General features: G+C 31.5%; 6 protein-coding genes across 8 annotated transcripts; 1 reads left to right on the forward strand and 5 right to left on the reverse strand.

The window, feature by feature from the left end:
- Positions 1-8697: 8697 nt before the first annotated feature.
- Positions 8698-18459, reverse strand: LOC132742353 (uncharacterized). Of its 3 annotated transcripts, none has more exons than XM_060730724.1 (6): positions 18151-18459; positions 17377-17685; positions 17013-17114; positions 11199-11338; positions 10472-10701; positions 8698-10174 (listed from the first exon to the last, which is right to left on the reverse strand). In XM_060730724.1, the coding sequence occupies exons 1-6, from the start codon at positions 18194-18196 to the stop codon at positions 9934-9936; spliced, it is 1068 nt and encodes a 355-aa protein (XP_060586707.1). In that variant the 5' UTR covers positions 18197-18459; the 3' UTR covers positions 8698-9933. The 3 variants fall into 3 exon arrangements, with proteins under 3 accessions (XP_060586707.1, XP_060586709.1, XP_060586706.1); XM_060730726.1 differs by lacking the exons at positions 10472-10701; positions 11199-11338 and adding exons at positions 15975-16204; positions 16676-16815 and having other exon boundaries at positions 18151-18458; XM_060730723.1 differs by lacking the exons at positions 8698-10174; positions 10472-10701; positions 11199-11338 and adding exons at positions 14099-15660; positions 15975-16204; positions 16676-16815 and having other exon boundaries at positions 18151-18443.
- LOC132742352 (properdin-like) lies at positions 11403-13831 on the reverse strand. Its single transcript, XM_060730722.1, has 4 exons — positions 13310-13831; positions 11910-12197; positions 11613-11662; positions 11403-11411 (listed from the first exon to the last, which is right to left on the reverse strand). Exons 1-4 carry the CDS (start codon positions 13350-13352, stop codon positions 11403-11405), a joined length of 390 nt encoding a protein of 129 aa, XP_060586705.1. The 5' UTR covers positions 13353-13831.
- A 14139-nt stretch (positions 18460-32598) lies between the features above and the next one.
- LOC132742359 (collagen alpha-1(XII) chain-like) lies at positions 32599-34833 on the reverse strand. The gene is made up of 3 exons (XM_060730732.1): positions 34683-34833; positions 34050-34595; positions 32599-32621 (listed from the first exon to the last, which is right to left on the reverse strand). Exons 1-3 carry the CDS (start codon positions 34750-34752, stop codon positions 32599-32601), a joined length of 639 nt encoding a protein of 212 aa, XP_060586715.1. The 5' UTR covers positions 34753-34833.
- Positions 34834-38260: 3427 nt separating this feature from the next.
- On the forward strand, positions 38261-40786 carry LOC132742355 (uncharacterized). The gene is made up of 4 exons (XM_060730728.1): positions 38261-38390; positions 38546-39174; positions 39405-39643; positions 39905-40786. The coding sequence occupies exons 1-4, from the start codon at positions 38345-38347 to the stop codon at positions 40155-40157; spliced, it is 1167 nt and encodes a 388-aa protein (XP_060586711.1). The 5' UTR covers positions 38261-38344; the 3' UTR covers positions 40158-40786.
- Positions 40787-40924: 138 nt separating this feature from the next.
- LOC132742354 (cartilage intermediate layer protein 1-like) lies at positions 40925-48068 on the reverse strand. The gene is made up of 10 exons (XM_060730727.1): positions 47909-48068; positions 47270-47815; positions 46670-46849; positions 46316-46492; positions 45600-45917; positions 45256-45364; positions 44864-45015; positions 42676-44414; positions 42108-42358; positions 40925-41320 (listed from the first exon to the last, which is right to left on the reverse strand). Exons 1-10 carry the CDS (start codon positions 47976-47978, stop codon positions 41083-41085), a joined length of 3780 nt encoding a protein of 1259 aa, XP_060586710.1. The 5' UTR covers positions 47979-48068; the 3' UTR covers positions 40925-41082.
- A 3468-nt stretch (positions 48069-51536) lies between these two features.
- LOC132742351 (uncharacterized) lies at positions 51537-56704 on the reverse strand. The gene is made up of 5 exons (XM_060730721.1): positions 56603-56704; positions 56007-56234; positions 53562-53726; positions 52184-52706; positions 51537-51966 (listed from the first exon to the last, which is right to left on the reverse strand). The coding sequence occupies exons 1-5, from the start codon at positions 56637-56639 to the stop codon at positions 51885-51887; spliced, it is 1035 nt and encodes a 344-aa protein (XP_060586704.1). The 5' UTR covers positions 56640-56704; the 3' UTR covers positions 51537-51884.
- Positions 56705-72089: the final 15385 nt, after the last annotated feature.

Here is a 72089-nt window from a genome sequence, read left to right on the forward strand (position 1 = left end):
TATACTAATAGTTCTAACCTTAGTTACCGGTTATTAAATGTTTTACCTATTTTTTGCTCAAAACCGACCGAACCCGTTTAAACGGATAAACGTGACACCTCTAGTTATAAGTCTATACGACGAGTAAGGACAGCCTATTTATCTGTAAATTCTGACCAGACTCAATACTGAATTTTTGTATCTTTGTGTAATATGCTTTTTGTATTTCTATATTGAAGTCCTTTAAACTTGTAATGGACTGTTTCAAAGTAAAAGAATGCTCCAAATTCAAGAAATGATTTCGCCTTTCACAAGCGCCGTACAACAACAACACAAAAGACTAGCGGCTTAAAGTAACGGTAGTGACAACGCGGCGGACGACAAAACAACAAAAAGCAAATATGGCTTGTACACGCCTACGCAATTCACGCACATCATTTACGCCAAATAAGGTAAGTTGTTTTTAGTACTTATTATTTAAAACTTGAAATTAAGAATTGCATTTACAGCAAAACAAAATTTAGATCAAAATAAGATGTTGACCTTTGTGGTACATATCTTGACCTTGCTTTTGACACATTATTTTAATGTGCCACAAATTAATGCAACATTGTATCAAAACATATGAGAGAGTTATAGACCGGACACATCACTTTTTTCACAATACTATCAAAAGTTTCGGTATCCTAGTGACTGTGTTTCCTTGACCTTTGTGATTCTTGGGTTGATCTTGCTCATGACACGACCTCTTGATATTGCTAACATTTATATTAAATTGTTTTAAGATTAATTTTTGACTGTCAAAAGTATTGTCAAGATCATCAACCAATGTATTGTTTAGAAAATGTTCCTGTGTGACATTGACCTTTAACATACAAATCTGGATCGTCTCAATGTACATTACATTTATGTATAATTATTTCAAAATCCACCCAAGAATAACAAAAAAGCGACCTTCTGGTCAGATCAGATCATGAATTTTGACATTCATGTGTGACCATGACCATTGCGCAGGTCACAAACTTCTTTAAGGCGACACTTCATCTTAATGTGCAACAAATTTATGTAAAGTTCTTTATGTAATTCATCCAACAAAATCAAAATAATTGACCGGACAAGACCATCAATGCTCTTTTATGAAACAAAATTATTTCAAATCCAATTATGACCTTGCCCTTTGACCTACAAACCTTTGACTTACAGGCGACATATCACTTCCATGTGCTACATTATTATGCAAATGTATTTCAATTCCTATTCATGAATGGCAAATTTATGGACTAAACAAAAATGCAGACAGACGGAATGAAAGTGTTCTCTTACACATTAATAATGTAATGAGGCTATTAGGTTTCACTCGATGTATGACTGCATCATGCAGTAGACATGCAAGTAATTATCATGTTTTAAAATGTAGGGAATTTAAAAATGTAATTTAAAAATAAAACTTGAATAATCATCATTTTATATCCATAGCAGTCAGTGTTACCAGGATATCAAGTTACAGTATTATTTTCATAAATGACAGTTAGGATTGGAGGGGAACGTTGGATGTTTCCCACCGATATAAATAACTTTTGGAAAATCACATGTAAATCACATGTAAATAATGTGACATATATGATGACGTATACGTATTACGTAGTTAATGCTACAACAAGGAGAACATAAGATTACTAATCCTATGGTCGCTGGTTTTATTCTCGAGCGTTGTGTACTTTCTACGCGAAAATTTATCTGGGACTCATTTTCTTCTCATCCAGGAAAGCTGGTTAGGTGTGTGTTAACATCGCCGTAAAAATCAGAAAATCAAACAACCCTTATGGTATATTGTAAGGCCTCTAAGGCAGAGTTGTAAAGGTCATTGGCTTTAAATTACTTGTCAGACATCTCTGTTGGATTGAATCACGTTTACGTGAGGAAGATATCTAAACTTGAAATACTATATTGACTGCCCATGTGACTTTTATAGTGTCGATGTAGGTAATAACAAAAGCCCTAGATAGTCATAGCACATCTATTCTCTAGATTTCGTGACCTACATGTGTATTAGATTGGAACCATTAATAAGACTCATAAAAGAATTTGTCTGTAAGGTTTTGTGAAAATCTACCTTGAGGTTAACGACGAAATATTCGTTGAAGATGTTGTAGGAAATGACGTGCAACATACGACGGATCAAGGGATCTCGCAAGCTCACCTCTGCGTATGTGGCCTGCCAATTTCGCAAACCATAAAGGAAGATATGAATGTCAGTGACAAATTTAAAGACAAACTTTAAAAGACCACTTTCAGTCTCATTGTTAGAACAAATCCGTAAATTGTTTATTTAGCCTTAAAGTAGTTTAAAAAAATGTAGTATAAATGTAAGGAATACAACTGTATTTTTCTATTAAGTACTAAGTGTTTATTAAATTGTCTCCCTTTGATTAACGACTTTAGTTGTATTTTAGGCATACTCAAAAGTTTAAAGTATATATGAAACAGAAATTTGCTTAGATTTATATATTTCAAATAGTGTCATTACAGTATAAAGTAGTCTAACCTTTAATTGTTGATGGTAGTGCAATATCCCCCAGTGTATGGCTTAAGAACTTCATAGGCACTGACATCCTCTCTTTCTTTTACTCGGGTTACAAAAGCAGCAGTTCATGGAATGAAACAGAAATGTCACATTTAAGGGTCCATGATCACAACAGTCAATATGAGATAATATGATAATATGAGAAATGGTCATGATTTTCTTATGTTACATGTGTTTTTGGAACAAAAACTTTTCTTATTACAATGTAGTTCTTTTTAGGAATCCCCTCCCCCTTCAAATTCGAAAAAGCACTGCAATTATTTGACATTACCATTGCATACCAGATATCAAAACGGTATCGTCATACCGGAATATTTTTAAATTGCAACAAAAGTTGTGCTTATTGAAATTTGATTATTTTAGAACTTTTTTTAGGTATAAATACCGAAGGCATTAAAAAGTTTCAAATTTGTGATTTTTTTGTGATTGCCGACTCCATTGGAGAATATTCCCGTGCATGTAGTCTATGTAGATTGGTAAATGTTGTTTGTTCATCAGATAATTATTTGCTTGCGATTTTTGGATTGTATGATAAAATACGGTCACGTGATTGAATCATTGATATAATTGGAAAGGTAGAAATATTTCAACGATGACACAAATGGCTTTTTATAACACTGCTCGAGGTTAGATATTTCTTTATTGTTAAATATTACTTTGATATAATACCAAATACTAGTAGCATGTGAGTTCTTTGTGTTGTTACATGATATTTGAATTTGATTTTTTTCGTAAAGATTAAATGAGTTCTCAATATACGCGTATGTAGCTATTGTTATATTGTAACATTATCTTTGTGTCATCTATTGAGTAGCTGTTTTAAACGATCATCAATGTTGTTTATACATTTAATAATTGTGTCATCTTTCAATGACTATCAATGTTGTTTGTACATACAATCATTGTGTCACCTGTCGAGTAGTTTTTTTAAAAGAGGGAAATTACAGATTGTTAATTATGCAAATACTTTTTTAATGAATTATTCAAACAGAGTAATTTGAATTACTATAAAAGTGAATTAAACAGTAACCGTTTATATTGTTTATGAAAATGACGTTTCGATTATCTAGTGAACTGGTATAGGTTTTCATAAAAATGTCATTGAATTAAAACTTGTAGATTTGTTTCCCTGCTCTCTATTTCCTAGTGTTTCGTTTTCGTACTAGGGTAAGAGCTAAATCATATCAATCTTTTTTTTTCACCCGTCTTAATTCTTATTCAGTGCTATACTTTTCAGTTAGGGGCAAATCATATAATTGTGCTATCCAATGTATACATTTTATAGATTACTTGCATTTGTTTATCTATATTCTGTCTTGTAATGTATATATCACATTTGTATACTTGTTCTGTCTGTATTTTAAAAACTGGTTGTGTAATTGTCGTTCAAATCTTCATGTATGATGGAGGATAATAAAATAAATTTAAAAAAAATGTTGATTATCATTATTTCACCTGTCGAGTAAATTTTTAAGAGATGGAAACTACCGGTTATTAATGTTGCCAATACTTTCTTTCTGTCATCTGTCAAGAAGCTTATTAAAAGACTTCAAAGGCTGCATATTATCATTATTTGTCAAATAACTTTTTGAGAGATGGAAAATACTCATCACTAACTTTTGTTTGTCAATGTACTTACTACATGTTATCATCAGCAACTTGTCGAATAGATTTTTAAAAGAAAGCTATTGAGACATCTTCCTTTTTGAATTATTGTTAATAAATACTATCATTTCCACATTTTGTAAAAGAAAAGGATGGTAAGTAGAAAGCGTTGATTTTGTAAATATTTCTCCCTATTTAGGCAACATAATTGTAAACTTGCAAGAACCATATCAGAGAGTAATACCTTTAGTATATTAAATATATAAAGTAAAACAAAATCATATATTCATTAACAAATATTTTGCTTTTTACCATAAAAAAAGAAATATCACGACATAATATAAATAAACATAATATTAAATCAATACTAATTGGTCTTTAGATAAAAGTACTCTCTATGTACTGTAATGCTGTATATTTTAATACAACAGTTATATCAAATACTGATTAAGAAGGTCCTATAATTTACTTCTTAGACTTTTCGTTTTCTATTACATCAAGAAGTAAATTCTTGCGGACAACTCACTAAATGTATGGCGTCACATTTTGACTTTCATTGTCTTATTAAATTTCGCTTTTCCCATGAACGTTGAAAAAGACGTCTTACAGATTGTTTCTCACTATTTTCGTTCCTTTTTGATTTTTCATTGAGGAGTAAGTTCGGACTATGAAAATATTGAAATTAACTTTCTGAAATCATTAAAGCAAATATTTTTATTCTGTCTAGTGCTATGTAAGCTAAGATAAGTCGCCAAAATAACTGAATACATGTTTACCATATCTAAATGTAAAGATACTCTGTTTAAGTTAACACTTGATTCGTTGTGAAAATCATGTTAGGTTGCCGATTTTTGTGTACATTATAATGTGTTTGTATTGTTTTTTAGTTTGCCTGTGATGATGTTTTTGTATTTATTACCTCAATGTTATAGTTCTGTAGTCAAACAACTTGTTTTTACTGAACAAATATGAGTGAATTAAACATCTTATCTTTTAATTGCAGAGGGCTACAAGGTATTAAGAAAAGGTTGCCAGTATTTCAGTACATAAAAGATACAAAATGTGATATTTACTGTCTTCAAGACAAACATTTCTACACAATCATTTAAACACCATTTATGCTCAGTGGAATGCCAGAATGTTTCAAAAGTTGTTCATCTTCAAATTCTAGGGGAGTTGTAATATGTTTTTCAAAATCACTAGATTACAAAATACATAAAAGTATAATTGGTGATTTTGGATATTATGTCATACTGGACTTATCTGTTGGAGAAATAAGATTTACTTTAATATCATTACATGGACAGAACTCCGACAATCCGTCCTTTAATGGGAAATGTGTTCATCAAACCTAGTTTTCAATCTGACCATTCAATTATAATAATGCAATTAAAATTAAGTGATTGTACGCATGGTAAAGGGCTCTGGAAACACAACAATTCTCTACTTAGCGATATTTAATATGTTAATGAAATAAATAAAAAAAATATTGAAGACGTTGAAAAACAATATGCAATACCTGTGTATAATTTCGAAACACTTGAAAGTGTTTGAGCGAAGATATACAATTTGTAATAAACGATCAGTATTTTTAGAAACTTTATTTATGGAAATAAGAGGTAAATCTTTATCCTACGGTCATTATTAAAGGGAAATACAGATCCAAAACGATATTGAAATGCTGGAAAAAATCAGAAACTCTTCAAACTAATGAAAATCTCGAACAGCTGCATAATGCGAATTGAAAACCAATCAAGAAAATAAGTTTCAAGGTTACATTTTGAAATCAAACGTTAACTGGGTAATTGATGGAGAGAAACCAAGTAAATTATTCAGTAATCTTGAAAAAATTCAATTATGTAAATAAATGTATCACAAAAATTATGAAAACGATGGTATTTTAATACCAAACAAGAAGAAATCTTAAACGAAACTGCACATTTTTATGAATCATTATATACGTGTACCTCACATGAGTTAGAAAATAATAATTTTTTAAACTTTGTTAAAGAAATAAACATTCCAACATTATCAAATACAGATTCTAAATCGCTTGAGAGTAAAATTAGACTAGAAGAAGCATCTACCGTTTTAAAAAATGTGAAAAATAATAAAAGTCCAGGCTCATCTAGATTTTCAGCAGAATTTTATGAATGTTTTTAAATCAGAATTGGCGTATTTGTTTGCAGGGCTCTAAACCATGCTTTTATATCCGGAAACTTATCTGTAACACAAACACAGGGTATAATTACATGTATCCCTAAAGGTGATAAGCCTAAACAATTTTTATAAAATTGGCGACCGATAACATTCCTAAATACAATTTATAAAATTGGTTCTGGATGCATAGGAAATAGAATAAAAATATATTTAGACAAACGTATTAACACTGACCAAACATGATTTATAAAGGGACGATTTATAGCAGAAAATGTTAGACTAATTTATGATATAATGCAATATACAGAGGAGAATAACATTTCTGGGCTTTTACTCCCCATCGATTTCGAAAAAGGATTTTGATTCTTTGTCTTGGGTTTTTGTCGTCACTTTTTAATTTTTGAGAATACTAAAGATAGTTTAACATTTTTTATAAAGATTGGATTTCTGGAATATGTCAAACTGTTTTTTTAGCATCAGCGTGGGTGCCAGCAGGGTGATCCGTTAAGTTGTTATATTTGTTTATGTGCTGAAATACTTTCGCAGAAAATTAGGTTAAATAACAAAATTAAAGGAATTAAAATGAATAAAGTAGAACATAAGCTATCTCAATTTGCAGATGATACTACAATTATTCTAGATGTTTCGGCCCTTTTCTTCTTTAAATGAAACCCTAGATACATTGTCCACATTTACTATTTTATTTCAGATTTGAAAGTTAAATTTGGCAAAATATAAGTCGGAAAGTGGATTGGTAAAGAAAATAATTAGTGCAAATAGTATAAAAACAAAATGAAAGTTATTTTGGAATCAGCAAATTTTTGACATGCTTGGCTTCAGGTTTCATGTAGATTTGTCAAAACTGCTAAAATTAAACGACAAAACTAAAATTGCAAAAGCAGAACTTAATTTAAAATTGTGGAAGAGAAGACTAATTACACGGATTGGAAGGATAGTTGTCATTAAAATCTTGTACTGTCACTCTTTAATCTTTGTTTGTCTCTTTGCCTAATCCTCCAAAATTTTAAATTCAACAAATAGAAACTTTATTCTTTGATTTTATATGACAAGGTCAATGTAAAGTTTAAAAAGACGTTTTGATAAAAAATAAAAAAAGATAGAGGACTTGACATGATAAATTTAAATGCCTTTATATCTGCATTTAATTTAAAAACTACTGGAATTAGACGAATAATTACGAGCAACTGAAAATGGCTAGATATTGTTTCTTTACTAATAGATATAAATTAATTGTTAAATTGTGACTCTACCATTTCGAAATTCTGTTGAAATTTATTTCGAAAGATACTTTAAATGCTTTTGTTCAATTATGTGAAAAGATGTTCCATGTTCTGATAAATTGTTGGAACATCCATTGTTTTATAACCCACATATATTGATTGGTAAAAAAAACACATTTTTAAAGCCATGGTTTTAAACTGGTGTTCAGTGTATAGTGACTTGTTTAACATAAATTGGGACTTATATGAGACTCATGAATTCAATAAAATTTATAATTTGAGGGCTAATTTTTTGCATTTTCAATAAAGAAAAACAGAATCCCTAAAGAAAGCCCAATACGGCAAAATTGAAAATGTTGCAGGCTCGGTTTGATTGAGCCTGTTCATGGACGGTACTGGAAAGTGCAAGTTACCGTAACACGAACTGGTACAATTTGGAATTTTGAAACATCCGCAGATGTGTTCATATGACGGTTATCATGGTACCTTCAATGTGACACATAAGTGCCATTCCATGAAAAGCGGCATATGGTCCCCAAGTAAAAAAAATGCGTGTGCCCTAAACGAGAAAACAATGGGCGGAACTAAATAAAATGGAATTTTGAAAGGGGATCTGAGGTTATGAAGCCTGCATATCACAGATAAGACATCAAAAGACAATTTGAAAAGCAGGCAACATATCCTAAGGGTGATTATACAGTATTCAAGTAGGAATACTGGAACCACCCAAGTTGAGAAAGGCCAAATAGAAGAAACTAAAAATACCACATAACATGTATACACAACAATTATGTCGTGCTGAACGATCTTCAAGGATCGAAAATATAACATCTTTGATTAAATGTACGGGGAGACTTTTTACGGCCGCCACACGGCACAAATAACACTGATGTGACCATATGTAAGGCATATGAAACGCAGTACACAAATATCTTAAAAGTGCTGGTTACTCTGTAAGTGGTTTGAAAAATATTTCCAGACTTTATATTCCACCAAATGAATACTTTCTCAGATTTTGAAAAAATTAAAAAAAGGTTCACAAAGGTTAAAATCAAATGACTGTTCAGCTGTTTGTAAACTTAAATGGGAAAAAACTTAATACTAAATTTGAAGATAAAGAATGGAACAAAATTTTTCACTTATATTTGACACCAATAAAACACGAATGTACAATTGTTTCAATACAGAATTGTACACAGAATACTTGGCACAAACGAACTTTTATAGAAGATACAATACTCAGATCATCCAAACTGCAGTTTTTGCAACAATAATGCTGAAAGCTTAGAATGCCTCTTTTGGGACTGTGTAGTTGTTTTCGATATGATTCATGGTCTTTTTCAAAATGCTCATTTGCATTTGACAAGTTTACAATTTCTTTTAGGCATTCAAAATGCAGATTATGAAACAAATCTTTTGCTTTTATTTGTAAAAAAAGTACATATATTACTGTAAAATGAATTTAAAAATACCGTCTATAGAGGTTGCTTAGCATTATATTAAGTACCGATACCAAATCGAGAGAGAAACACACAAAAAATTATCAAGATAGATATTTTTGACAAACATTGTGGAAGTTTGAAATATATTTTCATTTCTTCATTTCATGATTAGTGTGTGAGTGTGAGCATTATATTATTGATTATATACTCGTATTAATTACTTTTATAAAAATATGACATGACAAGAAACAGTTTTTATTCATTAAACTACAGGCTACATATATGGAAGAGTCTAGAGAGATTTCACATTAATCATAGGCCTCTTTTTTTACTTTTGTTTGTTTGAATGTAGCATGGTTTTGTTTGTTCGATTAAGATATACGTGTCTTTGAATGTATGTTTGTATGCATGTTCAAAATAAACGGGTTACCTTTTAAGGGCCTCAAAAAACAAAAACAAAACAAAACAACATTATCTTTGGCAAAGAAGTATGATTAACACTGAAGTACTTAACATTTGGAGAAATAACATCCGCAGATGTATTCGTGAGGTGGTAATCATGCTTTATGTTATTATATAAGTTAAATGTCTGTCTATGTTAATGAAATACTCAAAACGCAAAGGTATTTAATTACTAGCAGAAACCTACGAAATTGAATATACGGAAAACGTTTAATTCACTACATTAGATATGCGATGTTTTGAAAGAATAGGCTATATCAATGTGTTCCCCTTGTGCCAACAATAAAGTAACATTTTTAGGGGGAAAAAGACACACAAAACAAACAAAAAAACAACAAAAGAACAGTTTGATCAATCTAGACAAAATACAAGATATACAAAAATCTATGACAAGAAAAAAAGGTTCTATAGTTTCTGCAAGATCTGTGTAGTCTGCGCATGTTTCTCTACATTCAAATCTTTAAGAGCAAAAATATTCTGCAAGCACCCCAGTTCTAGGATTGAAGTGTTCAAACTCATAACTGTGACCGCTGTAGCAAGTTGTTTTTGCCAGGTAAACAGCATTATCGAGGTACCCATTGTTAATATATATTCCATAGGCAGGTCCGTATTTCTTGCCGTTTTCTAGTACTATGTTGAAAGAATCACTACCGGCAAGAATTGATGACACGTGCACATTAATCAAATTTTGACTCTGTCCCCTACGAAGATAAAAGATATAGCTATTGATAGGGACTTCGATTTCATGTCCAGTACAAATCTACTGCAATTCCGTATTTATATTTATTAAGAAAGAATATGGACTAATGTAGAGCCGAGGCAAAAGAGTGATAAAACAAGTGAATGTGTATGTAGTTTATCTGAATTGAATACTATTACATATTCATTGTAATATTTGGAAGTGACGGTGAAAAGTTCCGTTGTCAATGGAGAACAAGGGGTAATTATCAACATTATACGTGTTTTAGTAATGTTTTATGTTCTAATGAATAACCTACCTGATTTGACAACGTTTGTATCTTGTTTCCACAGAAATATTCACCAGTACTTCAAAATCATCACCGTTGGTAAATGTTCCCGGACATCGAACTTGTAAACATGCGAATCTTGAAGATCCGTTCATCGCAGCAGACGAATCTATCGGACCTGCTGTAAAGTTACCAAATGGAACGGTGGTATCGTTAGCAGCTGAACTTACAGCTGTCATAATAGTGTCATAAGGAGCATCCTGAAATGTTTGCCGAGTTCAAAATAATAGTCAAACAAACTCGTAATTATCCTTAATGTTGTATCTCAGTGTAGACACGGTATCACTTTATCTTTTCGTGCAATACAATATTATTCAATGTGTATGGTTTTCAAGCATCTTTTACGCAATCATTAATGGTAAGCTTATAAATTCAACTTGTATAATTTGCTTGAGAGAACAGGGAGTTTAGATATGTTCATATACAGTAAGCATCATTTATTTGAATTAGATTGATGAATAATTTTACAGCAAAGAATCCAGATTCTAAAACAACAATAACTAAGAAAGCTTTGTGTTTCTTTGAGTGTGAGTTTTTCTTAAAGTTTGTATATACATTAAAAGAATATTAAAAGACACAATTACGGTCTGACCTAAACAAAAATGCAACACAAAAATATTGGTATTTGCACAAAACACAAGCGTGTTTCCTATGTACCCATAAAATGATATATCTACTTTTCAATTAATTACTTTACCTGGATGTGAATTTTAACAAAGCAAGCTTCATTGTCACTGTTATATGGGGGGCTGTCGTACCACGAAAGTGGTTTGTATAAATCATCAACCGGTAGTGTTGGGTTTAACTTTGGTAACAAGTTTTCGTACAAAGTGCCACCTAAATAAAATTCACGAAAAAAACAACTATTAAAATATATTAATGGCGCTGGTGTGCTTGTAATTTAGGTGTGCTTGTAATTTACATACTATATTAGATGTCACTTTTGTATTAAGCTCAAGCAACCAAAAAGTTGGTATATATTTCATTTATTAATTTGGTATTTTATTGCAGGGTTAGAAATTTTGTTTTGTTATTTTTGTGTCCAAAAAATTTAGACTTATTTTTATTTTGATCTCGGTTTATTGTTTAATTTTTTAAATTTTGTTTTAACAAGAAATATATAGGCGTTATTCTCACAGGCATGTCGGCATGTTGATTTTACTGAAAGTTAAATCTCTAAAAATAAAATACAGGGACGAAAGAATTGTTCAAGTACACTTTATTAGAATATGATAAACGTGTAGTGCTAAATAGTTCATATTGGTAGAGTTATTTATGATCATTGAAATGCCGTGTAAAGAAACTACAAAAATAATTATGGGACGCGTTAAATGTTAGTTCGTTGTTTTAAATACAGTTAATGACAAGTGATACGTTTATAGAGCGTAATTATAGATAACTTACATACCTTCACAGCAATATCCGTGCACACCTGGTATACAGTAACATTTGCTATTGCTAAAAACTCCATTGTTTAAACAAAATTGGCTACATGCACCTTTTTCTGTTTCAACAGCACCGTTGATCGGGTCTGGGTTGTTTTGATTATAAAATACACAGCTTCTTGATCTGAATCTATCCCCAGCGCTACAAGTATGGTCGCATGAGCTCCAAGGACCCCATGTGCTCCATGTTCTATAATTCCACCAAGCATATACACTATCTGTATATGAACAGTTTATTGCACTTGCAGAGCCTATAATATATATTTAACAAAACTTTTCTTGGTATTTTCAATTATATATGACTTTTAAATTTCACTGTTTTCCGAAAAATTGCTTTCTAAAACTGTTTTTAAGGCAAATTAATACATATACTTTTCTTTGAAAATATGTACCTGCCATACTGTCACGTTTTCGTTAAAGTGTCTTTGATTTGAATGGGATGAACGACTAAGAATGTGTATATACACACATTTACACAAATTTTCAATGAAACATGAGATGCCACAAGAGCTATGACAACAAATATTTAGTGTCCAGCTTTATTTGTCATCCAATGTAAACGCTGTATTTCTTCAAAGCTCCGTGCGTTAATTTTCATAGAAGAACAAAAACCGATACTATATCGAATTTCGTTCATAGTGGACTTCTATTTTTAAAACCGCATAGTGACATAATAAAGTAAATAATAATGAGGCCAAATAAAGCTTGACACTAAGTATGTAAGTATTCATCCTTAGCTGTTCTACAGAAATTAGAAACATTCTCCTGTCGCTATCGCTCCCGTCGAACAGCTCGGATGAACACTAACATATACATATTGGTCAAATTTGCCACATCGTCTTGCTTAGTTCTTTTTAGTATTAGAAATTATGGAAGTTCAAATAACACATTTGAATACCGAGTAAAGAATTTTATTTCCTTAATGCCTCGAAATGTACTCGAATTTTTTGTACATCGAAAGTATATGGTCACTATACATCAAATGCATAATATTTAGGTCTTATAAACAGCACGGTTACTTATAAGCTCCTTCATCGTCTGTGTCTATTCATGCTTCGCGTACTTTGATATGGAAATTTGACTGTGACCCCTAACGGTTATGACATTCGGTGACACGCTTTACCGAAAATATATTTATAACAAATAGCTTATCAGGATGTCAGATACGATTTAATTGATTTAACGAGGCTATGAGGATGCGGGATGTCATATTATCCCGCCGCTGAGTAGCCGTTATAGGAATGCCATGGTATTTTACGTAAATCACATACCACACATACGTGTAGATGCTTTAAGACTATATACTAGTAGTATCACTTTTAATTGTTACATCTAAATTATGTAAAATGTTTGGAATTCTTACCTGCAAATATGCCAATAAGTATACAAACTAAAATAAAATTCATGTTTTGCAGGTTCACTTAATACAAGGGCTGATAATAACACATTGAAACTGTCATAACCAGTTGTTTTATCATAGTTATATAACAACGCAGAATAATATTCCTTTCTTATCAGCAAATAGCCTGGGTACTTACTGGTCATGCCAAAAATTTATTAAACATAGGGACAATATCGTTTTAAAACGTATAAAACACGTATGATTTTTTTAACGTTTACTTGTACATAAAAAGGCACCTTAGGGTTATTTCTAATCCCATTAGATCAAAATTAAAAGATGCAGGTACGATTGGAGTAAGCCTACTCATAGACGTCAAAAGTTAATACAGACTACGTACGTATAAGTCCCGAAACGCTGACGAGAGCAGATTTTAGTAATATATTTGGTTTAATCAAACTTGTAAAACATCTATAGATGTGTTTATGCTGCGGTTATTATGCAAATATCACATATGATTGTGAGTAACAGTAAAATATCATCCCGACATACCTTTTTTTTACATAATTTTAAGAGGGGTAATATTTCTACCGGTACTCACAAACCTATGTGTTATTTATTTTATTTCATTGTAATGATCTGAAATTTTTAGCTAAATCTGACTGAATCAAACCGAGCCTGCAACATTTTCAATTTTGCTGTTTTGGGCTTTCTTTACGGATTCTTATTTTCTCTATTTTGTAGATTTGTCTAAACACGAATTCGTTTGTTTCCTTTTCTCATACTCGGCTCTGCTTGTTCTATTTTGACTCATGTATATGACCCAAGATCAAGTATTTTTTTTAAAATAATATATGTTCTATAAAAGCTCTGAATAGAATTTCAATTTTCAAACCGGTCAAAACAAAAATCATTTACAACAATTTTAAAATCGACACAAAGCACGAAAATAATATCTGTATTTTGCAAGAAATCATGCGTATGTGTTTTTTTATGAAAAATCAGGCCAAAGACCAACGAAATAAAGTACACTTTAAAGAACGCAGCCCCCATAATATCCAACCGTGATCACAACCAAAGCAACATAAAACGGGAAAATCATCACTCTATTTAAAATAGTAAAAAGAAGATTCAATGCATAATTCTTATGTTTGATAAATATGATGTCCCGAAACTGAAATAGCATGGCCACTGATAATCAAAAATTAGAGTAAATATCTACAAGGAAGACCAGCGGTCAAAAGTCAAACTGTAAGTCAAACGACCATAACCCGCCTTGATAATATCAATTAAATGCAATCGAATAGTTTTTAGGTTCGAACTTTTATTTCTAACAGCAGCTCCAATAAATAAGATTTTACGATATTTAGTATAACCGAGACATTTCAATTTATTCTGAAAAAGTTATATATGTTTCAAAAACTTAATCTTGTTACTTAGTTTTTCCGGTAACTTACGTAATTATTTATGCAAATCTAAGACAAGATTGAACCCATTTATTCAAATAATCTCAATAAAAGTATGTATTTGTTTACATGGTTATTGTGGGTAATGTAGAAATGTATCAACGAAGACATCAAATTGGTCTTTTATGAAAAATACTCGAATTTAAATATTTTTTCTACGATTTCTAAGTTGTTAATATTACTTAGATAATGATACCAAATACTAGTAACCTGTAAGTTCTTTTCGTTTTAACAGGATATTTGAAATTTAATATTTTCACACAGATTAGATAAGTTCTCAAGAAGTGTCCGAAACAATGTTATAAACTTTATAGCATTTATGATTTGGAATATTAAAGTTAACATCCGTAGATATGTTTATAAAGTGAAAATAATGGTAACTGATAAGTTAAATGCCCGTCTATGTAAATGAAATACAGAGACAAACGTACAAAATGTTAGATGATAAAAATGTTTATTTCAATACATTACATGTGTGATGTTTTGAAATGACAGACTATCAATGTATTCTCCTGATGCAAACGATAAAGTAACATTCCCTGAAATAAATCTAGCCAAAAGAAATTAAAAACAACATACTTTGTCAAGAAAAAATGGTACTTTAGTATATTTAGAGTTTTTTTTCAAGAGTCTCTGTATTCTGTACATGTTTCTTCACATTCCAATTTTTAAGAGCAAATGTATTCTGCTAGCACTCCAGTTCTAGGATTGAAGTGCTCGAAATCATAACTGTGACCGCTGTAGCAAGTTGTTTTTGCCAGGTAAACAGCGTTATCGAGGTACCCATTGTTAATATATATTCCATAGGCAGGTCCGTATTTCTTGCCGTTTTCGAGTACTATGTTGAAAGAATCACTACAAGCACGAATTGATGACACGTGCACATTAATCAAACTTTGACTCTGTTCCCTACAATGAAGAAAAATGTAGATATTGATAGGACCTGCAATGTCATTTCCAATACAAATATATCTTTTGACAGGATTTGCAAAGTTCTGTATTTCAATTTTTTAAGAAGAATATTGAATTATTTAGAGCCTAGAAAAAAGAGTGATAAATAAGTGTATGTGTATGTAGTTTATTTGAATTGCATACTATTACATAGTTATTCATTTTAATATCTGGAAGTAACAATGACAAGTTCTGTCGTCAAAGGAGAACAAGAGTTAATTATTAGCATTAAACGGGTTTTAGTAATGTTTTATGTTTTAGATTTTACGTACCTGATTTGACAACGCTTGTATCTTGTTTCGACGGAAATGTTCACAAGTACTTCGAACTCATCGCCGTTGGTAAATGTTCCCGGACAACGGACTTGTAAACATGCGAATCTTGAAGATCCGTTCATTGCAGCAGACGAATCTATCGGACCTGCTGTAAAGTTACCAAATAAAACGGTGGCATCGTTATCAGCTGAACTTACAGCTGTCATAATAGTGTCATATGGAGCGTCCTGAAATATAAGCCAAGTTAAAAATAAAACAAGCTCGTAATTATCCTGAATGTTGTATCTCAGTGTAGAAATGAAATCACTGTATCTTTTTTGAAAGACCATATTATTCAATGCATATGGTTAACTGCGATTTGAAGCACCTTTTACATAATTAATTAATCATTTTTTTGCAAGCTTTAGCTGCTTATATATTCTACTTATATCACAGAAAGTTTCGATATGTTTCTAATAGGGCGTACCATATATTTTAATTAAATTGATAAATATCATAATTTTAATTCCAAAATATCAAAGCTAATGACTTTTAAGATATTTTTGTGTTTGTTTGTGCGTGTTTTTTATCAAAAATAATATTATGCTCATCAATATAATTTCTATAATATATTAGCTTGAATCAAATAATAAAACTAATAAAAAATTAGCAAATGAAACACCCTTTACTCCCTATGAAATGATCTACTTTTCAATTACCTGAATGTGGATTTTGACAAAGCAAACTTCACTGTCACTGTTATATGAAGGGCTATCGTACCATGAAAGTTGTTTGTATAAGTCATCAACCGGTATTGTTGGGTTTAACTTCGGCAAAAGCTTTTCGTTTGAATCGCCGGCTAGATAAATGAAAAAACCTATACATTATGACTGGCAAATTAATGATGTAATGGAACTGATATATCACGTGTTTTTATACTTAGAACAAGCGACACATTGTTAAAATTAAGACTCTTCCATTAGATAATAAAATATGTTTTATAGTTGATAAGTTTTATAGTGAAATTTAATTTAATTTATATACAAATAAAGCAACCTATTTCACATCTGTTTCCGTAAAATCCTGGAGCACATTTACAGGTATCGTCCGCAATGCATGTTCCATTGTTTTCACACTCAGGTCGACATGTCGGTTTTACTGTAAAGGTACAATATTTTAATGTGCACTGCATTGATCATTATTGACTTTAAAAAAATAATGATTCCTAATATCCATTAATAAATTATATTAATATAATATATATATTAAGGAGATTTAAAATGAAGTCATGGAAACATTTAAAGTTACTTTGTTGAGGGAGTGAAAAGTTATACTCGTACCTTTGTGACATTTACCATTTTAGTTTTTGTTTTACGCTTATCATATAAGATAACAATAAAGCAATCGAATTAATAAATACCTTCACAACAATATCCTTTCACACCTGCTGCACATTGACATTTGCCATTCCTGTAAACTCCATGGTTCAAACAAAATTGGCTGCATGCATTTGTTTCATTTTCATCACCATTCTTTCTCTGTATATAACCGGCATTATCATAATAAAAATTTTGTACACAAATTCTGGATCTGGATCTTACTCCACCACCGCAAGTATGGTCGCATGAGCTCCAAGGACCCCATGTGGTCCAGTATGCATGATTATACCCATGATAATTAGACGGTATACCAGTATATGTGTCCACACATTGTTTTGCAGTTATAACAGCTAAAATGTTTGAAAGCCATGTTTTAATCTACAACATTTTTTTTAAATATAAATTATTTATTGCATGTTCCATTTTAATTTCATTGTGTTTGTAAGTACTATTCCCAAATTATGTCTTTATGCAAATAAAAACAGTCGCTGTTTTTTGGAACATAGACAGTTTCTGTATCTTATTGAATAATAACGATAGAAAAAGTAAGTTCTGAATTTGTATGAAAGAAACTATTTAGTATTTATTATGCACATTTATCAATATGCAAAATTCAAGAACGCCTAAAATGACTCAAGAGCCATGAGAACAAAAAAAGCAACACTATTCTTCATGAGAGACTTTTGCAAGTTTAAAAGAAAAATATCAATACAAATTATAGCATTTCTTTTGTTATAATTATTTTAGTTGTTTAACCTAGTATATCATATGCAATCTTTACATTTAATTTATATAGAAATTATCAAAATACTTACTTGTAAATATACCAATATAAAATAAATAAACTAAAATGCAATTCATGTCTTGTAGTTTAACGTAATACAAGGACTATGAATAAATTACACATTGAAATACCTTTACCAACTGTTTTATGAAAGTTTTCGGATCTAAGTAGCGGAGAAGATTTTTTTTTCTTATCAGTAAATGGTCTGGGTATTTCTTTATCATTGTTGCATACATTTGTTTCACACAGGGACAGTTTGTTATTTTTTAAAACGTTTTAAAAATCATGATCAATCTTAAAGTGGAGTTTTGCACAAACATGAACAGTATAATAATATTAGAAACTTCTGTGTGACTTCGTTACGTTCACATCTTAATTACAATACGAATTCGCTTTAAAGGTCCCATTGATTGGTAATTTACCACAGCGATATTTCCATTTATATTCGTAAGAAAAAACCACCAAACCTTATTCAGCGGAAATTACCGACTGCTGTCGTGTTTATTGGAGCATTAATCACCGCTAATCATTGGCCAGTATTTCACGCGTTTTACGATTCAACGCACCTCGGCGATTTAAGGAAAAAGTCGTACATAAACTTGTACATAAAAAGACATCTATTTTTAATACCTATCATGTCAACAACGCAGCATTCTGCATTATATGTGATATCAAATTTGGGAATATCCATTTATAAATGTGTTCATACACTGGTTATATTACAATAATTTATATATTTAAATGAACATTTTTTTTCTATTATCAAAGTGGAATACAAACTTAAGATATCAAAACACAAACCATTGCTGTTTCAATCAATATATCGTATACTTTCATTTTATATACGTTTTAATTGCTAATCGTTATTATGTATCATTATAATATCATGGCATGCAATCAATATGGTTGATATCTTTGCCCTGTATATATATGAGATAAGCATGCACATACTATTATGTGGAGTGAACGTGCTGTAAAGCTTTTCCGCACGATCGAATAACATTGGTCAGCTTCATAATGTTTTCTCTAATTTAACAGTCGGAACATATTTAAGAGTGTTATTCTTAAAATAAAAGTTCACCTAAAATGTTTTTTTTCCAGACTTCACAACAGCAGGTGTTACTTCACTAATATAAATGACTACCAGAACAGTTGTGAACTACTTTTATAAAATTTATTCCGCCTTTCTTACTCAAAGTTGTAGATGATGCTTTGCCATAACCATAATTCATGTCAAGGGCCGTGTGGCAGCTGTTGTTTACCCCTTACTTCATTTCAGTATTTTCTATATTTTCCTGGTCTTTAGGGATCATTGATTCTAGCGCTTTAAGTGTTGAAAATTTAATGGTGCTGATGCGGGTTCAATGTTGAACGTTTTTATCATCCCTTATGCACATACTCCATCAAAACGATAACCGCCTCCGTGGTCAAGGGGCAAGAGTCGATGACTTCTAGTCCAGTTACCTCTCTGGCATGGGTTCGATCCCCGGGAGATGCTTTGGTAGTTTAACACGGAGGAAGGTAATCTAGTACTTGTGTAACTCTTCAGGAACGATGGTTAGGAAACTACCCGCCTATATGACTTAAATACTGTTGGGAAAAGGCATAAAATGAAACAAACAAATAAACAAAACAATCAAACCGAGCCTTTAATTTTCATGTAATTTTGTTGTAATTAATGCTTCCGTGGGATCACTTTTTCCAGATTTTCATTAAAAAGATACTAATACAGAATAGCGGCAGTATGACATGCATTGACAAGATGAAACCAGTTGCTATAAGGATATGTACCTCGATCTAGTTAGTACTAGCTTTCATTGACAACAGTACAATTTGATCAATATAATAAAAGATAACTAAGCGTAACGTTATGTTTTGGTGACCTTCACAGAAATCTAGCCTTGAGTATCAGGTCTGTCCATCATTAAAAGTAAAAAATATTTCAGACGAACAAATTGATCTATTTTTGTAATATCACAAACAGACGATACAATGTTAGTTTGAAATTTGAAATTTAATTGGGTGATGATTTACATAATAATTTCATAGTTTATCACAGTTGATATACATGTATAGTGTGTTGATATAATTGCCAATACATGTAAACATTTTAATGATAAGAATGACAATTCAAAAGTTGTTGTTGTGATTGTCATAGAATGAATTTAATTGCCCGAATTTGAATTAGTAATCCCATTTTATACCTTTAAAAGATCTTTCTAGCCACTTTTTCACGCTGTGACATGTGCTTAAACTTTTCAGCACAGTCAAGCTATTTACAAAACTTTTTAAAGTCAAAATTATGACAAGAATGTCAAAAATAGTGTAATATATCGTTAATTCATCATACTTATAGATTTAAAATAAATAAGAGTCGTTATTTTTTAGTTGGAATCATAGCCCTTAAATGTCCACCATTATCCTTCTGTACAAATATATATATATATACCATTGCGATAATCAATAACAAAAATGAACGTGAATACAAATATTCAACTCGTATCATTACGGTTTGTCTCTGTATGACATAAAGTTGCCCATTTCGCAACATGTATGCATTCATTGTCCATGTTGACTGCACTTGCTTGTACCTTAGATCATGAAGTGTTTCTATTTTAGGATTAGGGTTATCAAGTGTTGCTATGTCAAATTGTCGTTTCATGATAATAAATTGTTAGTATTATCTTGTCTGATGTTAGTCTAATGACAGTTCATATCTTTACATGAGGTTTCCTTGAAGTGTTTATATCATTCTTTTTAGCTCTAATATTAAATGTTCAAAACATTTTAACATTAAACTTTAAACCTTATATATCTGTGAAGTGAAGAATAAATTAACAAAACGTAAAAGTATGAGTCAATTTCTAAAATTCTACGACGATGTCAACTGCTTTCTTTTGTGGCATCACTTCTAATAACAAGTAAAAAATTGCTGGGAAATGCAGCAATATGATTGTCACGGCGAAAAAAAAAAACCCAACCCCCCACCCCCCCCCCAAAAAAAAAAAACAAAAAAAAACCCATTTAAAATTTAAAATTTGGATAAGGTATCTCCAAATACATTTTTTTTTGTTTGGGCCCAATTTTTAACTTTTTCCGGGAAGGGGTTTTAAAATATCAAAATCTTAACTTTTTTAAAGAGCCAGGGTTTTTTTTATGTAGAAGGGGGCAGAAAAAATTTATCATTTTTTGGTGTTAACGGGGCATACCTCTCGAGTGAGTTTTTACCCCACCTAGGGAAAAGGTTTCCCATTTTTTTGATTTTTCAAAGGCCTTTGTAGTTATCCCTTCTGGAAAAAATTTTTAAAAGGTTGAAAAAAAACAAAGGGCAAAAACTGAAAAAAAATTTGCACGGTGGGTTTAAAATTTTCTTTGGGGGCGGGGCACCCCTCCTCAATGAAAATCTATACACCAAAATAAGTTTAAAGGGTTGATACCTCTAACACCTTTTTGAGATTATTAATTATTATATACACATTTTCTATAGCACTCTTTTCATAAATAATTAAAAATGTTCAAGAGTGCCTTTATTTACAATAAAATCCGATTAAAACAATAATCGATATATATTTTAATATCACCCTCCGGATGCCGGGGGATTTTGCAGACTCCGTAAATATGGTATTGGGGGGCACGGCCGTTGATATATTTTGACGTGACGTCATTTAGCGTTAATCAAACATATGTGTAAAGACGCGCTAAATGTTGGCGTTATACTAAAATATGGCGGCGTCAATGAAAAATGACTCTTATTTACTTTATATGTGATAAATAGAATATTAAAATTCGTGTAAGTTCATTTCTGAATTTATTGCACTCGTTATAAATATAATATTATGCTCGCCAGAGGCTCGCATAATATAATTTTATTCAACTCGTGCAATAAATTCAGTATTGAACTTACACTCATTCAATATCCTCTATAAGACATAATGAACAACATTAATTTAGTAAACCTATTAAACAATAATGATAATCTAAAACCAGTAAAGGATGGTAAGAAATACAGACAACATTTAGTTTAAAATCAAGGCACAATTAATAATAATTGAGATAAGCTCCGGACAAAAAAGTATGAAAAATAACAAATGGGCAATAAACTAACAAAATATAAAGGGTATTTATTCTTGCGCACAAACATTCCTCCCCAATAAGATCTATCCACCTATAAAGTTTTCATGTTTGATATTTCAAAGACTTTTTCAGAGATATGCTCCACTCAGGTGAAACATTTAGTATGGAAAATAACAAAGGGCAATAACTCAAAAATTATGAAGGGTAGAGTTATCACTCTTTTGCACTGCATACCTCCTGAGAAAGATCTATCCACCTATGAAAGTTTCATGTTGAAATCTCAAATGCTTTTTTGTTAGTTATACCCTGGACAAAAATAAAGTATGAAAAATAACAAAGTGCAATAATAACTGAAAAAAACAATGCACGGTATGTTATCATTCTAGTGTGCTGCAATGCTCCCCAATAAGATCTATCCACCTATGAAGTTTCAAGTTGTTACCTCTAACATTTTTTAGATAAGCTCCGGACAAAAAGTTTGAAAAATAACAAATGGCAATAACTCAAACATTATAAAGGATAGAGTTATCATTCTTGCGCACAACATTCCTCCTCAAAAAAGATCTATCCACCTATGAAGTTTCATGTTGACATTTCAAAGACTTTTTCAGAGATATGCTCCACTTAGGTGAAAAAATTAGTATGAAAAATAACAAAGGGCAATAACTAAAAATTATGAAGGGTAGAGTTATCACTCATTTTTTGCACTGGGCATATCTCCTGAGTGAGATCTGTCCACCTTTGAAGGTTCATGTAGATATCTCAAAGGCTTTTGTAGTTATATCCTGGACAAAATTAAGTATGAAAAATAACAAAGGGCAATAACTGAAAAATAATGCACGGTTAGTTATCATTCTAGTGTGGCTGCACTTCTCATCAAAAAGAGCTATCCACCTATGAAGTTTCAAGTTGTTACCTCTCCCACTTTTTTAGATATTCTCCGGGACAAAAAGTAAGAAAATAACAAAATGTCAATAACTCAAAAAATTATAAAGGTTATGAGTTATCATTCTTTCGCACAACATTCATCCTCAAAAAAGATCTATCTACCTATGAAAATTACATTGACATCTCAAAGTTTTTTTAGTTAATTTATGCTTGCTCCACTCAGGTGAAAAATTAAGTATGAAAAATAACAAAGAGCAATAACTCAAAACTTAGAAATGGTACAGTTATCACTCTTGCATTGCACACCTCCTGAGTGAGATCTATCCACATGAAGTTTCATGTTGATATCTCAAAGGCTTTTTGAGTTATGCTGTGGACAAAAATTGAGTTTGAAGAATAACAAAGGGCAACAATGAAAAAAATATGCAGCGTAGGGTTATCATTCTTGTGCACTGCACTTTTCCTAAATTTATCCACAAATGAAGTTTCAAGTTGATACCTCCACCTCTGAAGTTTCAAATTGATACTTTTTGAGATATGCTCCGGGCAAAAATGTAGAGTGACGGACGGAAGGACAGACGGACGGATGGAGACTAATTCTATATCCGTCTTTTCGGCGGGGGGTAATAAACATTTTCTTGCTCATATCTAAAGGAAACTCAGAATTTTGCTCTCAATAACGTGACATGAATTCTGAATGAAGTTTGATGTTGTGGTAAAAACTGATTTAAGGACCAAATTAAGTTTTATTTTACAACCTGGTATGGTGAATGTTAATTGGTGAAACGCATATAGAAAAACCAAGTCTCATTTTAGAGAATTGCGCAAGAAAAATGAAATTATTAAACAAGAGGGCCATGATGGGCCTGAGTCGCTCACTCCAGAAACAACTGCTTTTCAGTGTTTTTCTCAAAAGAACTTGCTGAAAGGCAAGTCCAGCTCTTTCGGCAGTTCAGCTCGATCAACTTTTTTAACTTGCCCTTTAGTAATATACTTTCACACAACACTGATTGTTTTAGCTTTTTTTTCTTCATAATAAACAATAGGACCACTAAGATGGCCCTAGATGACTCATCTAACCCATCAATTTTCATTATTCACTAATAAAAATTGTAATATTTTGCCCTAATATTTTGGAAAGGATTTGTTAAAATATGTATGTTGCAAGTGTGTTCCTATGAGACTATGTAGAATAAATGCAGAACAACTGACCACTAGAGCAGGATTAATTTTGATTGGACAATTTTTTTAAAAACTTTTTTTTGAATGAAAACACAAAATGTCACATGCAAAACATGTAAGGTGTAGATGTTTGAAGTTCACACAGTTTGGGACAAATTTTTTTTTATACATTCTGTATGGTAACATAAACTGTAGCTCAAAAAAAGACAATAGGTCAAAAACATTGTAAAAAATATGAAAAGTAGGCCAGTTAATATCAAAATTCAATTCAGCATCAGAAATTACACCCCTAGTCCAAATTTCAAGTCTGTATGTCAAGAACACAAGAATGAAAAGTCAAATTATATCAAAAATATCAAAAGTAGGTCAGTTGATATCAAAATTCATTCGGCATCAGAATTTACAAACCTGGTCAACATTTTAAAATGTGAATGTCATAATACAAGACAGTAGGTAAAATGATGTCAGTAATACCTAAAGTAGGTCAGCTGGTATCAAAATTGTAATTCAACATCAAAATTACACAAATTACACCCCATAGTCCAAATTTTCAAGTCTGTACATAAAAGACAAAAAAAGTAGGTAAAGCGATATCAAACATATCAAAAGTAAGCCCAGTTCATATCAAAATTCAATTCAGGAACAGAAATTAAACCCCTTGTCCCTTGTTAATTCTACAAAAAAAATGAAAAAATTACAAATTTTTTACAAAATTCAATAAGAGAATTGAGCAGATAAACTCATCTTTGATAGTAAAGTACAGGAGAAACAAATTTTTATGTTTCTTTAGGCCTATTGTTTTCTGGTTAATGACCTACAACTGACCTTACAATGATGCAATAGTCCGAATTCCAGAGCTGAAATATATTTACACATCATAAACAGGTCATGACCCAAGCCAATGAAATTTATGAAATTCTTGCTGAAAATGTCTTATTTGGATAAAAGAATGAATATACTATGTACAGGGGAAACTGCATATGCTATTACAGGCAATGTAAAGATGGTCTTTTCTATAAAAAAAAAAGAAAAAAAAGTTTTTGTAATGACACTATCATTATATTTATACTGTGACCACGAATAGTGTTAAGAGTTTAAAACATAACATATCTACTTTGTGTGAAGTCAAAACACGTATATTGCATATTTATATTTATAAGAAGACTGTGTATCCATTGTCAATATTTTTTTTTATATTAAAATTAGAGCTTAGAATATCTTTAAACTTTAATTTAAAGAAATGCTAGTGCATTTAAGCTTTAGCTTTAACAGGACCAATCAAATTAATATGAGCAAACTTGATTTAAGACTACCTAAGAATGCTACTGACAAAGTTTAATGATCACCTATCAATTAGCTCTGCAGATGAAGATGTCTAAAGGGGTTTTTCTATTTTTAGCCCTAGAGACCCCTAAAAGAGGCCAATCAAATTAAGATGAGTAAACTTGATAAAAGACTACCAAAGAAGGCTACAGACAAAGTTTGGTGATCATTCATCTATTAGTTCTGTAGAAGCAGATGTTTAAAGGTATTTCTATTTTTAGCTTTAAAGCGGCCCCTACAAGGGGCCAATCAAATTAATATGAGCAAACTTGATAAAATGCTACTTAAGAATGCTACAGACAAAGTTTTGGTGATCATCCATCAATTAGTTCTGTAGAAAAAGCATTTAAAAGTATTTCTATTTAAGCTATAGCGGCCCTTAAAAGGGACCAATCAAAATAATATAGCCAAAACTTGATAAAAGACTACCCAAGCAATGCTACAGACAAAGTTTGGTAATCATCCATCCATTAGTTCTGTAGAAAAAGATGTCTAAAGGTTTTTCTATTTTTAGCCCTAGAGACCCCTAAAAGTGGCCAATCAAATAAATACGAGCAAACTTAATAAAAGACTACCCAAGAAGGGTACTGACAAAGTTTTGTGATCATCCATCTATTAGTTCTGTAGAAGAAGACATTTAAAGGTATTTATATTTTTAGCTATAGCGGCCCCTACAAGGGTCCAATCAAATTAATATGAGCAAACTTGATAAAAGACTACCCAAGAATGCTACAGACAAAGTTTGGTAATCATCCATCAATTGGTTCTGTAGAAGAAAATGTCTAAAGGTTTTCTATTTTAAGCCCTAGTGACCCCTAAAAGGGGCCAATCAAGTTAATATGAGCAAACTTGATGAAATACTACCTAAGGATGCTACAGACAAAGTTTGGTGATCATCCATCAACTAGTTCTGTAGAAGAAGACGTTTAAAGGTATTTCTATTTTTAGCTATAGCAGCCCCTACAAGGGGCCAATCAAATTAATATGAGCAAACTTGATAAAAGACTACCCAAGAATGCTACAGACAAAGTTTGGTGATCATCCATCAATTGGTTCTGTAGAAGAAGATGTCTAAAGGTTTTCTATTTTTAGCTCTGCTAAAGGGGCCAATTGAAATGACATGAGCAAATTTAGGTGTGACTATCACAAGGATGCTACATACCAAATTTTAGTTAAATCTGCCCAGCAGTTTCAGAGAAGAAGATGATTGTTGACGCATGACGACGGACGCCGGACGCCGGAGTATCCCCCTTTGTTACTAATAGCTCACCCTGAGCCTTCGGCTCTGGTGAGCTAAAAAAAGAAGACAATTTAAGTTCTTAATTGCAAAATATAGAAACTTAGGAATGTAATGTTCAAAGACATTTTACACGTGAAAAGATTCACTCCGAGAGAGACATAGATCCGACATGAGAACACATTAGTCGAAATATGTCGTCCCTTCGTGTTTTCGCATTTTGAGGCGAAGACGCGAAAATATTTGGATGGCGTTAATCAGCCACCATACATAATCCATTCAAGGCAAATTTCTCAAGCATGTCGAAAGGATGTCCGGAAATGTGTTAATAATAAAACGCTGATATTTCGTGTGTTGATAAAAATACTGTTTAGATTCTATATGGTTTTGAAAAAAAAAACTGTTTCTATGTTACTTTTTCACGGAAATGGGCTGTACAATGATTGCGTAAAAACAATAAAATGTCGGCTGTAGAAATCGAAAGGCATTTTGTCACGTGACTTTTGCCCATGCTACCGAAAACTACCCATCACAATATCACGGCGTTGAGACGCCGTGAAATAACTTTGCGTTATTTTAAAACATTTGGAATTTTTTATTGAAAATTAGTTCATTCAGTTTTTTCTTCTTCAAATATTATGAATTATGAATGACTACCAGAACAGTCGTGAACTACCGTGCATGTATTGACTTTTATAAAATCTATTCTTACTCAAAGTTGTAGATAATGCTTTGCCAATAACTATACTTCTTTTACATTTTTGTATATCAGTGACTATATTTATTGGCCGTTTGTTATTACAATATCTCCTAAAGATGTGAAGTAAAAACTGTCTAAATGAGCCCATTTCTAAACCCTCGGCAAGCATCATTGATGATAACATTTATATTTGTGACAAATTATATATAACATTTATATTTGTGACAATTGATCTCATAAAAATAATTTTGTTTTCGTTACATGAAAATGTCAAAGAAGGAGTATTAGCACAGTGAATTACAGTGCATTACATGTACACGTAATGACAAACGTTTCAGAGTTCTTAAATATTAAAAAATAAAGCTGCATTTTCTATAATCATATATATTTTTAATTCTGTTTAATATCAGTGATACAGCTATATTATATATTTACTGGCCGCATGTTATTGCATTCTCGTACATTGAAGTTGATAGATTTGCTATAAATTTGTTTACAAGGTAATTTTTGCAATGCTATATTTATAAAAACTTGGTAAAGCAAATGCGTGTGGTGTCTAGACATTTCAAACAGGAGATGAAAAGAAACCTATTTTGATTGCTGATAACCCTTGCGATGTACCCGGTGGAAAAAGGGATGTTTTGAAGAAAAAAAAAATATTTCGTCAATGATGACGATTTTAATTAACAGCTTTTTGCATAGATAACATATAAAGGTTAATATTTCAAACTTCTTTTAACTGCTATGTAAGAAGTAAGTCTAGGAAAGTTTGCTAGACAACAATTTTGAAGTAATTCCAAAAATGTTTTTAAACATGGTCTCATTGCTGCTGAAAACTTTTAATCTAAGAGCATTTTCCATATAACTGATTTATTTTATAAAAAGAAATACTCTAAAAGAACAATTAAATATAGCAGCGTTTGATTGAAGAAATAATTTAATAAAAATGATGATTTGTTTTCTTTATTCAGGACATTTGTGTTAACTTTACAGCGCAGCATCCGGTACATTTTACCTGCAGATCTGACCGGACTAAAACGTTCAGTCAGCAAGGTCAGCGTAAATATGAAGGTAATACTAGTTAAAAGCGGACTAGATCATTGTTAATTTAGAAGCAGTGTCATTTTAACAATCCAGATAAACAAAAAAAGCAAAGAGTTTAATTAGCTGCTATTTTATAAATTCTCATGTCTTTCTATATTTCTATATATATATTACTGTATTTAGTTTTTCTACAGTTACTATAAATTATATTAAGTAAACGCATGGTCTTATAATAACAGTACACGTATTTAGAAAGGTTTTGAATAGTTATTCACACATGCAGGACCTCCCGCTAACTACAACACCGACCCTTATCTCCAAATTAACAAAGCAAAATGACATAACAATTTTAGTTGCAAGATAAAGTCATCAAACATGCAGGCTTTTATCCACATTTTTATTTCAATGATAATTTTGAAAGGTATGATTTTCATATAGTTTAAAAACACATCTGAAATAAAGTCTACTCCTTCATTATGATTCTGATTTAACTATTGATAGCAATATATTTTTGCATTTTATGAGAGTCTATATTTAAAACAAACATTATTGTTTTAATGTCAGCTTGCGATGCACAACAACGCAACTTTAAGTTGGCCAGTACAACGATAACAGCCGAGAAACTACAAGAAAAGGTCAATGACTACAGCCAGTGCTACGTTGATGTTGTCGTCCATAATTCATCGTCCTTTCAATTTGGACTGTTAAATGCTACAGTTATTGCGTTAACAAATGATTCTGGTAAAGTTTATTACGCCGACGGGCTAACGGATATTAACGGTCATGTTTGTCTTCCGGTTCTCTGTCATAAAGCAATACGCATTTTTGTAGAGAAAAATTCTGTTCGAATTTCTGCACTTAATAAAACGATGCAACAGAGAAATATTCCAAGAGGATTTAGTGTAAAATTTGAAACAAATAATGAAGTGATTTTATGCATATGCATGGGGAACAGTAGCCGGTAGGTCCGGTCCCGTTTACAGTACAAAAGAGAAAGGAAAATGCAACGCAGCTCTAACAAGCGATTATCATTTTGTATTTATTTTCTTACATTGCTATTCCCGACAGACTATTGTCGACACTTTCCCCACCTACTAACCCAGATGATCCTTCTGATCCGAAGTTTGAAAATGCTTGGAGATATGGTATGACGGGCAACAGACGATCATGCTTTTTAAAAATTAAAATAAAGGTTGGTTAAAAAAATCAATTCTGTTTTACAATAAATTTCAAACTACATGTATATGCATTATTTTTTTTTTTTTTGCACATTTACTTCAACTAAAATATTTTGCAATTTATGTTTATAATTTTGTAATTTAAAGGGTTTCCGTCCGAAAAATGTTTGTTTCCGTTTAAAAATTTCTGACCTAAAATTATAAAAAATGATTACAATATCGTATTTTATTGCTTTTTCAGACCTCTAAACGCAAGTCAAAAAAAGTGATACAAAAACTGGAAATGCAAAGGGAAAAGGGTGTATGGGCTTATTTGAAACGGGGGCCAAAAATACCTTAATGCAGTGTTTACACGGATAAGGCAGCTTTTAATTTCAGATCCCCGGTTTGGGCTTTGGATGGTGTCGAAATAAAGGAATATACAGGTGGGAATCCAGGATGCTGCATATGTTCTTTCCTAATTTTGTTGTAGATCTATTTGAGAAGAATTATGTAAAGTATACAGAGTTTTATTACCTTGCAATGTACTTTATATATTAATCATTTAACTATTTAGTTAGAATAATGTAGTACATAAATCAACGGAGGCCAGACACACCATTTGCTTTAAACAGCGATCTCCATGTTATTTCAATAAATTCAAACATCTTAAAGAATGTGTTACGGTATTATACTTATCAATTGATAGGAATAACTTATCGCTAATGCTTTCAGCAACATTAGATCAGGAAATATATTCAACGTTGAACGCACAGAATTAAACACGTTCTTTGCAAAGACCAGCACGGACAACTACGGCTCCGAAAAGGGAATCTACATTAACCAAGATCCACGTGTTGCACGTGCAAAATGCTTCACTGGTCGTGAATTTCTAGGCTCTGAGTATGCAATGAATGTAAATGTAGGGTATGCATTTGAATATGATTGTCTACAGGACCAAGCATGTTCATGTGTTATTGGTAAATAAAGATAAAAAGGAAAAAACTCGTTAATTAAATATTTTTTGTCTTAATATTTACTTCATCATAATAGAAAAAAATGAAAGAGTTCGCTGTAAGTGTTAATTGAAAATAGTTCAAACCATACGAATTGAAATAACATAAACAATTTATATGGAGCAACTTGAGTGCGTGTTCCATAAAAACTTACATTCAAAGTTTGAAATCTAGACTCGATTTTCTGAAGCTGCTACAGAATGTAAAGTTGTAAAAACTAACTCATTATTTCAAGGGAATTTAACAGCATCATTATGAATATTGGCTATGGTCACGTAACATATTTTGTTGACAACGAGTCTAACGTCTTGGTTTCAGAGTATATATGTATGGGAATATCCGTTGTAACTATAAAAGGAAAACAATGAAGCATGTGTGCAAAAATAAATCATTGAATTTGAATAAACGTATCTCACTTTAAACCACACGTTTTTCAAAAGAAAAATCTTTTTAATGCATTAATTTCATGCGGTACACATATTGAATGAAATCAAAGAAATAAAAGAAAATAAAACAACACATCAGCATTATTCATATAATATATATCTGATTATTACGTAGATGATAAGAGAAAAAATAAAAGTTTTGTTAAAACTATTTTTGGTTTATTTTTAATTTTCCCTGCCCTTATATTTTTTTTAAAATTCAGATTGTTTTGTGAATGTTTCCCACATTTTATGTTGCAGTAAAATTTCAACAGCTGTGTTTTTGTGTGGGATCATTAACCCTTTACATTTGGACCACACAAATCCACTTACAAAATTTGTTAAAATTTTTGGGGGACTGTCCCTTATGAAAATCCATATCGGGACCCCATAATTTTCCCAGCCTTTGCAATAAATGTGAAGCCAATGTCTCCTTTTGTTGCATCTGTGATATGCGTTATGTTTATCAACGGATTCGTCTTACTGAAAAATAAATGTACGAATGTATTGTAAAATAATTTCTTTGTTATCAGACTTATTTTGTGGCCCTTTATATCGTTTCAAATTCTACAAAAATGTAAATCGTCACAGTAAAAGGGGCAATAACTTTTGATAATCATTAAGAAAATATCCAGTCATAAAGTAAAAAGGAATCACAACACATAGCTAAATGTGTAAATGTGCTTGCAAAAGATTAAGCCCGGTTTGCTAAACTTTTTGACGGAGAAAACAAAGAAATATCATACTTTACCTTTTAATATATAGCTGATTCAGTTATTAAGTAATTATAAGATAATTCTCAATTTCTGTCATATAGATAAAATATAGATAGAAAGACATCTTGTCATTCAGATTTTAACTGAGGAACGAGAAGTTAGTCTTAAGAAATTTGGTTTTAACATGTTTATACCTCAATCAACAGTCAGAATTGTTGATAGGTCCTTAGTTTAAAGAAAAACTTTGACTACCCGTTTTCTTTATGTTTCTCTATTATTGTAAAACCATGACTTCATGAATCCTAAGATTTTACATTGGTACGTAAATGAAACAAATAACAGAAAACATATAGCATCATATTTTCACTGTCTATGATAATGTTGTACACTGATCTCTGATATTAAAACCATCGCAATAATGATAAGAAAAAAAATATTATAAGGCATTTTTTATGCTTCAGATTTCTTAGACTGACCTGATTTTACATCGCAAATTTCTATTTGAAGTTACCATACGAACTTCTATTGCTGTATCCAGGTCAAATATTTCTTTATTGCCGTCTTTGATGTATCCCGGGCATCGAAATTCGATACAAGCTCCCCTTAAGGTCAGATCCGTCTTTCTAGGATCAGGAGTTGGCCCTGTAGACGTATGAAAAAAATTTTCATCCCCTTTTGGGACGTTTTTTTTAAATGATTTTTTTTGAAAAAAAATCTTTATTCAAATGTATCCCCTTTATCTGAAAATAAACAATACTTTTTTTTATATTCATTTTTAAAAAATGGTTTTTTCATTATTTTTAAATTTTCCATATATATCGGTAACGGAAAAGTATCTCTAGAAAGAATTTTTAAGAGTTTTAAAAAAAGTCTAAGCAAATAAATCTTTACGTGTGAGATATCAAATATAACCGTTAAATGTGTGTTTCCGAATATGTATACACCTTACAAATTAAGATAAATGTGTTTTTGTTATGTATTTATAACACTAGAATATTTTCAATACTGGTATTATTATAAGATAAATGAAATGCAACTTACATCAACTCGTACTTTCATGAAACAAGACCTGAATGCTGATTTCTCAGGTGAAACAGGATACCAAGACATTTTCTTATCATAAACCCCTTCACCGGCAACATAATTATGCCCTGGGGCTTTTGTGAATGGTGCAAACTTAAATTGGAACGTCTGATCATTTATGCCTACTCTGTTACATCTTCCTCCACTGACCTTTTGATACATCGGACCTTCACACACTGTACCAGGTGTGTACATACTGCAATCTATCGATCTCCCTAAATCTCTTGACTCAAAAAGTTATTTCATTGTCCAATTTGTTTCTCTTATATATAACGGTGGGTATGGGTAGGTGGTGATTGGCGGCATAAAATCTTTCTTTACCGTTTGCTGACCAACATGAATATTACTAATTGATCACAAAACACTTGAAGGCAAGTGTGCCCATTTTTCAAATATGTCGCTGTATTCGCACCAATATATGAGGAGTTGTCTAACTCTTTGACATATGCTTTAATTTCAATGTCCCCACCAGTATATGCTTCTTTAAGTCTCATATCTGTATAAACTGATATGCTTGCGTAACATATTCCCGCTTTTGGTGTCCTTCGTACGACATTCTCATACATTTTGACACTGTGGTCGCAATTAGTATACCGTCCTGTCCAAACGCGTTCATAATGACATCGTTGAACTTACAGATCTGGAATCGCTTGGCGGATGGAAGGAAAGCTTCAATGCTTACAGCTTCAAGAAGCTTCCTTCTGGTATTAGATTGTCTGTTTATATTTCATCTTGGCTGTTTCTACCCAAACGCCTTTATTGTTGTCATAATCCCATAATGATAAATCGGGATCTCCATTTTCATCATGTTCAATATTAAATTGTATTTAAAAAAATACAACATTAACAGCAGCAAAGGTTATTATTAAATTCATTCGGGGTATGTTATTAAACATGTTTTGTATAATTATAAAATGTTTATATATTTAAATGCACTTAGGACGTTTTTTTTTTCTTAAAAAAACAGCTGTTGTTTGCAACAGAAATATACTTACAAAACAGTTTAACAATATATTATGAATTCCATCTTAAATTATATATATATTAGCATTGTCTGAAGCTATCGAAAATATAAAAAACACTACCTGTTTTACTAAGATTCGCCATTGTATTCGCAGATGACTCCAGTGCATTGAAATCAGCAATTGGTAATATCCTTGAAGAAGCATTAGTTATTTTGATGAAATTTCCTATCGCAGAGTCTCCAGCCATGTTAAGAATAAAACATCTTATTCGTTTTGTTTTTAGCAAAGTGCTAATTCTTAAGGCTTCTAGTTCGCTGATTGGCGAGTGAGTCAGAATTATTAGTGCTTTCGGTATGCATTTCCTGTCACCAGCTGAATCTGAAAAGCCATTCTTGATTGAAAATTCGATAGCAGTAGAAACATCAATATTCCCTATGCTGTACCACATGTATGTTATTGTTTGATTCATCAGCTGGATGTCGTTAAAGGCGTCTAAATTGAACTTGCTGTTGGCAGTGGAGCCGAATGTAAAGAGGCTTATCAGTGTGTATTTGGTAAAAATCTGCTCTACGAATTCTAAGGCAAATTTCGTCTCATTGTCAAAGTTCTGAGAGCGATAGCTATCGGATGAATCCATAAGCAAAGCAACATCCATTATCGGCCGGCCTGTAATTAAACCCATATATAGCTAAACAATACAGTTTTATCTTCATGGTAACTCATACAAAATTCGTCAAAACATTTAGAACTTACCATTTTCCGAATATACCGAACAAAAAATTGTCAAATACATTAAACATACAAGCGATGTTTTTCCACCCATTTTGAATGGATGTATCGTTAGCGTTAGGCTCACCTTTTCTATTTATAGGAGGCACAGTTGCAAAGGAGGAATTTCATTTCCCTGTCGAGCTGTGTGAGTTTTATATAAAGTCAAGTTAGCTTTTTGAAGTGATACAACAAGTCAAGATGTCGAACATATTGATAACCGCATTGTGTGTGTGTGTGTGTGATTTACCTCACATGGACAGACACTGAGATAAACAATTATATCGAAAAAAAAATCAACATAATCATGAAAGTAATATTCAATTCCTTTTTAAGAAATACAAAAATGAAATGGTAAAACAAGTTCAATAACAATTTTCAGTATCAATATTTTCATTGACATTATATTTTACAGCTGAAATTATTTGATTTTATTCTGCTTTCTTCAAATTCATTAAGTGAGTCTCGTGGAACAAAAAAACAATTTTTTTTTTATTTTCGAAAAAGCATTTAATACCAGTAACAACTAAATAAATACATAACATCGAACAAAAAACATGTTGATAAATACAGAAATAGAGGGCAAACATTTGTCTTGGGTATATATTTTCGTATTAGATGGCATCAAATTTTGTATTAAATGGCAACATAAGTTTTGTGCAAGCATTGATCTGTATTATTTTTTTTTTTCCATTGTTCGTCTCCAATGAAAACTAGAGGAAAGACAGATAACATGACATCGCATATTCTTAAATTAACCACCGTTATCTGCAGCGCAAGTAACAATTTCGTGCCCTACTAGAGCAAATAAAAATGCAGGTTGTTTTAGGTGCATGCACTTAAATGTATTATTACAAAACTAGGGGCATTTTAAATAGACCTATTTTTTTTATCAAGATCCTTGAACTCCTGAAATTTAATCTCAATTGGACGTTTGCTTGGAAAGCTTGTAACTTCAGTTGTAAACAAATGAAGTTTATTGAAATAACATTAACTTGATTGATGTAAAAAAGCATATAACAATTCAGTAAACTACATGCTATTTCGCAAATTTGTTGCCATGGCAAACTCGACGAAACTAAAACTTATTGCTATAAGGAAATGGCTCTTTATCTAGATTTTAAAAAAAGTGAAAACCAGTACAATTTTATAAACGCAAAAAACCCACATAAAGTCATTCCTTTGGTGAAATTTAGCTTTTAATATCAGGTCTGCCTATTATCCCATTTATGTTATCGCAATAAAACAAACAGACTATTTCATTAGATCTGAAATTTACGTTGAAGATATTGGATATTTGACAGTTTTTTACAAACACATGCATGTAGAATGTAGAAAATAATGTCATATATAACGCTATAGATCGTGTACAAATGATACTTGATGTAAACTTGAAGAATATAACTCTTTTACGTTAGAATCATACATCATGATTGTCAGTTCTTCGGTTAAATCAATTCATACATATTTATATTGCTATAATTCATACAGTTATCAATTAGAAATCATATTTATGTGCCACTGTATGACACTAATTCCTCCATTTTGCGGCATGTATGCATTCATTGTCCTTGTTGGCTGCACTTGCTTGTACCTTAGATCATGAAGTGTTTCTATTTTAGGATTAGGGTTATCAAGCTGTCGTCATTTCATGATAATATATGTTAAATAGACCTACTATCTTGTCTGATGTTAGCCTAGTGACAATTCAAATATCTACAGGAGGTTTTCTTGAAGGGTTCATATCTTTCTGTTTAGGTCTAATATTAAACGTTCAAAGCAATGTTTAATAACATTGAACCTTAAAGAAAATATATCCCATTAACAATTTAGATTGAGCTTAGATGTGAAGAACAAAATTACCAAAAATATATTAATGAGCCCATTTATTTCTAAAATTGTAAGCCGATTTTATAAAACGATAAAATCATTCTATATTTGTGACACCAGTTTCAATAAAATTTCTGCGATATGAAAGAAATTATTTTTCAGTAGAGATTAAATTTGTTTTATTAAATAATATGATTGAAACAATGTCACACGATTTTGAAAAAGTGTGTATGTAATACCTTATTCATTTTGTTAGAAGTCGATAACGCTTTATACTTTTCTTAAATATCAGTGATACAGCTATTTTCTGATTAACTCGCTACATGTCATGACATAGAAGCTCAAACGTTAACTTAATACTTTTGAAATGAACTTCTTTCTGTAAAATACAGTCATTTATGGAATGTTACATCGATAAAGATAATTATCAAGGTGTCTAGACATTATATTTTGCAACAAGATGATTAAATCTAAAGAGCTAACCATTCTGGTTACAGAGAAGATTTGCAAAACTTTAAACCATTGATTTATTTTCGTCCTTAAGAGATATTTGTTTTAGCATAACATCTCTTTCAAATGTAACAACACGACGGAACCATTAACGTAGGTGGACACTACATGTATAAAATTTGTGTCTGCTGATAGAAACGGAATTAATTACAAACACACATATGCACACATCATATGTAGCTAAGTGTGTTAACTTAAGTGCTAATTAACACAACATGATATTAATTTATATTAATAACAGCTCCTACCATGGTCCAAAATACGAATCATTCCATAAAAGACGACACCGCTCACCGGCGTCGAGAATGATATGGTTAAGTAATAAATAACAAAAGGTTATCATAGATGCTTTGTTTTGATGCCTTCGTGCCATTTCATTAAAAAAGTGTAAGAGTTATTTTCCTAAAAAAAGCCGTTACCTTTGCCGCCCACGAATAGACTCAAATCGAGTCAGCAAAAAAAGTTAATTGTCTGCTTTTGAGCATTCTTAAAGATTAACATTATTTTACAATAATTATACAATACCAAAGAAGGAAATATTTGAAACACGTAAAGACAAAAAAGATGAAATAAAGAAAAACCGAGATTTGAAATAAAGTATCGTTTATCGTACTCACAACAACACTTTGTCCGGAATGCTGATGGATTTCTTACCATCATCTAGTAAGTGGTCTTTAACAAGGTCTTTTATCTATGTCGTCCACAAATGTTTTGCCATAGAAGGTGATATAGAAAAAAGAAGTCAGTTGCTGACACAATAATTAACAATGAAAGTCTCTTCATTTGTGTTCTTTTTTATGAAAACTTTAAAATTGTGCTTAAGTGTACGTCACATTTAGTGATTCAATATATACATAGCAATTACATCCATCTGGTCATTAAAAAGCAGAAATAACTCTTACTTTGTTAGTCTTATGCAGATGTTGATGACAAATATAGTCAATTTTGTTACATTTTTAATTCGTTTTATTGACACTGTTATAAGGGATGTTAAAACTATCGATACTATTTATTTGAAATTAGCATTTTTAAGATTTGTTTATCTCTTCGTAAATTGTCATTTTAATAAGATTAGTTTTAGTCGCTGCTGCTTTGTAATTATCACTATACATAATTTAGTTCTATTAAGTAAAAACTTTTGTTCCTAATAACTTAGATATTCAAAACATAAGTTTACATGTTTATAAAATTTGGAATATTTATTCACACATGCAGGACCTCCCGCTAACTACAACACTGACCCTTATCTCCAAATTAACGAAGCAAAATGGCATAACAAATTTAGTTGCAAGATAAATTCATCAAACATGCAAGCTATTATCCACATTTTAATGTATATGATAATTTTGAAAGGTATGATTTTATATAGTTTAAAAATACATCTGCATTCATTGCATTTGAAAGAAAGTCCAATGTTTCATATTAATTCTAATTGACTATTGATAGCATAATATTTTAACATTATTATGACTGTGTATTTAAAACTAACTGTATTGTTTTAATGTCAGGTTGCGATGCACAACAACGCAACTTTACGTTTGCCAGTACAACGATAACAGCCGAGAAACTACAAGAAAAGGTCAATGACTACAGCCAGTGCTACGTTGATGTTGTCGTCCATAATTCATCGTCCTTTCAATTTGGACTGTTAAATGCTACAGTTATAGCGTTAACAAATGATTCTGGTAAAGTTTACTACGCCGACGGGCTAACGGATATTAACGGTCATGTTTGTCTTCCTGTTCTCTGTCATAAAGCAATTCGTATTTTTGTAGAGAAAAATTCTGTTCGAATTTCTGCACTTAATAAAACGATGCAACAGATAAATATTCCAAGAGGATTTAGTGTAAAATTTGAAACAAATAATGAAGTGATATTATTTTATGCATATGCATGGGGAACAGTAGCCGGTAGGTCCGGTCCCGTTTACAGTACAAAAGAAAAAGGAAAATGCAACGCAGCTCTAACAAGCGATTATCATCTTGTGTTTTCTTACATTGCTATTCCCGACAGACTATTGTCGACACTTCCTCCACCTACTAACCCAGATGATCCTAATGATCCGAAGTTTGGAAATGCTTGGAGATATGGTATGACGGGCTCCAGACGATCATGCTTTTTTAAAATTAAAATAAAGGTTGGTTCAAAATATCAATTCTGGTTTACAATTAATGTCAAACTCTTGCATTTATCTTTTGTTTTTGCACATTAACTTCAAACTAAATTTTTTTGCAATGTAGGATTATAATCATTTGTACATTTAAATGGCTTATCCGTCCGAATAATGTTTTGTTTCCGGTTATAACAATTTTTTGACCTATACGATTATGAAAATGATTACTAATATCGTATTTCATTGCATTTCAGACCCTCTCAACGCAAGTCAAAATAAGTGCATACAGCAAACTGGATAATGCAAGTGGAACGGTGTATGGCTTATTTGAAACTGGGCCAAAATACGACGTTAATGCTGCTGATTACACGGATAAGGCAGCTTGTGTAGAGTTCAGATGCCCGGCTATTGGTACATTGTATGGTGTCGAAATGTCTACCTATATCGAAGGAAATATCGAGGTACCAGGACATTCCAACGGATGCTGCATAAGGTCCTTTTCTAATTTTGTTGTAGATCTATTTGAGAAGAATTATGTAAAGTATACAGAGTTTTATTACTTTGCAATGTACTTTATATATTTATCATTTAACTATTTAGTTAGATTAATGAAGTACAAAAATCAGCGGAGGCCGGGCACTCCATTTGCTTTAAACAGCGTTCTCCATTTTATTTCAATAAATTCAAACATCTTAAAGAATGTGTTACGGTATTATACTTATGGATATGAATAACTTATCGCTATTGCTTTCAGCAACATTCGATCAGGAAATATCTTCAACGTTGAACGCACAAAATTCAACACGGTATTAGCAATGACCAGCACGGACAACTACGGCTCCGAAAAGGGAATCTACATTAACCAAGATCCGCGTGTTGCACGTGCAAAATGCTTCACTGGTCGTGAATTTCTAGGCTCTGAGTATGCAATGAATGTTAATGTAGGATATGCATTTGAATATGATTGTCAACAGGACCAACAATGTTCTTTTGTTCTTGGTAAATAAAGATAAAAAAGGAAGAAAACACGTAAATTGAATATTCTTTTAAACTATTTTATCGTTATGACTTTTCTAAGAGTTTTACTAAATCAGGAACCGAACATTGAGTGATGTATACACATGTTCTAACCAGTTCAGCTGCATAACAATTAATCTGATGTTATCCGATTACGCATATCCTGAAAGCTTCCAACATGTGTGATTATTATCATTTTTCATAAGATTGAACATATGTGCACTATATGCAAGTAAGTAAGTAAGTGAGTGAGTGAGTGAGTGAGTGAGTGAGTGAGTGAATGCGTGTGTGAGTGAGTGAGTGAGTGAGTGAGTAAAGACTTTATTTATCGAGGCAACACATTTGGTTTCTCAATCTTCTACGTTGGCCTCTAAACATATAACAATGTGTTCTATTTGAATCCGAGTGGTTTACCTTAAACAATGTTTTAACATTTTACCGCTTCGGAATGTAAGGTTGTAAAAGATAACTCATTATTTCAAGGGATGTAATAACATCATTATGAATATTGGCTACGATCGCGTATCATGTTTTGTTGACAATGAGACTTACGTCATTTGTTCTCAACTACGGTTTCACATTATATACGTATGTGAGTATGCATAGTAAATATCAAAAGAAATCAAAGAAGCATTTGTGCATAAATCACTCATTGAATTTGAAAACACGCATCTCTCTTTGAACCAAACGTTTTTTTTCAAAACAAATCTTTTTAAAGCACATATATTGAATGAAATCCAAGAAATAAAATAACACATCAGCATTATTCATATAATATATATCTGATTATTACGTAGATGATAAGAGAAAAAACATAATAAGCATATTGTTAAAACTAGTTTTGGTTTTATATAATTTCCTGTCCTGTTATATTTGTTTCAAATGTCAGATTGACTTGTGAATGTTTCCCACATCTTATGTGCAGTCAAATTCAACAGCTGTGCTTTGTGTCGGATCCATTAAGCCCTTTACATTTGGACCACGATCAAATCCACTATCACAGAATTGTTCAACTTGTTTTGGGGTACTGTCGCTAATGAAAATACCATATCTGGATCCATAATTTATCCCTGCCTTTGCAATAAATGTGAAGCCAATGTCTCCTTTTGTTGCATCTGTGATAGGCGTTATGTTTATCAACGAATTCGTCTTACTGAAATATTAAATGTACGAATGTGTGGTAAAAGTGATAATATATTTTTTATATATTTGATATCTGATTTATCTGGTAGCCATTGAAATCGTTTCAAATTCTACAAAAATGTCAATCGTCACGGAAAAAGTGGTAATAAACATTAGATAAATATGAGAGAATTCTTCAATCATTAAAGGAATCACAACACATACGTAGATGTGTAAATATGATTGCAAAAGACTTAACCCGGTTTGATAAACGCTTTGACGTAGAAAAGTACAAATGAAACAAAATATCATTCACTTATTAATATATAGCTGATTACGTTATTAAGTAATTATAAGATAATTATCATTTTCTGTCATATAGATAACGTAAAAATAAAAGTCATCTTGTCATTCAGATTTTAACTGAGGAACGAGAAGTTAGTCTTAACAAATTTGGTTTTAACAATTAATATCTCAATCAACAGTCAGAATTGTTAGTAGGTCCGCCCAGGAAAAGCAATGATTTGACTCATATTACGTCAAACACCACCAGTACACATGTTTATAAAATAGTCTAAAGGAAAGCGTTGACTACCCGACTTCTTTATGTTTCTCAATTATTGTAAAACCTTGACTTCATGAATCCTAAGATTTTACATTGGTACATAAATGAAACAAATAACAGAAAACACATAACATCATAGTATCACTGTCTATGATACTGTTGTACACTGGTCTCTGATATTAAAACCATCGCAATAATGATATGAAAAAAATATTATAAGGCATTTTGTATGCTTCAGATTTTTTAGACTGACCTGATTTTACATCGCAAGTTTCGATTTGAAGTTACCATACGAACTTCTATTGCTGTATCCAGGTCAAATATTTCTTTATTGCCGTCTTTGATGTATCCCGGGCATCGGAATTCGATACAAGCTCCCCTTACAGTCAGATCCGTTTTTCTAGGATCAGGAGTTGGCCCTGTAGAGTATGATCCAAATTCATCCCCGTTGACGTCTTTTAAATGACTCTTTGCAAAAAATCGTATATCAAATGTATCAACTATCTGAAAATAAAACAATACAATTTTTGTTCATTTCATATTCATTCTTTAAATAGTTTGTCATTAAACAATCCCATATGTATTGGTGACGAACAAATATCTCTAGAAATAATGGAATGAGTTTTAAGAAGACTCTAAGCTAAAAAAAAAGCTTAACGCATAAGATATCGAATATGACCATTCAATGCGTGTATCCGAATATGTATACACCTACAAAAGTTGAGATAAACATGATATTGTAATGTATTTATAACACTTGAATATTTCCATACTGGTATTATGAACTTGCATTATTATTAGGTAAATGAAATGCTACTTACATCAACTCGTACTTTCATGAAACAAGACCTAAATGTTGATTTCGCAGGTGAAACAGGGTACCAAGAAAGTTTCTTATCATATACGCCTTCACCGGCAACATAATTATGCTCTGGGGCTTTTGTGAATGGTGCAAACTTAAATTGGAACGTCTGATCATTTATGCCTACTCTGTTACATCTTCCTCCACTGACCTTTTGATACATCGGACCTTCACACACTGTACCAGGTGGGTACATACTGCAATCTATTGATCTCCCTAAATCTCTTGACTCAAAAAGTATTTCATTGTCATTTGTGTCTCTTATATATCCCGGGTATGGTAGGTGGTGATTGGCGGCATAAAATCTTTCTTTACCATTTCTTACAACATGTATATATACCAATTTATCGCAAAACACTTGAAGGCAAGTGTGCCCATTTCTCAAATATGTCGCTTTATTTGCACCAATATATGAGGAGTTGTCTAACTCTTTGACATATGCTTTAATTTCAATGTCCCCACCAGTATATGCTTCTTTAAGGTTCATATCTGTATAAACTGATATGCTTGCGTAACATATTCCCGCTTTTGGTGTCCTTCGTACGACATTCTCATATATTTTGACACTGTGGTCGCAATTAGTATACCGTCCTGTCCAAACGCGTTCATAATGAACATCGTTGAACTTCAGATCTGGAATCCTTGGCGGATGGAAGAAAGCTTCAATGCTTACAGCTTCAAGAAGCTTCCTTCTGGTATTAGATTGTTGTTTATATTTCATCTTGGCTGTTTCTACCCAAACGCCTTTATTGTTGTCATAATCCCATAATGATAAATCAGGATCTCCATTTTCATCATGTTCAATATTAAATTGACTTGCATCAAGTGTAAATTTCAAAGGTTTATTGACTTTGAGTTCTTTTCCTTTGTCATCTTCAATACTCAACTGAAACATTCCATAAGTCTTTAAAGGAACTTTATCCCCTCCAGGCGATTCGCTTTCAAAGTCTCCATTTGCAGATTCAATATCATCCCTATTCCTCGGATCCATAAAATGCAGTATCGTTTTGGCAGTACCATTAAAAGGCTGTCCATCTGGCGTGACGATAGCATTTGTAGGAATCGACAGTTGTCCTGCTGGGGGCATCCCAGATGGACCTGTCCCTAAATGTATTTCAGTGCCGTTTTCAGTGTGGAACGGTATTGGTTGTGGACGTAGTGGAATAACTATTGTGGAAAATGTTTCCCCTCCTTCTTTAACCTGGATTATTTTTGTGGTGTCCATGAATTTTTTAAATACTTTGTCATGAAAAGTAGCTACAACACGCTTTATTCCTTTAGGTACATCGAATTTAAAAAATCCTGCAGCATTTGTTGTTGCTGCAATTTTACCATTAACAAGAACTTGTCCAATTCTAAAAGGAATATCTGTACCATTCTGCCTACCAAAAGCTCTTCCTGTTACAGTCGTTTTAAACACGCATGGTTTGCACTCACAAGACTTTATTCTAGTAGTTTTGTAACTAAATCCATCGCATGTAATATCAAGGACATCTACGTCTTTAGCGTTACAACAGTGATGTGGCCAGTAATCACTGCAAGATCCATTATCATGCAAAGACGATTTCATGCATAATGCTTTGCCACAGTCTCCAACGTTAATTGTGTTGTTTCTGCTAGTGTTACTTGTAAGGTAACATCCATGTGGAAGCTCCTGTAACTTTGAATGTGGGGCTCCACAAGTATCTTCCTTAAAATCTACAGAGGTTATTGTTTGTTAAATATAAAGTTTTAAAATAAACATAGTATATATAGAATCTGTGATCACATTTCTGACTTATTAAACAAACAAAAAAATATAATGTATGCACAGAATCAAATACATATTCAAAGAAAATGTATTTGATATGAGTTTAAATAAGAGATGAAAGTTTATGAATATCAAATAGTTTTATCATAGAAATAAAACCTTTCTTTATCCTAGCATGCACCCAAAGGTCTCTTTTTCTTACAGAAATACCCTTCAAGCTAAATCAATTTGTTTAAAACATTTAAATGCAAATTTGAATTTTTCTTTTGTTGTTTGTTGATATTTTGTACACACTATTTTACTATTTCAAACGGACTACTTGAAATAAACAGAGATTACAATTACTTTATAACATAAACAACAAATTTGGAATAATATACAAAACGTTATAGGTTACCATGAACTTCAACTTGAACATCCTCCGATAAAGTCACTCCTGCTTCTGTCTCGGTATAGCAATGATAGGATCCACTGTCAGACTTTTGTACAGATGAAAATTTTAGGGTTCCATTTGTACCTAAATTTTCCAGTTCTATTCCATTTTTGAACCTTATGAAGATACCATGATATCATAAATGATGATGAATTGTTATTCAACTTAATAAAATATGTATAAAATTATGGGCATATCATTTTATAAACCATTTATATGAACTACTATTGATTGAATTTCATTTCATTACGAAAATACTTAAATTTGTAAAGTCAATTATCACTTATAGCGATGGCTTACATATATGATTGAATGCATGCATGTAATCATTATGAAATAAATGAATTGTAAAGTACCATTTGAAAGCAGATGGGACAGGCTTCCCATCAGCTGCACAGCAAAGACTTAAACTCTGTCCAACCATCCGAACTTTATCATGCGGCTGAACCGTGATAACTGGAGGTACTGCAATTATAAGGGCGTAAAGACAATGTCATACAAGTATTAAAGTGTGAAAATGAGAAATAATAATGGTAAAATAAATATATGAAATATACACTACATTTTAATACAATTTTGTATGATACAAGATTTTGTAGAAAAGATAAATAAAGTAATCTGAACATCTTTAATATTCACACTTCTATTTAATGAAATAATATTTAGTTTTACATTGAAATGTACCAAGTAAGATGCTTACTGTATTTCTCAAGCGTCGCATTTATCAGTGTCCAATGCGTAGCATTCAGTTCCTTTGGTGCAAAATGTTTACTTTCACATGTTGGAGCTTGTATGTAAATATTTTCGTTTAAAATGCATATGCCTGTCTTGCTGAAAATTCCAAACCTGTCTGTTTTTGCGATTGGTTTATACTTGCTCGACTCTAGAAATATCTCTGCCCCTTCGACGGCATGTTTCGTAGTATCCATTATTTGTCCAAACAGCGTTACACTTGAGCACTCACATGCATCACATGATTTAGAAATATGTGCACCGGCTGGGCAAGCCTTGTTGCAATCTAAAAAAAGAAACAGACTTAACGTAATTTATTATTATGACATGTTTAGTCTTATAGGCACAGAGTATTTGTATAGCACAACAATATTGTTGATTCATGGATGAAATCATATGTTAACAAATGCAATGTTTAATGTTGTTCTTATATAACTACACTATAGTGAATCAATATGGCTTTGTCCGGAGCAATTCTTGAAGTACTTTTGCACTTCAAGTAACACAATGTCATACGAGAAAATAACGCTTACGTTTTATTTTATTGTTAAGCAACTCATTGTTTTAGATCTTTTTGTGTGGTACGAAAACCTAAATTTAAGTACAAAACATCATTCAAGTGCATAATCTGAGACATCCATTTACTGAATATGCAAATTTATACATAATATGTCCAAACCAAACCTGGACATTTCCATTCTGCACAGGGTCTCGTCTGAATTCGTACTCCAGGGCAGCTCTTTCCCCCATTCCTTGGCTGTGGCCGGTCACATTGTCTTGTTCGCCTTTGCGTTCCATTCTGACAAGTTTTTGTACAGGTTCCCCAATTTACCCAATCAGACCATGCGCCATTGACAGGTTCTTGTAAGTAAAAGATAGTCATGAACTTATTCTCTCAATTGCGGTTAGGAGACAAGGAGTCACTTTTCAAAAATAAGTTTGTATTATGTAAAGTTATTATTCTTAATATATCTCTAGCTCTTAATATACGTTAGCAAAATGTGTTGATCCAATTTTTGTAGATTATCAAACACTTACCTGTACAGTTTGGCATGATACAAACTGACTCTTCCGTAAATTGTCCTTCACAATCTTTATCTGTATCTTCCAATTTTATGCAGTGTCTTGAACGGAATTTCAAGCCAATATCGCATGTAACACTGCATGTTGTCCAATTTCCCCAACCGGAAAACCTTCCACACCCAGTACTCGGGAGATCTTGAATGGAAGATATTGAGTATAAAATAATACAAATAACAACATTAAAGAACGTTTGATACTCAAGGGTATCTGAGATATCTTGGAGTAAAATTAAACAAAATCCAATAGAAAACATTTAAAAAAAAAACTAAATTTGTTCTAAGTATGTTCTTATACATATTTTGCATAGGTGATCAAACTATTAAACTTGTAGATGATGTTTACAATTAGTTATACAATTATACTAGACTGTCATTATAGTCAGCTATATTTACATGACCCCCTATATTACGCATTTTAGAATGCACGCACAAACGGCGCGTATTTTTATCCGTTAATGCACGATGTCTTCTCTGTTGATGTAAACTTGTGTGTACAGTTTCTATACATATCAGCATTATTATTAAATGAATCAAACAAATTACAATTAGACAGTACCTGTTTTAACAAGACTCGTTATTGTGGTCGCAGATGACTCCAATGCTGTGAAATCAGTAATTGGTATTGTTCTTGTTGAGGCATCGGTGATTGTGATAAAATTTGCATTCGCTGAGTCTCCAGCCATGTTAAGAATAAAACATCGTATTCGTTCTGTTTTTAGCACAGTGCTAATTCTTAAGGCTTCTTGTTCGCCGATAGGCGAGTGAGTCAGAATTACTAATGCTTTTGGGACGCATTCCCGGCCGCCAGCAGAATTTGAAAAGCCATTCTTGATTGTGTATTCGACAGCAGTAGAAACATCGCCATCCCCTGTGCTGTACCACATGTACGTTATTGCTTGCTTCATAAGTTGAATGTCATTATAGGCGTTTAATGTGAATTGACTGTAAGCACTGGAGCCGAATGTGTAAAGACTGATCTGTGCGTATTTGTTAAAAGTCTGCCTTACGAATTCTAAAGCAAACTTCTTCTCATTGTCAAAGTTTTGAGACCGATGGCTATCAGATGAATCCATGAGCAAAACAACATCCATTTTCGGTTGGTCTAGAATTGAGAAAAAACACATTATGGCAAACAATAAATTTTCAACTTTATCATAATACATTCAAAAGTCGTAAAAAAAACTTTAGTACTTACCATTCTGCAAATATACCAATCCAAAAAGAGTCAAACAAAGGCAAAATGCAAGAGATCCTTTGACACCCATATTGAGTGGATGTTTGATTCGCGATTTAGTGACGTGCTTTCTTATATATAGGAGGAGCTTTTACAAAAGAGGAAGTTTTTACCCTGTTCGGGCTGTTGATAAATTTTATATAAATCTGTGAAGTGACACAAAATGTCAAGATATTTTTTGTGTTTTTCCCAGTATGTGTACTCCAGAAACTCATGAGATCAGCAATCTTTGAGAAAAAAGTATAGGCTCTATTCATGGAAAGATTATTCATTCAGTTTTGAGAAAATAAAAACATGGTTAAAAGAGTTCAATGACAATTTTGTTTTATTGTCAGTGTTTTTTTTTTTTGACATTCATTGACATTGTGTGTTTGATGTTTTATTTGAAACTATTGGAAGAAAAAAATCAACTGTTATTCTAAACTATATACATGTATTTTCGTTTCTTGTCTTTTTAAATTGTTGGTGTACTTCATATCTTTGTATATTGTCTAAATATTTATGTTAATTTTCGATTTAGACAAAATAATCTGTTTTTAAAATTCCTAATCCATAAAGCTACGTCTATGTAAAGTCTAAAGAAACAAAACCGAAATTAGGTCTAACGGTAAAAAAAAAACTTTTATGAAAACTGCAGTAAACGCCAAGATGAACATAGTTACATTATATCAAGCAAAACAAATATTTTGTTAAATATTACATGTATCTGAAACCATAATATTATTAAGACGATCATTCTTTATATTTGGTATCTGTTTCAGTGGCATGAACACGCTCTTACACAATTGTTCAGTGAACGCATTGATCTCTATTTGATTTTTTGTATTTCAGTATTTTTCATTTACAATGATATTTAGAGGTCATTAAAACACTTGAAAAGATTGATAACATGTCACGTGAACGTGCATATTTTTAAATTAGACATTTTTATCTGCAAGGTCCCAGCGCAAGGTTAATCGTTTCATACCCCACAAGAACAGTTAAAATGCACGTTATCCTAGGTGCATGCGCTCTGATTTAAGCTACAAAAAATAAAAACAATTTATTGTAAGTCCGGGAATTTAAAATGAAAAGAGGTTTTCGTGATAGGGTTTTTTTTTGGTTTTGTGTTTTGCATGGTCTGCTAAAGGTCAAGCCCTTTGATTAACAAGACTTAAGCTTTTGCTTTAGAAACAACAATGGAAACCTTACAAGATCCTATAATATACAGAATAACGGACTAACAAGGTAGATAATCAGTGTCATTCTAGCAACACTAGAGCTATTCAAGTACTCCAGAGTTACTGTTCTTGATTATTCACAGCATTTTGAAATATTTTCGTCCGCTCTCTTATGGTGGCGTCTGTATACATAAACTATCGATTATAATTATGGAGAATCTTTAGAACTAGAAAACCTGATCAGGTGGTGTTGTTAAAGGTTACATGTATACAGATTCACATACTTTTGTTGCACTGATAAACCCTAGATTTTTTGTCGTAAACTATTTTGTGGTAATACATGAAATTGGTTTTAAAAAATAGTTTCAATTCGCTTGTTGATTAATAACAATTTAATTTCTTTGTGTCTGAAAATTCAAGTCAGGGTTACGACAGTATATGAGTGCATGCAAGCATAAAATAATGTTTAACAGTAACTGTCATTGTTCTAAACAACTTGGGAACATGATATTCATGTTCCATTTACACATTAATCTAATGTCAATTGCCTCTCAGCAGTAATTCAGAATATATAAGGGTGTATATAGCAAGTTACATGTGGAGAAATTGGTAACGACGCCAGGAAAGTTTGTTACGTGGATCGACCGCTGCTGAGATATGACCAGCCTTGTGTACAAAATCAGAAAAGCAAACAATTAAATTAATACATTTCATTTCGTAATTGGTTAAAACTTTACTCTGAACGAAACGATAATCTCCCGCATTCACTATTTAAATAGAACAAAAATGATATTTGTTTAGTATATCATAACAACCAGCAGCCAATGATTTAGATATAAATTAATTTTTATTGCATAAACTTTCTTTTACATGCAATTTTCAGGTACGCCATGTACAAATGCTATAGCAACAAGTGAAACAAAAATGTATTACTCATATAGATATGAAAAGGGAAGTTTGAATTATTGACATTTGAATTGTTTGGTCCAATGCTACTTTTTCTGAAATGTTTAAATAAACTGCGATTATCAGTATTTACATGTACCTTGAAAACGAAGTGAATGTAGATTATATTCACATGTACCATACTTCAACTTTGATTATGCATATCGAAGTTTATCCTCAACAATGTTTGCTTATGTCATTTGCTCAAAAGTACCTGACAATCCTATTAATTGAATCAGTTATAAACGAATGAGATCAATAGTTCGTCTTCCCTATACCAGAATTAATTTCTTTTTGTCCGATTGAACACACAAACAGACAGAGAAATGAAACTGACCTAACATTATAATTCCATTTATTCGTGATCACAAATGAAATAAAACTAAAACAGTAAACAATGTATCACATCAACTTTTCTAGAATATCAACTTGAAGATATCTTAACTTTGGTTTTAGATGTTGTATGAATGTTGTGTTCCTGTTTCAAAACGCTTATTAGGTGGTACTCAGGCTCATTGCTGCATTAATAACTGAGGTTAAAGGGGGAAGTAAAGAGGAAAAAGTCGTCGTAGAAACTTGAAATGGTTAGTGTTTTTTCATTCCAAAACGAACAAAATAATGTCTAAATATAAAAAAGATATATCGTTGTTAAAGAAAATACATGGACAATAATCTTGAATTTTTGTGCAATTATTGTTAAGATGTTGTAACAGGTATATTTGAATAAACACGCAAGTAATAGAATAGTGACAATAATGCCAGTGCGCCAACGCAACGTGGCCTCTAAGTTGAATGTATAATTTTTGAACCGCCAGTCATATTATTCGCCTGGTAGTCTTATATCCACCAACTGAAAACTGTCTTCATTATTAATTTACTTAGACAGTCTGTCGCGAAACTCATGGTGCGGCAAATAAAATAACGCTGTGACGTCAAAACGAGACATGTTTTATCTAGTTGGAAGTTATCGTTGTCGTAATCTCAAGGTTAAACACCATCGACAAATACAAATCTATTAAGCATGATACTAGTATCTATGCGGCATGGTCCTTAGGGCATCATGTTTTAGATAATGGCAATCATTCAAAGATGTACTTAAGTCATCCCAGAATTTTTCTAAACTCATTCTCGGACAAATATGTCTCTATGCTGTTTGGTGCCGATGACAAAGGAAATATGGGGTTGCCTCTGGACAGTGCCTCAATCCACACTACCAAAACACACTTACCACCTCAAAAGTAGAAAAATTAACTTTGATTGAACAAGACGCAGCTCTAAGGGACTGTTTTCTTTACGGTATTTGAAATTTACTAGTGGGGAGGATATCTTTATCAAATTTTTATTTACAAAACATCAGTCGTTCAAAGGTTCTTAAATGATCTCATTCCGTAATTGTTCATAATTATATAAACCATGTTTGCAATTAAATTATTTACCACAGATCTAGTTAAAACTCAGTTTAAAGGATTTGATAAATATTTTGATAACTTCATGAACAAATAAACGATCTTTTAATATAAGCATACTGTTCCACAAATTAATTTTGCACAGTAATGTTTTAGCTTTTTTTCTATTCGCTTAATAAATAATGTATTTCACATGAAATTTGATACAGCATTAAAACATATGTATTCAGTTTTAAATCAGAAATACAATTTGAATTAATAAAATTTTATCCAATTTTTGAAGAAAAAAGATCGCAGTCATATTATAATTGATGTCTGCATATGTTTCGAACATTTTCTAGAAAATGATTTTTTCAATGTGTTCATAGTTCTTCTTTCGATAAAGTCCTTATTCCGACAATCAGGTACTTATTGAAAAATTCAGTCTTATAAATGGTAATCTTTAGAAGTGGAATAGAATCTTATTTGCAGACTAGTTTCCCTTCTCTTTTTGTTACGGACGTTTCGTCTGGAATTATAAAAATATAAAATATAGAAATTTTGAACATATGAATTTGAAAATGTTGCTTAAAAAATGTGTGTTTATTTATTTCACATAGAAATAGCTAACCATCAGTCATAATAAATTGAGTTACTAAAATAGAAATGTTAGTTTAAAGAGAAATTTTACGTTACACAAATTATTACAAGAAATTGTTAAAAGAAAGATAAGAAAGATTTTTTACCTTCTCCGAAGACAGGCAATGACCACAACAAAAATGAAAATGGCCAGTATAACTGATACAACGGACACCGTTACAGTCAATATAAGCGCGGCATCGCTACTTGTAGATTTACTAGTTGTTTGACCTGTCGAGACAGTAGTGACTGCGATTGTTCGAGATTGTAATTCATTAGACATTTCTTGCGTGCTTTCGTCAATCGTAGAGATCAAATGACCATCTTCCTTTGCAGTAGACTTTGGTAGTATTATTGGAGTTGAAGGAGGCAGTACTGTTGAAACAGGTGAACTGAATGATTTAGACGGTGCAGACGAACTCGATATTGTTGTTGTACTTTTTGACGTCACTTGTTTTCTAGTGGTAAATAAACCAGAAGAGTGAGTTTGAAATGACGAACTCGATATTGATGTTGTTGCATTTGTACTTTTTGATGCCACATGTTCTTTTGTAGTAAATAAAACAGAAGAGGATTCAGTGGATGTTTCGCTTCTTTGAAACTCTGTTTCTAAACCATTGACAGTCATATCTGAAATTAGACAGAGATAATGAAATAGTTAAACAGAAGTTAAAATACAAATAAACGGTATCTTAAGGTAACATAACAAATACATAAATGATATCGAATTATAATAATACAATACAGAGACTTTCAACCATATGAAATGAATATATGCTCAGTGCATTCAAGCACCATCCAAGCACATTTAAAGCACGTTCATATACATGTATTTGTTAAAGCAAAATTATCTCTTTGGCATGATTGTCAAACAATTTATCTCTTTTTCTTTTTTATTATTTTCCTTTTCATCCAACTCCTTGGCATACTCACTTCGGCTAGTTCTTATTGATTGCTACGTCTTCAGTCAATATTATATATTCATATTATTTAATATTTATATTTCGGTCTCTTCAAAATAATCAATTGGTATATAACTCGACATACTTGATATATAAACTAATGACCGTGTCTTCCGTTCTAATCCTTTCCTTTGAATATATGATTTGAATTATATTATATTGATATGAACAAAGTAAAGGATGACATACTAAATGTAGGTTCTGTGAAATCATTTGTTTAAGATTAAGATATGTTTTCTAAATCAGATGTGTAGTTGCAAAAATAGCCAAGTACTTAAAATAGATTCTTAATACCTAAAAACGATTTGTTGATAAATATACAATTTAACAAAACAGGAGTTTGATAACAGACTAGCATCTCTTATCTTAACGGTTTCGTGTAAATCTGTTCGATAACTTAAGTATAAGAATATTTGTTTGTAAATGTAATTACTTTTTGATTTAGCCATGCATGTTTTATTTTCAAAGTGTCGACATGGGTATAAAATGTTTAACAATGCAATAATTTTTTATATGTACTCACTGAAGCAATATTTAGCATCACATCGTGGTAGCCGTCTTAGTTCAAAAACATAGAAATGTTTACAATTCTTTACGTTAATGTGACTACGTATTGCACAGCATCCTTCACTGGTACTGCCACAAGCAATTACATCTTTGATCCCATCGTTCTGTCCAGGTAGTTGATCTTTGATAAGAAAGGTGTAGGTGAATAGTCTTACATCTGATTATTAATTAAATTTTAACAAAAACACGGACAAATGTTTACTTAAAAAAAATCAGTATTTACTACTACTTGTTTTGAAACAAATAAAACTTAGGTTCACGAAACACAGACTGCTCATATTTTAAACAAATAATTAATTTCATTGAAATGATTATTCTTAATATGACAAATTAAATGCGTAGCAGTTTTACAAATACAAATACAAGACATTTATATAGCGCAAAATTGTATTAAATATTCGATTGCGCTGTACAGTATTAAGACTATATACCAAGACACTCCCAAACCCAGTCTCGATGGCACAGCCTATCTACAACTCTAGTTGAAAAACAGTCCGAACAAGTATGTTTTAAGTTTGGCCTTAAACTGGTTTTCATTGGTAATGTCTTTCAAATAGTCTGGCAATGAATTCCACCATTTAGGTCCCACAATAGCCAAAGATCTATCAGCAAGATTTGAATTTGTTGATGGTATATCAAACTGAGTGTGGCTAGATGATGAGGATCTCAGTCTTTTCCTGTACTGACTTTGGCATTTAGTGAACAATTTACGAAGATACAATGGAGCGGTGCCATTTGCAACACGAAACACATTCACAATAACTTTGTACATGATTCTTGCTCGAATTGGAAGCCAGTGGAGTGATTTAAGGATTTCAGCACTGGATTGATAGTAAGTAGCTCCAGTGACAATTCTAGCAGCATGATTCTGCACACGTTGTAATTTATCAAGTTTATAGGCTGGAATATCCGCGAATAATCCATTGCAAAAGTCTAAATGTGAATGAATCAAACCATGAACAAGGATTTCTACAGATTTCTGAGTGATATGTTTTCTGATTGCTTACAAATTTCTTAACTGCATGTGTGCAATCTGACACTTCTTTTGAATATGGATGTCAAAACTTAAAGTGCTGGTCATCTGTACTCCAAGGTCTCTCACATTGTCAACACAGTTGACTTCGATCCCACCAACATTGACACTGGAAATGTTCAATTTCTTCAGCTAGCTGATGTCTTGTACCATAAATTATGATTTCTGTTTTGCTCTTGTTCATTTTTAACTTAAACCTGGTCATCCATGAAACAATATCATTAAGACAGTCAGTGACTTTTTGGCGAACGATTTCTTCGCTGTGATGGTCACCAGCTCTAAATTTGAATGCCACTTTATGATCGTCTGCATATCAATACAATTTCGCCGGATATTTCTGGACTATTTTGTTACGGGCAGCTATATAGAGAGTAAATATCACCGGTCCAGCACAAGAACCCTGGGGAACCCCGAACCTCAGTGGTTCAGTATCCGATGAGGACAGTTCAATTACAACTTTCATATCTCTGTTGGTTAAATAAGATTCGATCAACTTTAATGGAATACCGTGTATGGCAAAGTCTTTCTGTAGGATTTCAAGTAAAATTGGTATATCGATAGTATCGAAGGCGGCGCTTAAATCAATCATTACAACTATTGTCTCATGGCGGCTATCAGCTGTTTCTAGCAGATCACGGTACATTTACATCATAGCAGACTTAACACTGTGAAAATTACGGTATTCACTTTGGTTAGATGATAACAAATTGTTGGACTCAATGTGGCTTGAAATTTGTTTCATTGCAGCTTTTTCAAGAATTTTCGACAAGAATGACAGGTTTGACACAGGCCGATAGTTTTTCAATTCTAAGGGAAGGCCTTTCTTTTTCAACACAGGCTTTATAACAGCGCTCTTCCACGTCACTGGAAAAACACCAGAAGACACCGAACGATTCACGATTTATGTCACAACAGGTGCATGCAAATGAAGATTTTCTTTCAGCTTTTGTGTTGTCATAACGTCCAAATCACATGTTGTTGACTTTGATTCACTCACAAGTTTGATGATGTCTTTTTCATTTAGTGGTATAATTTTGTTCTTGATATTTTCACTTGATGGTACATCAGATGCCATAATACTATCAATCACTGAAGATGATGTTTCTGTATTTATGATATCCAGATCATCACGAAGTCTAAGGATTTTGTCACTAAAGTAGCGCAAAAAATCGTTTGCAAGTGCCGTCTCACCGGTGTGAGGTGGAAGAGTTGGTTATCCTTGAACGCCCAAGCGTTTTGTTTGAGAAAAGAAGACAAATGAAGGCAAAATATGCCATTGTGTTATGAGAGTCAAAATTCTAGACAAAAATACATTTAATAGAATATATTTTATTGATAAAATAATTAATTTATTTATTAAGCTAATACCGTTTATCCATATATTTGTAGTTCCACCACAGGAAGATGAGTCTGGACACTCCAATGCCACAACATTGCCTATTAAAGTCCCATTTATTCTGTACCAAGAAGGTATAAAACTTTCTGGGAACGGTTTGCATGCCCTACTGCCACCTATGTCATCTCGATTCATGTCGATCAATGTGTCATCGACTGTTTGGTAATCAATGCATGGATTCACTTCACTTTTGGCATATCCTATTGGAGCAATAAATTAATCCATTAATATGATTGCATATTGACCAATTAATAATAATCAATTACAAGCAATGTATTACAGGAAAATATTTTTAGTTCATGATATCACATTATATATCCTTTTTACCTGCCGAGTATATCAAATTAAATGTATAATCATTCCTATACTAAATTACCATAAATACCCTTGTCACCAAATAAAATATAAACTATAACACCAAAGGCATTTAAGAAGACAATGTTTTTGTGTTTTTCCTATTAACAAACACTTGTTTTCGTACCGAGATTCAGCAGAAATTTTTTAAAGAGTTTATTACATGTAGATTAATTTTATTTATCAAATGATATGTTTAACTTTTCTAACTAACCATACAAATATGCTAATATCCAAATGAAGTGCAACATTGTGGATATTTACGATGAAAGTTTCTTTATTCTTTCGATAAACAACCTTTTCAATTATCAGAAGTTACTACTATCAAATATTATTTGTGCCAATATTGGATTGATAATATTTACAAAGAGTAAAGGTGATTTGACGTATATTTCAAATAATTTCGAATAACAGTTAAGATGTTGGTTTGTTAAATAGTTAGTCCATATGAAGTATACACCGGCTTTTAAACGACAAAAACAATATTTTAAAACCAGGTTAGGAAATATATGATATTTGATATTACAGTCAGTTCGTAGTCGCATTTTTAGAGATAATTTTGTTTAAAAGGCTTATATAAATTTCTGATAATTCCTTTTAGTTTTCAAAGTTTGAGATAGAAATATAAAACATATATTTTAAAAAACTGTGGAAACGTACTGACAACAATTCGTATTTATATGTTATAAAATCAAATATATAGAATAAATTTGACTACCTTTAACTTTATCATATAGTGCGACTGTTAATGAAAGCGTATATATAAATATCTAGACGACTCGTTTACTTCACTGAATAATTGCCAAAAAGGCACACAATTTTATAGATAGCCTTATGTCAATCAAGGATGCTTTTTTTGCTTTTCTTAAATTGTTTCTCAAACCTTTGATAAAGAAATACAACGTTAACGAAAAAATTAAATTTTCTATAAACATGTCACCATTTCAATAACAACTACTGTTAAAATTGGACGTCAAAAATATAAAAAGTATCAGTTGTATCAAAACTGTTTTATTTGAACGTTTGGTTTATTTGTCCGACCATTACGCTTGAACTTGACTATAAAATATCAAATTTCATTTAACCTAAGAATTGAAATGAAGATTCAAAACCTTTTTGTTGAACCTTTCTATATGTTCATTAACATTCAATGACTGGTTTGTGTATATTCGAATATGAAAAGTTTGATAAAATATTGGGCACCCGACTGTTCTTTACTATTATATGGATAAAAATGAAAATAATTAAATAACAAATTTAACACAGGTTTTAGAACTTGAACAAATTAATGTACAATTGATAGAGTCACTTTGAGCCCAGACACCCGAAGATTTCCTTTAAAAACATTTTTATTTCATGTTTTATTTACATGCTGAGGGAATTTTTGTTATCAAACTAGCTACGATAACATTTATTCATATGCGTATTTATTTTAAAGAATGATTTGGTCTTGCAACTTTTGAGACATTTGTCAATCTCAACACCCAAAATGTTGTATGTCTACACATTTCTTTTTTCCAAATTTCTAATTTCGCCAATCTAATATCATAATAGCCATCTTACATGCCATGTAAATCTTTTAAAAATTGAAGTTTTAAAGTCATCATTTTTGTTTTATTTATTTTTTGTGTTGTTGTTGTTGTTGTTGTTTTCATACACCCATTGATAATGGTAAGCAGAATGTTGCAATTACTTAGCTAATGTTAACCATTCCTCAACCATCATGATTTTTTTATGTAATCTTGTTTTGTTTAATTAATATTATATGAAAAACTATTTGCGGCTCAATTCATTTTATCTCGAACTATTCATTTATGTTTCAAACGAAAACATTTACTTCAGAGAAATGTTTAACTACGCATGTTTTAGTTTGACTCAGGAACATTATCCATTGAGCCATTGACGTGCATCATGATTGTAGTGTAAATATATCTAATGCCTTAACCTGCTCGGAACTTGCGGTATACGATGTTTTTTTTTAAGAATTAGAACAGGAAATAAACCAGTATGTCCGTGTAGATTGCGACGATTGTCCTTACCTTTTTATTATTTTATATTTTTTATTATTATCTTTTATTCATTTATTTTATTGTATTATTATTTTTTTGGCGATGTGACAATTAAAAGGTTTCAATTTTTCTGGATTTAAGCCATCTCATTCCAGTGCTGTCAAATAAAGTTTAGAAGAAAAAAAACATGTTTTGCTACTTTTTTCTGTAAGTTTCACATAGTCACATGATACAACATTATAACAGGATGTTCTTAAATTAAATGACAGTTTATGTTGAAAAGAATATGTATAAATTGTTCCACAGAATAGGAAATAGAATTTAATGTAAAAAGAATGACATACCACTAAAAGTCTTATCAAGGAATTAAATATTAAATACGAGTACAACCATTTCTATAATTATCATTTTCTCATGGTTTCATGCAGTGAAAGTATCATTGAAGTTCCATTATGCCTAAGAAATGCTATCATTTTTCGTTTTCAAAAACTCTTTTATTTTTTAGCATCTTATTACTGTTTCCAAAAAATACTCATTTACAATATACATAAACTATTTTTGCTGATTTTGTTATGTTGGCAATTGCTATTATTATAGTGAATTCGTATTGTGTAATGAAGTCAAAATACTAATTTGTTTACATTTTTGCTACTTTTACTACACATTGCTGCATATTCAGTACTATTTCTTCAGCTGTTGAAAATCTAACATGCTCTTAATCCATTATCAAAAAACAATTATCAAAACATCATTTAACACAAGTTTGACATTTCTCAAGATTAAAAACAATATTTATGAGGCATAATGGCCTCTTAAAGAATTATACAACAACAAGGGAAGTAACTTCTAACGTCATGTTAAAGGAATAACCATCAATTATGTTAAAGGGAGACATCTTAATTTAATATTGTTTTAATACATTGAGTTAAATCATTAAGTATATTTTTGTCTATTTAGAGATACTTATTCAACCTTGTCAATTATGACAAATGCTGTGAACGGACCGTTCTGTTACTTTACTTTTACTCTAACGATTAATTAAATTATCACGCTACATTTTTGACATTATCAAAATCCCACACGGGATATTTTAACTTGATACATGTATGTATGCACTTATTACATAATATCGAAAATGCGCATTCATTAAAGACATTTTGTTAGTTTGAACGTGTCATGCAAAACGTTTCATAATAAGAACAAAAAGACAAAAAGAATCATGGCCATGAGACAAATGAAAAAAAAATGTCATTCACGCGAAGTAAGTTTAGACGAATTAAAAAAAATGCAATGATTTTGTACGAGATAACGTCATTGGAATGTAATTGCCAACAGCGTGTATGATAGGAAGTATCCGTTTATGGATTTGAAATAAAAAAACATGATTAGTGCGTATCTAACGGCTGCTTAAATGGTTTATCTAAGATTTCAAGAATTCTAATAGTTTCGGTTTATGTCATGTGTAAACTTAATACTCGAATTTATCTACTTTTTATGACGCACCTTTACGTAAATGTAAGCTACTCGGTCAAATGCAGATTTGTTTTCAAATAGGATAGGTAGGAATACAGAAAACAAAAATAAAGCAATTAACATGGCTCCTTAGTCAGTTTTAGTAGTTCGTCTGTATAAGAGTTTAATAAACACTTTAGTGGCTTTTATGGTGGAACCATATATAAAATAAAACTATGCTTAGATATATACTGTTCATTTGTTGACCTAGTTTATTAGTATCTATATGTTCTGGATAAGCCGAGTATGTCTGTTACTGACAAGGAAAGAACTATGTATTAAAAGTTGCTTTTAAAGGGCTTATCAACTTAAATAGACAGCTCTAAACGGGCCACAATTGTGTCTAAATATCAACTACTGGTACGTATTGAAATACCATTCTCTTACAGAAGACTGTCTTGATTTGAGCTGGTTACCTATTTTACATTTCTAAAAACATATAATCAAACATGTCAAAGATATCATAAAAATATATGCCTTGAAAAAGTTTAATGTAGACTAGGACAAATATGAAACGTTATGAATTTTATCGCGCTTTTCTATGGATTGAACCTAATAAAAAACCTGGATTCTGAGCATGAAAGAGAACAATGTTCTTAAGTATTTGAAACAAGTTTACATCAATTTGACCGTGTCTTGTAGTCTTTACAAGGTTGAAAGTATTTAAGAGTTTGACCATTTAAGACCATTGATCAATTTTGTACAACCATTGTTTCATTGAAACAAAACCTTTGGCAATCTTAAACATCAATTTTAACTTTAAACTTTGGAGAAGTGCTACCCATGTTTTCTTCAGATTTGACACGATGACCAAAGTTTTGAAACAACATAAATTCATAAATAAGGAGGGTTAATGAGGTTGTCCTTTCATGCCTTAATGATTTGTTGAGCAAGTATAACCTATGATCTAAGTTGGCAGACAAACATTCTTATTAATCTTTCCCTATGGACTTTAAGCATTCATGACTTATATCTATATCTAACATTTTTGTTATTATATTTGTTTGGTAAACCAAAACAATCAAAGTCATATGGCGCCGAAACAGGAAAGAATATCAATCTCGGGTTATAGGAATGGCCTCCGTCTGTCAGTCTGTCCGCACTCACAGGACAGTAATTATGTGGCTAGAGGGACAATAGGTAACTGTTCTTTCTCTTTGATGTCATTCATTCCGTAATGCGTTTATGTGGCTATTTTCTTTTGTGTGGCTAAAAAAACAATAGAGAGAACAATAGAGTAACCACATAATTACTGTCTTGTGAGGACGTCCGTCCATCTGTAACTTGAGTAACTTGACACAAGTGATCACCATAATGAGACAATGTGCAGAGCGCAATTATTGGGTTGCTAACCCCAAGGTCAAGGTCACACTTAAATATCAAATGTCTTCATTTCATAATAAAAAGTCTACATTTCGTGTCCGCTCCAAAACTTTTAAACCGCTAAAAAAATGAAATTACTTGGCACAAGTGATCACCATAATGAGACGATATTCAGAGCGCAATAATTGGGTTGCTACCCCAAGGTCAAGGTCACACTTTAAGGTCAAATGTTAAAAAGTCTTCATTTCATAATAAAAAGTTTACATTTTGTGTCCGCTCCATAACTTTTAACCGCTGAATTTTTTTTTGAAATAACTTGGCACAACTGATCACAATTATGAGACGACGTGCAGAGTAATTTGGTTGTCACCCCAAGGTTAAGGTCACACTTAAAGGTCAAATGTATAAAAGTCTACATTGCATGTCCTTACTATAACTTTTAAACCGCTGATTTTTTTTAAATTTTTAAATAGCTTGGCACAAGTGATCACCATTATGAGACAGAGCGCAATAATTGAATTGCTACCCCCAAAGTCAAGGTCACACTTACAGGTCAAATGTTAGAAAGTCTACATTTCGTGTCTGTCCATAACATTTAAACCGCTGCAATTTTTTTTTTAAAGATAACTGGACAGAAATAATCACCATTATGACACCATTGGCAGAGCACAATAATCAAGTCAAAACCCTGAAGGTCAGGGTCACACTCAAAGGTCTTATGTAAAAATATCTTTTTTAATGTCCGCTCTTTAACTTCTTGACAATTCAAAGGTTTTAAAATGACTTGGCAAAAATGATCCCGACCATGACACAATCTGCAGAGCTCAATATCCAGGTTGGTATTCCGAAGGTCAAGGTTATATGTTCTCCATAACTTATTGACTTTATAGAAGATTTTAAATAACTTGGCGCAAATAACCACCATCGAGAGATTATGTGCTTATGGTATGCATGATACAACATCAAGGTCATGGTTGGTAAAAGGTCAAGAGTACACATGCATGTTCACTGTGGAATGGGATTTAGCTATCCTTCAGACTGCCTTGTTTGACTTACCTTAGATGTTACAAATTAAAGCAACATAACGGGTCTAAACAACCTACCTGTTGCAGCTAAGAGATGCATAGACTCAAGTGATTCGAACTGAACTCATTTACTCGCCCCTTACGATCACGTAGGGATACACTAAGGAAAACCCTAAGCCATAAGGGCGGGTGTTAATTTACTAAGACAAATATTCATAGAAAGTTGTCAACAATGTGATCTTTAGAGAGGTCACATGATATTTATTTTATTTGACATTGTGAACTCGAGAAACATTCTAACCATTTTTTGAACAAGAACGTGTTACCTCTTTGAGTGTTCACTGGCTTCGCCTGAGATGTGCTCGAAATAACAGCAATTTATATCTTTTGACCCCATAAAGTCGAGACAATACTGTTATGTGGTTGTATCATGACCTGGATGAGACCGACCGCCCCGATCATTTTCTGTAGTAAGAGCAAACACGAGAAAAAAAGAATTAAAATCTTAAACACTTACTTGAATATGCTCTAGACAAAACTATTTCTAAATTGAAGGCTTAATTCCCAGGACCCTTTTATCTATGCCCAATTTTTTTTCTGTAAAATATTTCTCAATTTCCAACATGTGAAATGTTATTGTCAAGTGATTTGTGTCAATGGTATCTGGCAGCGGAGAAGCAGAGTCTAATATGATTTTGAAAACGGATGATTCATTGCGGAATGTCACAATTTATTTTGCTAGTTGTAAGTAAAATATAAGTACATAATGAACACTCACTTACACCAGTTTTACACTTGAGGGCCCATTCCAAATGTTTTACTTTGTTGCAAATCATTTTTGCATCGGACAAAACGCATCGGCGTGAGAGCGGTTGCATTGCATTGTAATAAAACATCTGAATTTTTCGATCTTTCAACTATGAAACAAGTTCATTTAAAGAAATTAAAATACAATTTATCTTTCAAAGTTTTTTCTTTATTTTTCATTTGAGATGATGTCGACATAGTCCTGACTCCAAACGGTTCTGGTGCTTTTAATCCCTTTTCATCTATGTTAAAAATCAGATTATGGGCTACATTGTTGATCCTTTGACTATTTTGAAGATTTCACAATGTTTAATCGGGATATTGCTAATTAATTTTCAAATTATTTTGATAAACCATTATGAGCGCGTCAGTACTGTCTATATATAAATAATACACGTTGTGTCACATTCCTGGCTCAGCTTTCCCTATGTTACGTCCCAATCGTATCGTCCTGTCAACGTATAAAACGAGAAATTGTATGGAAGTTATTATATTTCCGTTTGGTAACGTTTCCCATTTAATGTCAATATTCACAACTGAACAGATCTAAACGGACATTTATAAAGGTTATTCGCCCCTTCTGAATATATACTGTTCCTTCGCAGCCATTTTATGCGTGCGTAAAACCTCGCTTGTGTTTAAAGTAACAGTTATACATAAACGAACTGTGCATTGTTATCATAACGCAATTTGAAAACAAAATAAGCGCGTGATACCTATGATATCACACTATGTGCTATTTCCAATAAAGCATGTTTCTGGTATTTAACAGCTGAAGAGTACCAAAGATTATTCACCATATAAATAATAAAATTTGGCCGAAAAGTTTTCATGAGATATGTTCTGTGTGAATATGTACTGACAAATTATAAGTCATTACATGTAAAAAATATGATGCAATTAAAATAACATATACATGTAACAGTCGTTATTTTGTAATCCTAATTTCACTTTACAATATCAAATTCAATTTCACTGATGTAAATTAGTTATTCAGATAAAATAAGGTAGTCACATGTAGATTGATAGGTTGGTCTAATGGAACAGCAATGGAATAGAATGAACGGATTAAGTGTAATCAAGTATAACATCAAAAGAATTATTCGTTATATTTTTATGTTAAATACAAATGTATATCAATCAATTTAGATAAAAACTAGTTTTAGTTCTCAAATCAACAGTTAATCTATAGAATAAAAAGTAGAAAATATTTACATTTCTACTATCTAAACTTTTTATTTTTTACAATGGAAAGAGTCACTTATAAAGTTTATTTAATTGTAAAAAATATGTTTTTTTATACGCAAACCTGTAATCTGTATTATGATTATTCAAGTAATGTATCACTGATTTCTGTGTAATAAATAATTCATAAACAGTATAATAATAAATTTTATATTTTTACTATTGTTGTCATTATTATCATTATTATTATTATTATCATTATTATTATCAAATTTTAAGTATGATAATGCCAATTATAATTTCTACGTTAATATTGCCAAAAACAACGAACCGAAGGGAAATTTTACCATGTTATTGTTCGTTATCAATATTACACAATATTTTGATGGAATGGGTCTTACAGATAGGTAGATTTTGTGAAACTTATCTTTAGTATGCGGATGACTCGGGCATTTTCCAAACAAGGAAGATTGATTTATTTCACCGCTCTTAAAATAGTTTCAGTACATTTTTCTCACTAAAATATTTACTAAATAATAATTGCAAACGTTACACTGTATTTGACGCCTGGACATGGAATGTTTTTGGATTGTTTTAGTCATATTCTTTTACGGTATGTACACCCTATTTATGTATCATTTAGATAACAATTTCTATACTCTGTATTCTCCATTAATGGAATTATTATGAAACATGTTTTTCTTTCTTACAGCAAATATATAATGTAAAAATGACAAAAACATACAAGACATTTTACACAGCACAACGTATGATATTTTAAAACTGTTTTCTTCATAAAGCGATATTTAATATATCCATAAAACAGGAATCATAAATATTTCGTCATTAATTTGTATTTCGAAAATTGTATTTGAATAGAAATTATGGCAGTGGGGTTTCATTGTTAAAACGAACGGAAAACTTATGAATGAATTTAATTTTTTGGTATATATTAATGAATAAAATAGCAATATCATTTGTTATCAATCAGTTCCATAGTAAATTTTAAGTAATAAATTATAACAACTTACTATAAAATACTTTCCATACTCAATCTTTGTATATTTATTAATCTTATCTTTTTGATTTATTATTTTTATTTCATTTTATTTTCTACTTGTTTTCTCTTTTTTCTACTTCTTATTTTGATGATTTTAAGTATTTTTAAAAAATGAATTTAAATGAAGTGGAAGAAAAATCATCAGTGGAAAGCAATTTAACCAAATCTTTTTTTTTCTATTTTCTTTTCAGATAAGGTCAAGGCAGAGACTGATCCATGCTCAACATATCAAAATGTATCGGACACAGATCTCCAGAATGATTTTGCTAATAAAATGTGTTTTCCAAACTCTCCTGTACCAACCTGGTACAGGTTCACAAGTAACGCGGCTGGTACGATGCATACAGATTGTAAATCTGCATCAACTTGTGGAGGGTCCGGCCAGGTTTGGATAGATGGTAATATACCATGTTAATTTATGTCATTTTCAAAGGCACAATTATCCACATGAAAGAATATGCTATTTCCTCTGTGAAATAATGTTTTATAACTTTCGATTATTTTTGTTATGAAAATAAAGTTGTGATGAATTTGTAAGAATTTGTTGTACACGTAACAAAGCTAAAACAAGTGGCATTGTGTCTTCGTCACTATAATTTTTCTCAAAACAAAATATTTCTGCCCAATAAAGCCATATTCTGAAAACTGCCAGAACGCAAAATAGAAACTATATCATTTTCGAAACTAAATATGATATATATAGTTATATACTTTTAAAGATCAACAAAAGTGAGATAAGGTTTCAGATACGAGAATTATTTTCCAACCTTTCTAATCTTTAAGTTTATTTGACATATTTTCCATCCAACTTGAATATATTCCATTTTATAATTACAGGCACTCTTCCAACATACAATGATGGGACGACTCACGTAGCAATCTGCATAAAAATGGGTTCTTGTTGTAATCAGAGAAATATGATAGCAGTTAGAAACTGTAATATACTTTCTTTGTTTTTGAACTGAGAAGGTTGGCTAGTTGTGACATACGATATTGCTTCAGTACGTCTTTTATTACCTTAGCGACAATTCATTGTCATAATTATAACTTTGATCGATGCAAAAAAGAATATGAAAATGAATAAGAGTAAGAAACATCTATCGTTTATATCTTAACTATTTTAATTTATTGCACAAAATACCAGCCTATTGATAGAATCAAGTTAAACCCAAGTTTTAGAATTGAATTTCACAAGTTTACATGGGTGATGATGTGATGAATCATGCACTTCTATTGTAACATTACTTTTGTGATAATAATTTTCTAGTTAAAAACGATGTTCCTCTTGTAACCATTTTAATAACAACTAGTACATTATCTTCAACAGAATCTACATCAACAAGTTATACAACTGCAATGAAATCTACAATTTCCCCAGCCTTTGCCCCATCAACAAGTAACAAAACCACCAGAAAACCAACAACTTCAATTTCAACCAAAATGTTTACAGTTTCCACACCCGTTACCATATCTAAACCCACTTCATCACTGGACAACATCAACATTTATAACATCGCTAACCACCACTTTCTACTAAAGCTTCAATATCTTCTAGGCTATTGAGTAGTATACGACCTACAACCATTCCCTCTATGACAATCAACATACAAGTAACAACGCTTGTAATTGCTATATGTGCAAGTATTGGAACCCTAAATTTAGTTACAGTCATTTTTATAGTTTTATTTAGAGTATACAGGTAATCCTGCAATTACCCTTTTTTATAATAAAAAACTTTATTTTAACAAGCAACATTATGCCTTTGACCATTTACCAAGTATAAAACTAATCAAAATTTATTTTCATCAGTTTCTTTTGTTTGAATCACGTGTAAATGATGGCAGTTAAATTGATTTATCCTGCACTGGAGTTTTTAAGAGATATATTTTATTCGTTGTATCTTCTTTGATTTGTTAATGCTTTTTCTAGATCAAAACTTCAGCAGATTCGACCTGATGATCATTAGTCTCTACCAGAATGTCATGACATGGCAAGAAATGTAAAATTTGATGCAGGGCATTTACAGTCAAGAACTCACATTTCAGCATAATGAGATCGAAAAAAGAACCGATACGATGTAGGCAATAAATATTATTCTTATATCTTACAATTACCAAAATGTTTGTGTAAATTGTGAAAAGGAGAGTAGTATTCTGACTTACAAATTTGTAATACATTGTAAGAACATTTAGGTGTAAAAAGATACTTATCGACAGAGAACAAAATGACCATATCAATATAACAGAAAAGAATTGTGTTATTAAAAGAATTGTGTTTAACAGAGTATTGTTATGAATATTCCATTAGAAACACTTTATCATAACTCATCTTTTCAACAATTAATGACACTGTGAGTTTGTGAAATGTTCTTCATTCATCTGGTAGGATTTGACAGCATTTATCTATTGTTATAAACTATTGTCTTTGTCTTATGTCTCAAATTGTATTTTTGTTTACATTTTACTACTTTTACATCACATTACTGTACGTCTACACTACTTCTTCAGTTGTTTGAAAATATAACATGCTCTTAATGCTCTTAAATTATTAAAACGTTATTAAACAAGGATTAAAAACAATATGGATTTTTCCAGGCATATTGTGCCTTTAAAAGAATTATACAACAAGAAGGAAAGTAACTTCTAATGTCATGTTAAAGGAGGAACCATCAATTTTGTTTTAAAGGGAGAAAATCTTATTCAATTTCGCTTTAAGACATTGAGTTAATTGATTTAAGTTTATTTTTGTCTATTTAGAGATGTATTCAACCTTATCATTTATGACAAATGCTGTGAACGAACAATTCTGCTACCTTAATATAACACTAACGATTTATTTAATTGATTATCATGTTATACCTTTGACATTATCAAAATCCCACACGGAATTACTTAAACTTTATATCTATAATTTATATCTATAATGTATTAACAAATTACATAATATCGAAGAAGCGCATTCATTTTAAGGCATTTTATTACTTTGAACTTCAAACCGTTTTATAAAAAGAACAAAAGAACCATGGCCATGAGACAAAAGTAAAAAAATTTCATTCACACGAAGTAAATTTAGACGAATTTAAAAGAAATGCAATAATATTGAACAAGATAACACCATTGGAATGTAATTGTTGACAGCATGTATGATAAGAAGTATCCGTTTATGGATTTAAAATAAAAAACACAATGATTTGTGCGTATCTAAAAACATGCCTAAATAGTTTTGATCTAAGATTTCAAGAATTCTAATAGTTTTCGGTTTATGTCATGTGTATACTAAATACTTGAATTTATCTCACTCTTTATAATGCACGTTATAACGCACTTTCCGTAACTGTAAGCCATTCGGTCAAGTGCAGATTTGCTTTCAAAAGGATAGCCGGAATAGCTTTCAAATAGGATAGGCCGGAATAGCTTTCAAATAGGATAGGCCGGAATAGCTTTCAAATAGGATAGCCGAATAGCTTTCAAATAGGATAGGCCGGAATACAGAAAAAGAAAAATAAAGCAATGGACATGACTCCTTAGTCAGTTTAAGCAGTTCGTCTTGTCTAAGATTTTAATAAACACTTAATGGCTTTTATGGTAGAACGATAGGTTAACAAACTATCATTTGATGCTGTCCGTTCAGTTTCCTAGTTTGATAAGTATCTAAATTTTCGGAAAATGACGGGCATGTCTGTTACTAACATGGAAAAATATATTTATTAAAAGTTGCGTTATAAGGGCTCATCAACTTAAATAGAGAGAACTTTGAACGTGCCACAATTGAGTCTAATTATCTATTCTTACTAAAATATTCATTCTCTATAGACGAATTTCTTAATTTGAGCTGGTTCCTATATTAGATCCCTAATAACCAACAGTCAAACATGTCCATGATAACATCAAAATCGAAAATTTTTAATGTAGATCAAAACATAAAGGAAACATTTAGAACTTTAACACTCTTTTCTATGGATGGAACCTACTCGTAAAACCTTGTTTTTCTTAATATGAAAGAAAACAACAATCTTAAATTCATGTATTTGAATACGGTTTACATCAATTTGACGTGTGACCTACTTTTTGTCTCAAGAAAATCTACTTTTGAACTTTAGCTCAATTTCATCAAGAAAGACACTTTGAGAAAGTTTCGTTGAGAATTGTTAAAATATGTTTAATCTTAATATTTTCGAATTTTGACCCTAGACCATGACACTTAAAAATACTGTAAGCGATCAATATTTATACATGTATATGAATTACTCTTATAATTTATATTAAAGGTTATGTCTTTAGCTTTATCTTATTCTCTACTTTGATCTACTTCTATCATTGATCAATTTTGTCCAACCATTGTTTCATTGAAACTAAACCTTTGGCAATCTTTAACATCAAATTTTATCTATAAACAACTTTGGAGGAGTGTTATCTATGTTCTCTTCAGATTTGATACGAAATATGACAAGCTTTAAAAACAACAACAAATCTTAAACATACGTGTAGTATCAAGAGGATTAACAAGGTTGTCCTTTAGTATCACAATGTGACTTATTTCTTTCGCAAACGTGACACGTGCTCTAAGTTGTCAAATATATTATTACGAAAAATATGCTTCACTCTAAAGCGTTAACAAGCTTTTCCTATGGACTATATTCTCGACAAAACTGTCTCTAAAATGTTAACAAGCTTTTCTTATGGAATATTATCTCGATAAAAATGCAGAACCCCAATATCAATGCCCACATCTTCGTATCTTTAAAATAGTTTTCAATATCTATACTGTGTAATGATATTGCTTATTGATTTGTGTCAGTGTTATATTTACGGGAACAGTTAAACATGAGTCAACTTTGCTTTTTTTTGCATAATGTACATTTATTAAAAAATAATCGTGCGATACCATAAATATCGCACTATGTGTTATAAACAATAAAACATGTTAGTATTAGTGTTAGTATCTAACAACTGAAAAGCATCAAAGACAACTCCTGAAAACATGCGACAAAACAGGAATGTACATTGGCCGAAGATTGTCACAAGGTATTCCGTGTGACCTCCTTTTAGACCATCTATGACCCCAGGGCTAAAACAAATCAAAATATTCTCCTCTAGAGGGTTTAAACCCCAAAGTGGGAAAACGGGGGCCCTTTTTGGTTATTGAAAAACAAAACGGGGCAACAATTTTAAAATTTTGTCGCCCTAAAACTTTTCAAAATTTTAAAATTTTAAATTTTAAAAAAAGAAAAATAAGTAAATAAATCAAGAATAAAATTTATTTACTATGGGAAATTTAAAAGGGAAAGGGTTTTTGCACAAACTGTTTCTCACGAAACCTAGGATGTAATTAAAATTTCGATGATATGTAATTTTTTTTCCGGGGAAAAAAACCGTTTTTTTTTGGGTAGATTTTTTTTAAATTTTTAAATTTAAAAGCCCTTTTTTAGGGACAATATTAAACATGAAAAAAATCCCACTTCAAAAATCAAAATCCCGGTAAAGCCCCCCCTGGAAAATAAGTGAGAGTAATACTTGAAATTCGCAAAACATTTATAATTGGTTTTTCATTCACTTTAAGCACGACTCACAGGACGATATCTTTTTTGCAAGGATGATAAGAGTCTAAAAAAAACCTGTGAGATCCTATCTGAGTCTGTTATAGTTTTACAGAAAATATGCATATACATGTATGCTACAGAAGAAAAAAGAAGAAAAACATAATTATTTAGTGACTTTTGATAATGTATATAGTACAAACAAATATAAAACAAATACAAAACAAACACATCGCCGGGCCCCATTGACCTATAAGTCACTGTTTTTAATAAACATAGACAATATATATAAGCTACTCTTTACTACAGAGATTCAGTTTCGCTCCTTTTCATATAGACAATCTAAAATTTGTCTGGAGTGCAATATTGTATTATTTCATTAGCTAGCTTGATAGCATTCTTACAAAATAAGATTTTGATTCGAACAGACAGCGTAATGGAGGAAATCTGTGTATTTCAATGGCCTTAACAACTCGGTGAGGAAAGCACAAAAATATGTCATTTAATAGTTATAATAAAAATGTAAATATCAACATGATTTAACTTTATTTTATATAGAAAAATGTTATTTTATTTCAGAAATTCAGTAGGCCAATGCCCATAAGAACATACATGTACAGATAGATATATAAACAATAAACAGCAAATCACGGGTCACAAAACAAGAATTGATATCTGCGTTGAAATAAATCAAGTAAAGGATTATTTCATTTGAATATGTTTGCATTGCGAAATTCTCCAGTTGCTATTCATTGTTCGCGACAATTCATTTTTGATAATCAAATGCCCTCATACAAATCGGAATGATCGGCTATTATGACCGACGAAAAGGCCCGAGAATTTGCTGTCGCCCTTTCACAAAATCTGATTTCATTCCATAAGGGCGTCGCGCTTCGGCGCGGACGCAAAACAAACACAATGTTCTGTGTAAATATTTACTGTCATATATCATTACATGTAAATAAATGATGTAATATAAATAACTATATATAACAACCGTTATTTATGTAATTTCAATTTCACATTAAATCAATTGTTAATTCAATTTCACTGATGTTAATTCAAATGAAATAAGGTAATGTTTGAAGATATGATAGGTTGGCCTAATGGAACGGATTGTGCAATAGAAAAAACAAATTTAGTGCAAATAAAATATAAAATCATAATAATTATATAATAATAATAGAATATGGTGTGACATAGCTTTTATTTCCCCTAAAATTTAAGTTATCATTTACCGATGA

This window comes from Ruditapes philippinarum, unplaced genomic scaffold, assembly GCF_026571515.1.
Source record: "Ruditapes philippinarum isolate M1 unplaced genomic scaffold, ASM2657151v2 ctg2798_1_1_1_1, whole genome shotgun sequence".
NCBI classification, from domain to species: domain Eukaryota; kingdom Metazoa; phylum Mollusca; class Bivalvia; order Venerida; family Veneridae; genus Ruditapes; species Ruditapes philippinarum.

What these genes read in the sequence shown, in the direction of transcription:
- LOC132742352 (XM_060730722.1), bottom strand. Translation starts at nt 13,352, where the DNA reads ATGAATTTTATTTTAGTTTGTATACTTATTGGCATATTTGCAG. An exon ending in ACTTATTGGCATATTTGCAG is followed by an intron (nt 12,198 to 13,309) that starts GTAAGAATTCCA and finishes TATATATTATAG; the next exon opens with GCTCTGCAAGTGCAATAAAC. An exon ending in GCACGGATATTGCTGTGAAG is followed by an intron (nt 11,663 to 11,909) that starts GTATGTAAGTTA and finishes TTTAACTTTCAG; the next exon opens with TAAAATCAACATGCCGACAT.
- LOC132742351 (XM_060730721.1), bottom strand. Translation starts at nt 56,639, where the DNA reads ATGTTGCACTTCATTTGGATATTAGCATATTTGTATG. An exon ending in TACAAATATATGGATAAACG is followed by an intron (nt 53,727 to 56,006) that starts GTATTAGCTTAA and finishes TTCTTATCAAAG; the next exon opens with ATCAACTACCTGGACAGAAC. An exon ending in ATTGCCTGTCTTCGGAGAAG is followed by an intron (nt 51,967 to 52,183) that starts GTAAAAAATCTT and finishes TTATAATTCCAG; the next exon opens with ACGAAACGTCCGTAACAAAA.
- LOC132742355 (XM_060730728.1), top strand. Translation starts at nt 38,345, where the DNA reads ATGCAAGCTATTATCCACATTTTAATGTATATGATAATTTTGAAAG. An exon ending in GTATATGATAATTTTGAAAG is followed by an intron (nt 38,391 to 38,545) that starts GTATGATTTTAT and finishes TTTTAATGTCAG; the next exon opens with GTTGCGATGCACAACAACGC. An exon ending in TCCAACGGATGCTGCATAAG is followed by an intron (nt 39,644 to 39,904) that starts GTCCTTTTCTAA and finishes TATTGCTTTCAG; the next exon opens with CAACATTCGATCAGGAAATA.
- LOC132742353 (XM_060730724.1), bottom strand. Translation starts at nt 18,196, where the DNA reads ATGAATTGCATTTTAGTTTATTTATTTTATATTGGTATATTTACAA. An exon ending in CGGAAACAGATGTGAAATAG is followed by an intron (nt 11,339 to 17,012) that starts GTTGCTTTATTT and finishes AATTTTATTTAG; the next exon opens with GTGGCACTTTGTACGAAAAC. An exon ending in TACAAACGTTGTCAAATCAG is followed by an intron (nt 10,175 to 10,471) that starts GTAGGTTATTCA and finishes TTATCTTCGTAG; the next exon opens with GGGACAGAGTCAAAATTTGA.
- LOC132742354 (XM_060730727.1), bottom strand. Translation starts at nt 47,978, where the DNA reads ATGGGTGTCAAAGGATCTCTTGCATTTTGCCTTTGTTTGACTCTTTTT. An exon ending in AACGAGTCTTGTTAAAACAG is followed by an intron (nt 46,850 to 47,269) that starts GTACTGTCTAAT and finishes CTTCCATTCAAG; the next exon opens with ATCTCCCGAGTACTGGGTGT. An exon ending in TGTTCAAGTTGAAGTTCATG is followed by an intron (nt 44,415 to 44,863) that starts GTAACCTATAAC and finishes TAACCTCTGTAG; the next exon opens with ATTTTAAGGAAGATACTTGT.
- LOC132742359 (XM_060730732.1), bottom strand. Translation starts at nt 34,752, where the DNA reads ATGGGTGGAAAAACATCGCTTGTATGTTTAATGTATTTGACAATTTTT. An exon ending in TTCGGTATATTCGGAAAATG is followed by an intron (nt 34,596 to 34,682) that starts GTAAGTTCTAAA and finishes GTTTAATTACAG; the next exon opens with GCCGGCCGATAATGGATGTT. An exon ending in GGCGAATCTTAGTAAAACAG is followed by an intron (nt 32,622 to 34,049) that starts GTAGTGTTTTTT and finishes GTTTATTTTCAG; the next exon opens with ATAAAGGGGATACATTTGAA.